We start from the raw sequence: 72,089 nt of genomic DNA, 5'->3' as shown, positions 1-72,089 counted from the left end.
CACAAATAAATATCATACACTGTACTCCAGCACCACACACTGAACCAACACCTAAACAAAATGTTGAAATATATCTTATTTGAAGATATCTGAAATCACTCACATCTGCCAAATGACTAAATTAAAAACATGAAATAAAAATGGAATCTTCTTTCCTCGGGTAAAGAGATTATTATACCTCTAAGATGTTTGGTTCAAGCCTAATTTATCTTTTCCTGAGATTTGGTAGAGCTAATGAACATATTCTAAGTCAGAGGGAGCTCAAAATCCTCTTAAAACTACAACAATACCGAATAAACCTCAAAAATAAGCAAAAGAGCTGCAGGCAACGAAAATTCAAAGGCTGGACACTCTCTAAAACCAAACATGTAAGATACTTCCTGCCTTGTTCAGTTACGTATATTTTGCCTTCTATGCATGATTTTTAAATTTCCTCTTTGAAATGTGAAAAGAACTGGGAAAGTAACATTCCAACACACCGCCTCAGAAAGTAATGAAAACTAAACATGACTCAAAGATGCTTTACACAGTAAAACAGCGTTAAAAAAATCCATCCTTTCTTTCCAATAATGGCAAAAAAAGGCCCAGCAAAAGCTAACCAAAAACAGGACCACACGATTTCATTAAATGACATTCCCAGGCTTGGAAGCAGCAAATTGCTACTTACCATCACAAGAATATCCTGTACAAGTATAACATTACACAGTTCATCCTTCGTATTTGTGGGTTAGGATACACAGGAGGCCTCATTCTACACTTTCTTGAAAACACTACATTTTGGTTTTGAATATGAAAGAATCAAACAAATCATCAACAATATGAAAACCGTAAGTTTTTAAAGTAAAAGCTCTTCTTCTCATCTGCTGAAGAATTATGTTAAATAAGAAATACAAGTGAAAATGTTATCTTACCCAAAAAATGAACAGAATTCACATCTTCTAGATAAAACAAAAACAAGAATGCCATATAATACAATTTAAACTATTCGGTACATTATTAGACAATTTAACACTGAAAGTTTTTACACCTTTTCCTCTCAGCAAAGAAGAAAAACAAAAACTATCATTCATCATCAATCTCCTTTCTTTGTCCAATCCAATTTGGAAAAAAAAAAAAAAATATTCTACCACCAGCTAAAGCCAATCTTCAGAAAGACAGATTTTCTGGCTGTCCATATGTTAGGATGGTAAGTCCTGAAAATGTTAGAGAGCAGAGCTAAAGCCTAAAATCATAAGTAAACTCAGCCAAAAACTGAGATACCCGGGAGAAGAATGCACTTCTTACATAAGCATTGGCACATGTTTTAAATATAGCTGGTCCTCCCCACTCCCACTCATTGCTAGCTAACTTTGTATGTACCTGATTTCCACGTAAACTACTAGCAATTCTTGTTTCTGGTCATTTCCAAATCGGCAAAGACAGGGAGTCCACTCTGAATACAAGGGCCATCTTTCAAAATAAGCAGCCAGACAGAGGAAATAAAAACTGTTATCTCTGCCATTGGGCGCTCAGCCTGGGTCACGACTGCAGCACCGACAGCTCATCCTTTGGGCAGGATTCAAGATTCACCAGAACTGCATAGTCCGTGTTTTAAAAAATAAAAAGACATACGGTCCCTCTCCTTTCCTTTCAAACTAGTTTCCTGTTTACTGCAGACTGCAAAGCCATCCATTAATCTTTGATGCCTTCTCACTGCAAAGCCCCTTCCTCTCTCCCAGCACCTCCTCCCCCGCCCCCCACGTCTGCTGATCTCAGTTGCGTTTGAACTATAGTAACCCCAACCCAGCTCGCTGCAAAGCAAGCAGCGCAGCAGCAGCAGCGGGGCCGCTGCCTCCGCGGGGCTAGGGGATTACGTCCACAAAAACTCTGCCAGGAGAGAGGCCCGTGCCAGGGAGCTCCCCTCCTGTCTGGCCAAGGGTGCTGGCTCCGCCGCACCAAGCACCAAAATGATTCTGAAGAAAGACGCGGGCGAAATTCTACATCCCTGAACAAAAAGGGGACCCATTCCTGAAGGGAGGGCAAGGGTCGCGGGGTCCTTAGTAGTGAAAAGTAGAAGTGGAGGGGGATACAGAAAGGATGGCAAACGAGAGAGGAAGCGATGGGGACAAAAAGGAAGAGATGAGGACCCCTCTTACTGTAAAAAAAAAAAAAGGCTGGAAGACGCGAAACCGAGCAAATGGGTCCCCATTTGAAGAATGACTTGGCAGGCCTTTCCGCACCCCCAAACAACCTCCAACCTAATGAGGGGGGGGAGCTGAGTTTGGGGCTGCATAAACCAAAGAGGAATGGGACGAAATAAAAGAGGGAGGGAAGCTTGTGAGCAAAGTGGACAAACACGCAAAAGAGAAAGTTGGAAGTGGGAACTGGAGGAAAGGAGCAGCTAGGAAAGGGGCGGCTGAGGAAGGGGCTTAGAAATGGGGTACTGAAAGGCGACGGGGGACCGCTCAGAGTGAGGGCATCTTAGGAATGCCGGGGGAGATGAAGGGTGGAGGGTGGAAAGGCGACGAACAGGCCCGGGAGGGGGAAACGGGGCTCTGAGCGGGGCCCCAGGAGGGAGGGCAGATTCGGAGAGAGCCGAAGGGGGGGCCAAGAGGACCGCGGGAGGGGCTGGCAGTTGGGAGGAAGGGAGGGGGCGCTGCGGGTGAAGAGGCGATGTGGACGCCGGCCAAAGCTCGGGAGAAGACGGAGGCGAACGGGAGAAGGGGCGAACGGGAGAAGAGGACGGAGCGGGCGATGGGATGCAGGAAGGAAGGAGGTAAGGGGGAGGGGAGGCACGAGAGGATGTGGGATGCGGAGCCGGCTCCGGGGTAGGAAGGGGCCGGCCGGGGCGGACGGCTCGGTCACCTCAGGCTGCGGCCTCCCTCCCCGCGGGGCGGCGCTGCCGACGGACAGACGGGCTCCGCTACTCCCCGGCTCTCTCGCCTGCCCTCCCGTTCTCCTCGGGCGGCGGCGGCGGGGGCCGGGACGGCGCGGCTCACAGCGGCGGCTCCTCCGCGCCGGGCCTGGGATGCTGCGTCTTGGGAGGCGGCGGCAGCGGCGGCGGCAGCGGCCCGACCCGTGCGGTCACCATCGTCCGCGGCGGCAGGCGCTCGCAGGCCGAGCTCCTCAGCAGCCGGCGGCGGCCATGGCCTCCTCCGTTCACTCCTCCCGCCCCCGGCGCTCTGCGGCGGCAGTGGCCGGGCTCCCGCGCTCTGCGCCTGCGCGCGGCGCTGCCAGCGCGGCGCGCCCCTCCCCCGCACGGGCGCGCGCGCGCGCGCACACGCCCTCACTCACAATCCCGCCGGCCGGGTGTTTCCCCCGCCTCCTCCGGTACGTGGGCGGGAGATACACGCCTCCCGCAGCTCACACAGCCGGGCTCCCGCAGCTCACACAGCCCGGCTCCCGCCCCTATGGAGACACGTACCACGCCGACACCTGCACGCGCACTGTGACACGCGCCATTCTGACACACGTGTGCTCTCACACTCCCCAGACACCAGGAGCCACAAGCGCTCACACCCACACTTAGACCTGCCAGGACCACGTGGGAGAATTGGAAGGGATGATCCTCACCCGATGCGATCACAGTACCAATGATGCCAGAATTTTTTTTAACTCCCTTACCGACTGGTCTAGACTGTCAACTCCCTGGCGTCAGAGACCACATCTGTGATGGCTCAGCAGTGCCTAGCACAGAATAAGCGCTCAATAAACTTCTGTTGAATAAGTGAGTGGCTGTATGAATAAATGAATTGGAACTATTCACTGAGTATCTTTAAAAATTCCAACCCCTTGGTTTAAAGAATTTGTTCACAAAATTTTACTGTAGTATGAGCTTAAATGGTATGTGTGTTTGCCTTGTTTTTTAGGTTAAAAACAGATTAGTGTACACATCCCCTTCTCAAGGTTAGGAAATCCATTTGTTCTGTCCAAGTCACTAGCACTGACCAGCATTCCTACCGTAATTTAAATGTCAACACACCTTATGGGGCAGGAACTGTTCCCCACTCACAATACAAAGCCTGAAACACACTGTGCACAGAATGAATCAAGGATGTTGCTGGTTTTCTGGGCTTTGGCAGGACTCCTTATTCCCCAGCTTTTCTACTTCACCACGACCCTCCACAAATCTCCTCACCCTCGGCCTCTTGCCCACCCCCCACCACACCCCCACCCCCGTCAAAACAAAAAACAAAAAACCCTACACTGTTCCTTGCTTTGCCTTTGGTTAGTTCCTAGAGAGCCAGTTGCTACTAGATACCAGTCTGGCCTTTGAGGTTGGCAATGCCTACATAGAAGATACACACCCAGTAGTGGATAAAATGTTGCCACTTGATTGGATCATCTTGAAATTGTAAAGCCTCACCTTCTGCGTGTTAGAAGAGAAATTAACGTCCTTCAATCTAGATTTGTGTTGGGGGCCCTCCTTGGAAATTCAAGCCTCTGGCCTCTGTACTCTAAATGGTAAATCCCCAATTCTGAGCAACCTTTGTATCTGGCTAAAATTGTAAATGCAGGCTCTACATTTAGAAGATGTAATTCCTGGAGGCATCAATCAATCAAATTCAGAGTAACTTCCCTTCCACCAGTTTGATATCTCTATAGAAATCAAGTTTTTAAAATTTCTGGGAATTGTGTTCATAACTCTTTATAGTCACCTTTCATCCTGGTGCCTTAGGCCACTTAAGAGTAATCATTAAGCCTGCTACATGGCAAGAAGGCAGTTTTATGAGTCTCCTTACATAGCCTGGTAAATGAGAAATTATAGAGGCTTCATGACTAATAACTGGAATAGAAAACTGCCCAAGATAGCAAGGCCTTTCCTTTCATTTCCTCCCTGTTTCAACAATTTTACTACTGATTCAGTCAAGAAAACATAAGGTCAGAAACAAGAGTACAATAAAGTCAAAACCTACATAAACAGATTCTCACTGGATTTATTTATTCTTCTAGGGTGAATTACAGAATCTTGAAAGTGTTATTTTAGCACTGTTACTGGATTTGTGTGTTTTGTTTAAATGGAGGAGAAGCCTACCTCAGCTCTCACGTTTCCTTTTTTAAAGGGAAAAAAAAAAGGGTTCAAAGCCCTATAACCCTCACTCTAAGTTCTCTTGACTTGTAAACACAGGAATAAGCCACATATCTTTTTCACATTTTATTTTTACAGCAGCTGCCTGTAAAAGCTAGAGTTCAAAACAGGCAAAGAAAATTACTCCAGTAATTAAAGGGTTACTGCTATTATATTGCTGTTAATCCAGTTTCGGGAAAACTCCACATAGCCAGAAACAGGTAACCAAATCAAACTAAAGAGAAAAGCCCAGGGAAAAAGAACGAGGGGTGGGGTATTAGAAAGGACTACTCAAATAAAAGAGCAATCACAGTGCAGAGTAAGTACTTTCTAGAGGCACCCAAACCCACAGAAATCAGGAAGAGTCAGGAGAAAAACATGGTAAGCACCTGGAACCAAGCTTAAGGAAATACCCAAATGCCACAGCTTGGTCATAAAAGGAACTAGCTTCATGTGCTAGAAGGAAAGAAGTGGAGTGTTTATAACTATGGAATGGCAGACCATTCCAGATTCTAAAGGTTATCTTACTGTTTACTAACTGTATTCAACATTGAGGAGGAAATCAGCTCAAAGTTTGGAAGACTGCGTATTTGCTACAGTTTAAGCCATTCCAAAAGGCGAGTCTCTGAATTCCTTATAGAACCAACTCTTGCTAATAATCACATAGAAATAGTCCTTTGTTTCAAACCTGCAGATAACTGGTGGCCAGTTATGCCCTGCCTTTTAGATCCAGAGATAAAATCTCATACACCAGACTTCACATAATGGGGCCCAAATCCAAAGAGCTTGGATAGCCAACATTGAAAATATGGGGGGAGAAAGGAGAATTTCCATGAATTCATTTATTCATTCACTTTATTCATTCCTAATATTTTCTCGGCATTTTGAGGGTTTTCTCTATCCAATTCAAAAAGAGTTAACTCTGTAGAATAGAAGAGTCTTAATGATACATAAAAATCTCATGCAACCTGGCACCTCCATGGTCTGATTTTGAAAGCCAATTCTAAGAGAAAAACTATAGTGTTCTTAGGCAACATGGTTTAGTAAAGGGTAGAGTCACTTTTTTTGAGATACAATTGAGATATAATTCACATATAATACATTGCACCTATTTTAAATTGTAAAATTCAGTGGGTTTTATTTTAGTATATTTACAGAATTGTGCAGCCATCACCGCCACAAATTTGAGAACATTTTCATCACCATCTCCCTTCTAAAACAATCCCTGTATCCATTAGCAGTCACTCTCCCTTCCCCCCAGCCTTAGGGCAACCACTAATCTTTCTGTCTACAGATTTGCCTATTCTAGACATTTTATATAAATGAAGTAATACAAAATGTGGTCTTTCATGTCTGGCTTATTTCACTTAGCATAATGTTTTCAAGGTCCATCCCTGTTGTAGCATGTACAGGTACTTCATTTCTTTTTATTGCCAAATAAAATTGTACTGTATGAATATACCACATTCCGTCTACCCGTTCATCAGTTGATGGACATTTGGGTTGTTTCCACTTTTTGAGTCATGAATAGTGCTGCTATGAACAATCACATACTACAGGCTTTTGTATGAACACATCTTCATTTGTCTTGGGTATACACTTAGGAGTAGAATTAAATTGCTGGATTATATGGTAACTCAGTGTTTAACTTTTTGAGGAACTGCCAGACGTTTTTCAAAGTGGCTGCTGCATTTTACATTCCCACCAGCAGTGTACGTGGAGAGCTTTACCCTTAGATTCAGATGCCCCCTGCTTGTTAGATGTGGGACCCTGTGCCAAGTATACAAATGCCTCCATTTGTCATCTGTAAGCAGGGATAATGATAGTATCTACTTCACAGGATTATAATGAAAAGCAAATGAAACAATGTATGCTAATATTCCTGGTACAAAATAAGCCTTCAATAAATGTTATTATTTCCAGGCCCTCTGTCTTTGGTATTTGGTTGGCAACATTTATTCTGTAATGAAGTGAGATAGAGATAAAATTTTAACTCCCTGTTAACAATGAGATGCATACACATAGTTGGTGCTGAATATTTTTCATGGATAATTGGAAAAGCAATAGAACTTGTATATTGTTTTAATATCAAAATAAATTTATCTTTTTCTACCTCTTGTGGAACTAATACCTAGACTGCAGGAGGAAAAACATAGAAACATGTCAACTTTTTGTTTGGTTGAGATTTTTTAGATTGTCCCTCAAGTATGTTTTTATTTCCCCAACTTTTTATTTTGCAGAGTTTCAAATATACAGAAGAATTAAAAGGATATTATAATCATCACTCATATACCCACCATCTAGATTCAACAATTGTTAAAGTTTTGAATATTTGCTTTACCTATATGTGTGTGTCTTTTGTTAAGCTATTTGAGAGGAAGCTGCAGACATCAACACATTGCACCTGTAAATGCTCTAGCCTGCCTCTTCTAAAAATAAGAGCTTTTTCCAGTATTACCAAATGCCATTACCACACTTAAAGAAAATGAAGTATAATTCCCTAAACTTTTACTATCCAGCTAATATTCAGTTTTTCCAAGTTCTCCCTGAAATATCTCTTACAGATATCTTTTTTTCTAACCAAGATCCAATTAAGTTTCACTCATTGCCTTATTGTTATGTCTTACAAGCCAGCTTTGCTTTAGTCAGTCTGAGCGACTGTTTCAAATCTCTAACATCAGCAGAGAAAAGAAATGTTTTGTTGCTGTTTTCAGATTTAAGCTCAGCTGGTGTACCTCTACCCTACCCAGCCACTTTCTTTGCCTTGATTCTAAGTAAGCCTGAGATGGTTAGTAGTATAAAAGTGTGTTGCTTTTCAAGCATGATGATATCCAACTAAACAGAATGGATGTTGATTGTCATAGACATTAATTATTTTGCCTCCTCACTATCTATTTTTCTCTCTCTTTTTTAAAATACTACCTTGAATGTTCTAGTCATGTAGTCTATTGGTTATTGGCCATGGGTGGATCAATCGGTTTATCCTATCTCCCATAGTGATTAGTCCAGGGAAGGACCCATGACCCAAGTCAAGCCAATCAGGGAAGACACAATAGGGCTTTCCACTGAACTATTGAGAGAGTAAAGTTTCTCTTTCCTGTTAGACCTAAAGAGAGAATCCTGTAATTTCATGGACTACAGGCAGCTATCCTGGATCCAAAAGGGAAGAGCCAATCTGAAAATTTGCCAAAGGAAGTAAAAGAACCCAAGACATAAAAAGAAACTAGGACCTGGTCACAGTGTATAAGCCCTGATCTAAGCCTCATCTGAAGCCAGCATGTCCACCCCCTATTATTTAATCATATTAGCCAATAAATTATCTTTTTGGTTTAAACCAGCTTGGGTCGTGTTTTCTGTTATCTGCAGAGTCCCAACGCCTTGGGACTTTCCTGGTGGCACAGGGGTTAGGAATCCGCCTGCCAATGCAGGGGACATGGGTTCAATCCCTGGTCTGGGAAGATCCCATATGCGGCAGAGCAACTAAACCTGAGCACCACAACTACTGAGCCTGAGCTCTAGAGCCCGCAAGCCACAACTACTGAGCCCATGCACCGCAACTACTGAAGCCCACGCATCTAGAGCCTGCACAAGAGAAGCCACCGCAAAGAGAAGCCCACACGCTGCAATGAAGAGTAGCACCTGCTTGCCACAACTAGAGAAAGCCCACATGTAGCAACGAAGACCCAACACAGCCAAAAAATAAATTAAAAAATTAAGAAAGAGTCCCAAGGCCTTCAATGCTTTTAATTTGCTAGTCAGTATAATATGCTGTTGTGAAGATAAGGAAGTAACTATAAAAAATGATAAGTACAAAGAAACACACTTGTACAACTGAACAAGTTATCGTGAAACACAATCATTTAACTACTATCCAGAAATAGAAGCTTGCTAATACCCAGAAGTCTCCCACATACTCCTTCCTATTCACAACTGTCTCACTAACCACAAAGGTAACCATTTTTCTGATTTAATATAGTGACTTCCCTTTCTTTGTTTGACCACCTAAATATGAATCCCTAAATACTGTAGTTTCCTTTGCCCGTTGTTAAATTTTATATAAATGAAATCATAACTGTACTTTTGTGACAAGCTTTTTCTGCTTAACATTGTGTTTGAGATTCAATGATATTCTTGTATGAAACTGCAGTTCATTCATTTTCATTTCAGTATCAAATTCTGTCTTATGCCTGTAACACTATTATTTATTCATTCTGCTATTTATAAACATTAGGGTTCATGAAGACCCAAATTCCAGTGTGAGGCCACTATGAATTATGCTGCTATCAACACCTGCACTTGTCTCCTGGTGCACGTGCACACATTTCTCTTGAAGAGAACTGCTGGCCCAAGGGTCTACAGGTATTCAACTTTCTTGGGTAACTCCAAACTGTCTTCCAAGATGTTTGCACCAATTTACACTCTTAACAGCAATCTGTCAGAGTTCCCATTACTCTATATTCTAGTCTGCAACTAAAATTGTCAGTTCTGTTAATTTCAGCCATTCTACTGGAATTTTTAACTTGCATTTCCCTAATTGCTGATGGGGTCAAGTATGTTTTCATATATCAGGTGGCCTTTTGTACTTCCTCTTTTGTGAATTGCTCAAGTCTGTTACCCAATTTTCTCCTGGGTTATTTATCTTTTGCTTTTGGTTTTGTAATCCTTTGTATATTCTGAATGCAAACCTCTTGTTAATTATATATGCTGCAAAAAACTTCTTTTGTTCTGTAGTTTCTCTTTTCATGCTGTTTTTTTTTTTTTTTTTTTTGGTGAACATAACTTCTTAATTTAAATTTAATATTTTTATGTTTAGTGCTTGTTTTAAGCCTGTTTTCCTCCTGCTCCATAGTGCTTTCCCTCTACATATCTGAGGAGATCTGTTTCTGAACTTTCTATTCCAAACCACTGATTTGTTTGTCTATGCTTGTGCCAATACCAACAGTTTCAATTACTCTGGCTAAATAAGAAGTCTTTACATGTGGTAGAGCAAGTCTTCCCACCTGGTTTTCTTTCTTCCTTTTTGTTTTCTTCAAAAGGATCTTGGTTCTTGGCATTTTATCAATTTTGGAATTTTGGCTTGCTGAGTTTTCCAAGACCCCATTGAGATTTTTAGTTTTCGACATAGAGGTCTTGCATATCTTTCATTACATAAATTCCTAAGATATTTGAGGATTTTTATGCTATTGCTAATGGTAATTTAAATTGTACTTTGTTAGGCTTTGAGGATATAACACTACGTCTCACGAGTCCATGTCTTCCTGAACTTCGTCTCATGGGGTTATGGGCAAACACAGAAATGGTTTTAATACGAAGTGGACTGGATTGGTTATGACAGAGGTAGACAAAGGTTACCATGGAAATATAAATAGAAGAGATTAGCCCATTCTGTGGGGTCATGGGGTGGGAGGAAGGTAGAGACATTCTAAGTGTTGAAAATAGACAAGGGTCAGTTAGGTGAGTCAAGAGTAAGGCAAATAGAGGGGAGGAGAGCACACACTTCACATGCACATTTCAGAATGGTAAGATGGAACACTCCCTACCTCAGTGACAAATGAGGTGCCAAAACAACAGATTCAGAGACTAGCATGTATGAGGCAAACTACCCTGTGGCCATAATTTATAAAGGAATGTGAATAAACTAGTTCCAAGACTCCTGGACCCCTTTAGCTAGATAAGGTTATCAAATGGTGTACAAGAGTGAGCAGAGAGAGGATTTGGGAAAGGTTTCTTTGGAAGGAGCTGCTGCTGTCAGTATTACTGAGCAAAGGCGGTTTCACGGCACTGGCGGTTGGGGGTGTTGGGGAGAATGCTACCTCCTGCTCTAGTCTAGTGATGGTGTGATCTTCCAAGGGACCATTCACAGAGACTGAAATGTGTCCCCTGCATAGGGCTGGTGTTTGATGCCCACCTGTGAGAGCAAAAGCTCCCTATGGCTACAGAAAAGAAGTGGCTGCCTTGGAATGGATGAACATTGCTAGTGTTTGTTAGAGCAAACAAGAGGGGCATGTGTATTTCCCAGGGGCCAGATATGTGCCACATGAGAAACAGGGCTGGTCCTGGTTGTCCAGGGCCCTATATAATAGAACTGAATAGAAAGAAAGAGGGACATGGCAGTGAGAAGCTGGAGATAAAAATCCTATTCTTAGGATCACATATGATCACCTAGAACAAAGATGCATCCAACCAGGTCATTGATACTAGAGTTAAGAATCCTCAAACAACCCCTGGAGGTCCACCAGCTTCTTACCATAGTTGATCAGAAATAAAAAGCCAGCTGGCTTTTTACAGAAATAGACCTACAGACATAGAAAACAAACTTATGGTTGCCAAAGGGGAAGGGTGGGGGAGGGATAAACTAGGAAGATGGGATTAACATATCTATACTACTATATTTAAAATAGTAACCAACAAGGACCTACTGTATAGCACAGGGAACTATACTCAACATTTTCTAATAACCTATAAGGGAAAAGAATCTGAAAAAGAATATATATATGTGTGTGTGTGTACATAAATGTGTATATATATGTATATAATTGAATCATTATGCTGTACACCTGAAACTTACACGACATTGTAAATCAACTATACTTCAATGAAAAAACAAAACAAAACAAAACAAGCCAACTAGCTTCCACTGCTTGAAGTAGCAGTAGCAGTAGGGTGCTGATTGTTCAGATTCTACAAAAGAACTAGTAACCAGTGTGGAAGCAGCCTGTGCACTCTGCAACCAGGGCCCTATTCTAGTCACTGTGTAGAGTAGTTTCCCAGAGCGATTAGAGAATCAGTGATATTGTGGGTCCTCTTCTATCAATTATATCACTTTCTGCTTTATATCTATATATCCTTTTTGATAAACTGCTATTAAAAGAATGAAAAGTAAATTTAAAAAGGATGTGCACCAGGAACTAGGAAAGAAAGATTCAAATTTAGCCACCTGCCAGATCCAGAGAAACTGAAGACTGTTAACAAGCAAGAACTGCCTATCCTGACCTGTCCTGCTTCAGGTGGCTTCCACCCAGGTGGGGTCTAATGCAGCTGCTAGTGCACAGGGAGGAAGTGAGTGGGGAGAGAGCAAAGTTGACCGCAGGCTTTCACACATGGAGAGAATTCTCACTTTTTGAACAGAGATGGAGGCATTTAACTGTCTCTTAACTAGACACATTCTAATTACAAATCAAGACTGTTATTTGTGACTTAAAATGAGTAGCACCACCCATTAATTAAGATGTCTTGGGATCTGCCCAAGTTTGCATTGGAAGGCAGGGCAAAATTACCTCTTCTGAATAAAAATGCTAAGAGCTAGTGGGTGACAAAATTGGGTTGTGTGTTGACTACATCACGAATATTGCTAGGTACCCCAGAGTGTGAAGTACATGCAAGAAATGACAAGCATACAATTATGACAGGATCTCAGATTTACAGAGGGAAAGTGGGGAGAGATGAGGTAAGCTGGGGTCTGTTCAGGAGTTGAGGATAGACTTTCCAGGCCATGCTAAGGAGTGTGGACTTTAACAGGAAATGGAGCACCACTGATGGGGTTGTGCAGGAAGAGTAGTTTGTATTGGGCATTCACTCTGCTCCAAGTTCTGTACTAGATGGTTTACATGAATTATCACACTTTATCTCACAAAAACCCTAGGAAGTAGATAGGATAATTATCTCCATCCTTAAAATGAGGGAACTGAGGTGGAGAAAGGTCAAGTAACTTGCCTGATGTCACACAACTGACTAGTCAAGAGCAGAGCTCAGATTCAATGCTGACGCATCTGGGTTGGTTGTCTTGTATCCCTGACCACAATGTACCCTGTCCTCTGTCGGACTGACTGTACCAGAGAGGTAACAGGTTTGTTCATAGAGCCACATCTGAGAGTCTAGAACTCAAACTCCACTGGTCTCCCTTCGGTAATGAATACATTGCTACAAATTTTCCCTAAACTACCTATATAAACAGGAAGGAGAATAGCACTTCAGGAATATTCCCTGTGAGCACTCTTTGATGTCTGTACAAGATTGTACAAAATGACAGTTTATTGTATGTCAATTGTATTTCAATAAAAGTTCTTAAAAAAAAAGACTGCACAAAATGAGAAAGTTTGCTTTGTGTCATAGACTTCAGAGTACAGTGTGGAAAATTGCCTTTTCTTAAATATTTAAATAGTAAATAGAGATGGTGGCTAAGAGAGTGGAGTTGGGAGTTATTCTATCTGGGTTCACAGCCTAGTTCTGCCGCTTCCTAGCTGTGTGAGTTTGAGCAAGTTACTCAACCTTCCTGTGCCTAACTTCCCATGTAATAACACCTAACTCATAGATTATATTTTATACACACACACACTATACATATATTGCTTAGAACAATGCCTGCCACAAGAAAAGCAGCATCAACTATTGTTATTATTATTGTTGTTTTTATTTTGGCTAATCATGCTTATAACTTCATTATTTGAAGATATTAAAGATACTAAATGTCAGTCAATATTTATTAAGCACAATGACAGTATCTGTTAGATGCTAAGTAGGATATAAATGAATCAGAACACAATTCCTGCAGATGTTAAGTATGATATAAATGAAACAGATAATTCCTGCCTTCAAGCCTCTTATTGATGTTAGATGGATGGACTATTTATACTGCCTTTTTTTAAAGCTGCTTTGTGTGTATTTTCCCCTTTGCTTGATTATAAACTCTTTCATGGTATAAACCAATGTTTATTTTTCTTTGAATCTCTCACCTTCTCTCCCTTCCATTTCTGATACTGTATATAGTTAAGTCTTTTAAAATTTGGTTGAGTGAACCTGAAGCAAGTGAGGAACAAATGTACAGGATAACACACTGTTGCGACAGTACGAATGGAATGTCTCCATGCTTAGTCACGCTCCCCCATTCACTGGTAACCTTACACCTGGCTCACTGAGTTCCTCTCTGTCTCTGCTTGTGTCCTCATTCTTGGTGACTTCAACAACCACACAGATAATCCATGTGTTTTTTATTTTTTTTAATTATTGAGGTGAAATTTACATATGATAAAATCAACCATTTTAAAGTGAAAAATTCAGTGACATTTAGTACGTTCACGATGTTGTACAACTACCACCTCTACCTAGTTTCCCAAAAGGAAACCCCCGTACTTACTAAGCAATTGTTTCCCATTCTCCCCTTCCCGATCTCCTAGTTTAACTCTCCCACTTAAATGATCTTTTCCTCCAACCCACCTACGCCCATAGTTATCTCTCAAACTGTCTTTAAGATCAACTATCAAAACCTCTATTACGAGCATTTTTCTCTCTGATCACTCCTACAAACATTCTGATTCTGTTTTTTATAGTGCTACACTCCTGTTCTTCTCAATATCAAGCTTCCAATCCACTGAGCCTACCAACTCTTTACATACCCCTCTTAGGTCTTTACAACACTCTTTACCCACCATAGATTCTATAGTCTACCATTTAAAGTTCTTGCTTATAAATATTCTTAACTTTCTTTCCCCTCTATCTGCTCTGCACCTGCGAGACTGATGTTGCTGGATAAACCACAGAATTGACCACCAATCTCAAAGCTTAGCCCTCAGCACTGCTCTACAAACCCACTGCATTGTCCTGATAAGTTTGTTCTCCATTCCCCAGAGTGGCTCACTCTACTTTCTATTCAGATCTCCAACACCACCAGCCCTCTCTCTCCTCCACTCACTTTTAACTGAGTGAGTAGCTGAGAAGATAGAAGTAAATCTATCAAATTCTTCATCCTTCTACCGGGAATCTACCAGCTTTATAATGATATTCTGGACCTTCCTTCTTGTACAGTGGGAGAAAGTTCTCTGCATCTATCAAAGACCAGATCCTTCACCAGTGATCTGAATCTCAGCCTCTCTGGCTTTCTCAAGGACTTAAAACCTGCAGTAATTCCCTTTCTCCTCTGTACCACCAACTTTTCTCCCTACTGGATGATTGCCGCTAGCATATAAACATACTTAGGATGGCAATCTTTAAAAAAACCTTCCCCTGACTTCATGCCGCACTACCATCATCCCCACTGCAAACATGTTCTGCAAAGCTGTCTACAGCCACTGTCTCAACTTCCTGACTCCCCATTCTCCCCTCAATCAGCTCTGGTTAGAATTCCATCCCAAATATTCAGCTGAAACTGTTCCCAGCAAGGTCATCAAAGACTTCCTCATTGTCATATCCAATGCTCCCTAGTCAGTCCTCACCTTATTCCACCTCTCAGCAGCGTCCCACGGGTCCATCAATCCTCCTTTGTAAGACACTTCCATTTCTTGATTTCTGCATTGAATTCCCAGGGCTGCTGTAACAAATTACCACCAATTGGGTGGCTTAAAACAACAGAAATTTATTTTCTAACAGTTTGGGGGGCTAAGAGTCCAAAAATCAAGGTATTGAAAGGGCCATGCTCCCTCTGAAGGCTCTAGGGAAGACTCACGACTTGCCTCTTCCTAGCTTCTGGAAGCCCCCAGAAATCCTTGCTGTTCCTTGGCTTACAGATGATGTATCCATCATCACATGGCCTTCATATAGGATATCAGTCTTTAAATCCAGGGCACACCATAATCCAGTAAAGACTTCATCTGAACTTAACTACTTATATGTGCAAAACCTTTCATTCCAAATGTGGTCACATTCTGAGATTCCAGGTAGACGGGAATTCTGCCGGGGACACACACACACACACACACACACACACACACACACTATTCAACCCAGTACTTCTTCACTGACTGCACACTCTGCTGGCTTTCCTGCTACTTCCTGGCTGGCTCCTTCTCACTTTTCTTTGGTACCTACTTTGTTTTCCCTGACTCTGCTCTAAATGTTGCAACCACCTGAGACTTGGCCCAGGTCCTCTCGCCTTCTCTAAATGCACTCTCCCCTGATGGAATACCATCTAATACCATGATTTTGAAATTCCACTGTTGACTCCAGCCCTCACCTATACGCAAATCCCAGCCACATAATGGGTAATATTAGTTAATGCTTACTGAATACTTACCATATGCCAGGTCCTATAGTAAGTGCTTTACATGTATTAACTTATTCAATTCTTACAACAAACTATGGGTTGAGCATTCTTTTTATCCCTAATTCATAGACGAAGAAACTGAAGCACAAAGAGGTTAAGTAAATTGCTCAAGCCCACATAGCAAGAAGGAGCCAGGATTTGAAACTGGGTAAATTGGGTCCAAAGTCTCCTCTCTTGACCACTATATACTCTGGCTTTCTACTGGGCTCCAGGTTCATATATTCAACTACACACTTGACATCTGCACCTAGATGTCCAATAGATATCTTGGACATTAACTAAGTAAAATGCCCCTTAATCTTAAACAACCACCTTAGTCTTTCCTTCCTTTTTTTCCTCATCTTAGTATATGGTACCACCAATATCCAGTTGCTCAAATTAAAAAATGCAGAAATCAAATTTGATTCTGTCTTTCCCCATCCATCCTTGCCTCCATTCTCACCCCCAACAAATCCATCAGTGAACCAGTAAATCAATAAGTAAATTCCCAATCTGTCCACTTCTCTCCGTTTTCACTACCATCGTAGTTCACACTGAGTTATTACCATCTCTTGACTTACTGCAATTACCTTCTACTTGGTTTCTGCTTTCACTTTTTCAGTCCCTCTGTAATCCAGCAGCTAAATGAGTTTTTTGAAACATAAATCAGAAGGACACACTCAAGTTTCAAAGCCTCTAAAGTACCTGCTTACATTTAGAATAAATTGCACACTCTTGTTCTTAGTCTACAAGTCCCTGCTTGATTTGGCCCTGCTCACCTCTCTGCCCTCACTCCAACACTCTCCTTTTGCTCACATAGCTCCAGGCATGGCCTCACCCCTGCTTTTCCAGAACACCCTAATCTTGTGCCTGTACCGGGTACTTTGTACCTGTTTATCTTCAAGCTGGAAATGCTGTCATAAATGCTCTACCCTCACATCTTCTCCCCATCATGCAGGTGTCAGCTCAGAGTTCTTTTCTGAACCCTTATTGAATGTTGCTCCCCAGTCACTTTCTATCACGCTCCCCTATATTTGTGCTTTAATAGCATTTATCACTATTTGAAAATACCTTATTTATATATTTTTTATTTGAACAGAGACCTTCTCTGTCTTAATTACAGTTATATCCTCAATGCCTAGAGTGGTATCCAGTACATAGCAACGGCTGTATATATTTTTAAATGGATGAATGAATGAAAATGAGTGAATATACAAGTAAGTCAATCTTGGAAGGCTGTTTGGAAGTCAGTTTTAAGACACAGTCTGAAAGCAGAGAAGGTGATAAATTATTAGAGAGGAGAAAGGACATTTTTAGAAAAGAAGATATTCAAAGAAGTAATCCAGTCTTGAATAAGCGACAAACAGAGGCTAGTAACTATACTACCTCAGGTGATGTGGAAAGTTCGTCAATATCTGATTAAAATTAATTTATCAGAGCAGGGAGTCATCATTTGGTTAAACATACTGAATGTCAACTTAAGGAGTTTAAATTCATTTATACCTTCCACAGATATTTATCGAGTTTCTGCTTGGTGCTAGGTACCGTCTAGGTGCTTTTTATACAATAATGAGCAAGAAAAATATAATCTCTGCCCTCATGGTTTTACAATCTAGTGGAAGATTGACATCAAATAATAATATTCCATAAACATTTGCAATTGCCAAACAAACCACCAAAGTGTGTACTGGGTTGATATTTTGGTAACAGTAATCAATATGGTTTCTGTTTCCAGTATTTTCCATTCCCCTTTGGTGCTCACTCATTCACTCAGTTTAGTATTCTGTATGTAATGACTCAGAAAAGGTATGACACAGCAGAACCCATATATAACTAACAGGAATCTTGTCCCAGCTCTTGACTTTAAAATCCCAGTCTTCAGGAGGCACAGAATATAACTCTGGCATGAATAGTGATTTTGGAAAATACTTGGTGAGTCAGAGCAAATCTTCCTGGCCCAAAGACTAGCACATTTCCAGGTTGATGAAGAGGAGAGTCAGAAGGCAAATGATTAGAGCTTAGGTGCTGCAGGATCTCTGGGAAAAGGAGACTCTATCCTAGCTCATTGCCAGGCCATTATCCAGTGAACGACAGAAATCCAAGGTAGGTTTGTGGTGCATGAAAGCAGAAGAGAATGGTGCTTCCCTTCTCACATGGAGCCCAGCAAGCTGACCAACCTCGGAGCAGAAATGGCTTTGTGATAGGTCTAAGCACTTGACCTCTGAAGCCTCACAGAGTCACCAGTACATCTCTTTGGTGCAGAAAAGCAAAGTGATCCAAGGGCATAGAGGAGTAAAACTCAAAAAAAAAAAAAAAAAAAAAAAGCTTAGTATTGTTTTGTTGACAGCAAGTCTGTCATTTTCTAACAACAACCAATTCTCTAATTCTCTGATACCAACAAGGTGTCCAACAATTCAATTCAATTCTGATCCTAACTACATGGAACTAGTGCCAACAAACAAGTTAAGGGAGTTTGTGGCTCAGTCCAACAAAAAATGCCCCTACTTCACATGCCAGCCACAAATGGGATCCCCAAGCTACTGGCACCTGTCCAGCTGACTACACATTTGGGAGTTCCCACGATTCCCCCTCCCCCAGGTTCAATAATTCACTAGAACAACTCATAGAACTCAGGAAAGTGCTATACCTACCATTACAGTTTTATTATAAAGGCAGAACTCAGAAACAGCCAAATAGAACAGATGCATAAGGCAAGGGGTGTAGGAGGGGGCGTACATAGAGAGCTGCTATGTCCTTCTTGGGTGCTCCATTCTCCCAACATGTTGATGTGTTTGTTCACCAACCTGGAAGATTCCCAAACCTTGTTGTTCTAAAGATTTTATTAAAGCTTCATTACATAGGGCATGACTGATAAAAGAGCTGGCCATTGGTGACTGAACTCAGTCTATAGCCTCTCTCCCTCCTCAAGGCTGGAGGTATGGTTGAAAGTTCCAACCTTCTAATCATGTGGTTTGTTCCGCTAGTGACCAGCCCCCACCCTGAAGCTATTTAGAAGCCAAGAATCACCTCATGAGCATAAATTCAGGTATGATGGAAAGGGGCTTGTTATAAATAACAAAAATTCCTATCAGAAATTCCCAGGGTTTTAAGAGTTCTCTGCCAGGAACTAGGAACAAAAACCAAATATATATATATATTTTTTATTATAATACACAAAGAGAATTTGCCATAGCTTAGCATGGTGCAAGAGCAGCAGAATGGATTGCCCCATGCCTAAGGGATAAATGGAAGAAGCCAGGCAGAGCTGTACCTGGAGGGTCCCATAGGTGGGAGTCAAAGGTGACAGGAGAGGCCAGTGTAGGCTGTTACTGAGAAACTGAGGAGAAACAGGACTTCGAAACAGACATCAACTTGAATGGATAACAATCAAGGACCACATTCCCCCTCTCCTAATGTCGTGGCACTAAGTAAGTCCTTGGGACCCCAGGAAGAAAAGGAGGGTGAGTACTGATTCTAATGTTGTTTTTAATTTCTGTATGAATGGAGGCTCACATTATTATTTAAGGTGAGTTATATTTTTAAAAAGTAAGTTTTTGCAGAACTGAGTTTATAGATTGAGATCCATCTCTGTCATTAAACAGAGCTGTAGAAACTATGAGATAGATGAAAATCCAATTGGATGCTATTTAAATATCAATAAAAGATGAGCTGGACCAGCTAGGAAGAATAAGCTAATTTAGAAATAATTTAAATTAGAAGATAATTTAAGAGATTAAATAAATCCATTTATAAAGTAAAAGAACCTAAGTGAGGGACTATAGACTCAAATTTGACTAGAATTAGGGAACTGGCTATGGAATCCCTATTACAATGAATAAACAGGCCTCAGTATGTTGGGAGAACACAAAAACCTAAGTCTCAGCCAAATCATCGGTCAATTTGTATCGTCATTGCCATCCTGCCTAAAAGATAACCCTAAATTGTTTGGTTTACTGCAACTGTCTGCTTCATCTGTCCATTTTTTTTTAAAGAACTTTTATTGAGATACTGTTAACATACAATAAACTGCATATATTTAGAGTGTACTATTTGGTATCCCAATCTCCCAATTCATTCCCCCCCAACCCTCCCGACTTTCCCCACTTGATGTCCATATGTTTGTTCTCTACATCTGTGTCTCTATTTCGGCCTTGCAGACTGGTTGATTTGTACCATATTTCTATATTCCACATATATGTGTTAATATACGATATCTGTTTTTCTCTTTATGACTCACTTCACTCTGTATGACAGTCTCTAGGTCCATCCATGTCTCTAAAAATGTCCCAATTTCATTGCTTTTTACAGCTGAGTAATATTCCATTGTATATATGTACCACATTTTTTTATCCATTCATCTGTTGATGGACATTTAGGTTGCTCCCATGTCCTGGCTATTGTAAATAGTGCTGCAATGAACATTGGAGTGCATGTGTCTTTTTGAATTATGGTGTTCTCTGGGTATATGCCCAGTAGTCGGATTGCTGGGTCATATGGTAGTTCTATTTTTAGTTTTGCAAGGAACCTCCATACTGTTCTCCATAGTGACAATATCAATTTACATTCCCACCAACAGTGCAAGAGCATTCCCTTTTCTCCACACCCTCTCCAGCATTTACTGTTTGTAGATTTTCTGATGATGTCCATTCTGACCAGAGTGAGGTGAAACCTCCTTGTCGTTTTGATTTGCATTTCTCTAATAATTAGTGAGGCGGAGCAGCTTTTCATGTGCCTCTTGGCCATCCAGATGTCTTCTTTGGAGAAATGCCTGTTTAGGTCTTCTGCCCATTCTTTGATTGGGTTGCTTGTTTTTTTGATATTGAGCTGGATGAACTGTTTATATATTTTGGAGATTAGTCCTTTGTTGATTCATTTGCAAATATTTTCTCCCATTCTGGGGGTTGTCTTTTCATCTTGCTTATAGTTTCCTTTGCTGTGTAAAGGTTTGAAGTTTCATTAGGTCCCACTTATTTATTTTTGTTTTTATTTCCATTACTCTAGGGGGTGGGTCAAAAAAGATCTTGCTGTTATTTATGTCAAAGAGCATTCTTCCTATGTTTTCCTCTAGCAGTTTTATAGTGTCTGGCCTTACATTTAGGTCTTTAATCCATTTTGAGTTTATTTTTGTGTATGGTGTTAAGAAGTGTTCTAATTTCATTCTTTGACATGTAGCTGTCCAGTTTTCCCAGCACCACTTACTGAAGAGGCTGCCTTTTCTCCATTGTATATCCTTGGCTCCTTTGTCATAGATTAGTTGACCGTAGTTTATCTCTGGGCTTTCTATCCTGGTCCATTGACCTATATTTCTGTTTTTGTGCCAGTACCATACTGTCTTGATCACTGTAGCCTTGTAGTATAGCCTGAAGTCAGGAAGCCTGATTCCACCAACTCCGTCTTTCCTTCTCAAGATTGCTTTGGCTATTCAGGGTCTTTTGCGTTTCCATACAAATTGTAAAATTTCTTGTTCTAGTTCTGTGAAAAATGCCATTGGTAATTTGATTGGGATTGCATTGAATCTGTAAATTGCTTTGGGTAGTATAGTCATTTTCACAATGTTGATTCTTCCAATCCAAGAACATGGTATGACCCTCCATCTGTTTGCGTCATCTTTGATTTCTTTCATTAGTGTCTTATAGTTTTCTGAGTACAGGTCTTTTACCTCCCTGGTTAGGGTTTATTCCTAGGTATTTTATTCTTTTTGTTGCAATGGTGAATGGGATTGTTTCCTTAATTTCTCTTTCTGCTCTTTCATTGTTAGTATATAGAAATGCAACAGATTTCTGTGTGTTAATTTTGTATCCTGCAACTTTACCAAATTCATTGATTAGCTCAAGTAGTTTTCTGGTGGCATCTTTAGGATTTTCTACATATAGCATCATGTCATCTGCGAACAGTGACAGTTTTACTTCTTCTTCTCCAATTTGGATTCCTTTTATTTCTTTTTCTTCTCTGATTGCTGTGACTAGGACTTCCAAAACTATGTTGAATAGTAGTGGCGAGAGTGGACATCCTTGTCTTGTTCCTGATTTCAGAGGGAATGCTTCCAGTTTTTCACCACTGAGAATGATGTTTGCTGTGGTTTGTTGTATATGTCAAACCCTTTATTATGTTGAGGTAGTTTCCCTCTACGCCCACCTTCTGGAGAGTTTTTATCATAAATGGGTGTTGAATTTTGTCAAAAGCTTTTTCTGCATCTATTGAGATGATCATGTGGTTTTTACCCTTCAATTTGTTAATATGGTGTATCACATTGATTGATTTGCGTATATTGAAGAATCCTTGCATTCCAGGGATAAACCCCACTTCATCATGGTGTATGATCCTTTTAATGTGTTGTTGGATTCTGTTGGCTAGTATTTTGTTGAGGATTTTTGCATCTAAATTCATCAGTGCTATTGGTCTGTAGTTTTCTTGTTTTGTGGTATCTTTGTCTGGTTTTGGTATCAGGGTGATTGATGGTGGCCTCATAAAATGAGTTTGGGAGTGTTCCTTCCTCTGCAACGTTTTGGAAGAGCTTGAGAAGGTTGGGTGTTAGCTCTTCTCTAAATGTTTGATAAAATTCACCTTGAATCCATCTGGCCCTGGACTTTTGTTTGTTGGGAGATTTTTAATCACAGTTTCAATTTCATTCCTTGTGATTGGTCTGTTCATATTTTCTATGCCTTCCTGATTCAGTCTTGAAAGGTTATACATTTCTAAGAATCTGTCCATTTCATCCAGGTTGTCCACTTTATTGGCATATAGTTGCTTGTAATAGTCTCTTATGGTGCTTTTTATTTCTGTGGTGTCCATTGTAACTTCTCCTGTTTCATTTCTAATTTTCTTGATTTGAGTCCTCTCCCTCTTTTTCATGATGAGTCTTGCTAGAGGTTTACCAATTTTATTTATCTTCTCAAAGAACCAGCTTTTAGTTTTATTGATTTTTGCTGTTGTTTTCTTTATTTCTATTTCATTTATTTTTGCTCTGATCTTTATGATTTCTCTCCATCTACTAACTTTGGGTTTTGTTTGCTCTCCTTTCTCTAGTTTCTTTAGGTGTAAGGTTAGATTGTTTATTTGGGATTTTTCTTGTTTCTTAAAGTAGGGATTGTATTGCTATAAACTTCCCTCTTAGAACTGCCTTTGCTGCATCCCATAGGTTTTGGATCATTATTATGTTTTCATTGTCATTTGTCTCTAGGTATTTTTTTATTTCCTCTTTGATTTTTTCAGTGATCTGTTAGTTATTTAGTAGTGTATTGTTTACCCTCCATGTGTTTGTGTTTTTTACAGTTTTTTTCCTGTAATTGATTTCTAATCTCATAGCGTTGTGGCCAGAAAAGATGCTTGATACGATTTCAATTTTCTTGAATTTACCAAGGCTTGATGTATGACCCAAAATGTGATCTCTCCTGGAGAATGTTCCATGTGCACTTGAGAAGAACATGCAATCTGCTGTTTTTGGATGTAATGTCCTATAGATATCTATTAAATCAAGCTGATTTATTGTGTCCTTTAAAGCTTGTGTTTCCTTATTAATTTTCTGTGTGGATGATCTGTCCATTGGTGTAAATGGGGTGTTCAAGTCCCCCACTATGATTGTGTTACTGTCGATTTCCTCTTTCATAGCTGTTAGCATTTGCCTTATGTATTGAGATGCTCCTATATTGGGTGCATATATATTTATAATTGTTATCTCTTCTTCTTGGATTGATCCCTCGATCTGTATGTAGTGTCCTTTCTTGTCTCTTGTAACATTTTTAATTTTAAAGTCTATTTTATCTGATATGAGTATCACTACTCCAGCTTTGATTTCCATTTGCATGGAATATCTTTTTCCATCCCCTCACTGTCAGTCTGTATGTGTCCCTAGGTCTCAAGTGGGTCTCTTGTAGACAGCATATGTATGGGTCTTGTTTTTGTATCCATTCAGCCAGTCTGTGTCTTTCGATTGGGGTATTTAGTCCATTTACATTCATGGTAGTTATCGATATGTATGCTTGTATTACCATTTTCGTAATTGTTTTATGTTTTTGTAGGTCCTTTTCTTCTGTTTCCCGCTTAGAGAAGTTCCTTTAGCATTTGTTGTACTGCTGGTTTTATGGTGCTGAATTCTCTTAGCTGTTGCTTGTCTGTAAAGCTTTTGATTTCTCCATCGAATCTGAATGAGATCCTTGCTGGGTAGTATTCCTGATTGTAGGTTCTTCCCTTTCATCACTTTAAATACATCATGCCACTCCCTTCTGGCTTGCAGAGTTTCTGCTGAGAAATCGGCTGTTACCCTTATGGGAGTTCCCTTGTATGTTATTTGTTGTTTTTCCCTTGTTGCTTTTAATAACTTTTCTCTGTCTTTAACTTTTGTCAATTTGACTACCGTATATCTTGGTGTGTTTCTCCTTGGGTTTATCCTGCCTGGGACTCTCTGCGCTTCCCGCACTTGGGTAGCTATTTCTTTTCCCATGTTAGGGAAGTTTTCAACTATAATCTCTTCCAATATTTTCTTGGGTCCTTTTTCTCTCTCTTCTCCTTCTGGGACCCCTATAATGCGAATGTTGGTGCATTTAATGTTGTCCCAGAGGTCTCTTAGGCTGTCTTCAGTTCTTTTCATTCTTTTTTCTTTATTCTTTTCTGTGTCAGTGATTATCACCAGTCTGTCTTCCAGATCACTTATTCACCCTTCTGCCTCAGCTAATCTGCTATTGGTTCCTTCTAGTGTATTTTTCATTGCAGTTATTGTGTTGCATATCTGTTTGCTCTTTAATTCTTCTAGGTCTTTGGTAAACTTTTCTTGCAACTTTTCAATCTTTGCATCCAGTCTTTTTTCAAAGTCCTGGATCATCTTCACCATCATTATTCTGAATTCTTTTTCTGGCAGGGTGCCCATCTCCTCTTCATTTAGTTGTTTTTTTAGCGTTTTATATTGTCCCTTCATCTGGTACAAAGCCTTTTGCCTTATCATTTTCTCTGTGTTTCTGTGGCTGTGGTTTTCAGTTCCACAAGATGAAACACTGCTTGTACTACTTGATTCTGCTGTCTGCCCTCTTGTGGAGGAAGCTATCTAGGAGGCTCATGGGTGCGTCCTGATGGGAGGGACTGATGGTGGGTTGGGCTGGATGGGTGGAGCTCAGTAAAACTTTAATCTGCTTGTCTGCCAATGGATGGGGCTGTGTTCCCAACTTGTTTGATGTTTGGGCTGAGGCAACCCAGCACTGGAGCTTACAGGCTCTTTGGTGGGGCTAATGGCAGACTCTGGGAGGGCTCATGCCAATGAGCACTTCCTAGAACCCCTGCCGCCAGTGCCCGTCTCCTTGGTGAGCCACAGCTGCCCCCCACCTCTGCAGGCAACCCTGCAACACCAGCAGGTAGGTCTGGTTCGGTCTCCTATAGGGTCACTGCTCCTTCCCCCTGGGTCCTGGTGACCACACTTTTTTGTGTGCCCTCCAAGAGTGGTGTATCCATTTCCCCCAGTCCTGTGGAGGTCCTAAAATCAAATCCTGCTGGCTTTCAAAGTCTGATTCTCTGGGGATTCCTTCTCCTGTTGCTGGACCCCCAGGGAAGGAAGCCTGACATGGGGCTCAGAATCCTCACTTTAGTGGGTGGATTTCTGTGGTATAACTGTTCTCCAGCTTGTGAGTCACCCACCCAGCATTTATGGGATTTGATTTTAACGCGATTGCACGCCTCCTACCGTCTCATTGCGGCTTCTCCTTTGTCTCTGGATTTGTGGTTTTTTTTTTTTTTTTTTGGTGAGTTCCAGTGTCTTTCTGTCGATGATTGCTCAGCATTTAGGTGTAAATCCGGTGCTCTTGCAAGAGGGAGTGAGTGCACGTCCTCCTACTCCGCCATCTTGATTCCTCTCTCCCACCTGTCCATTTTAATTCCAGGAAGATTTTTTTTTTAACAAGATGAGATCTTGAACTGCAGGGTAACTATGTATAAGGATCTCTTGGATCCCTAACCAGACTATGAAAACAATACTATGACTGTCTTATATTTATAAAAGTATGGGTGCATTCTAAACTGTCATATATTTTCTTTTCAACTTTATGTTGGAGTATAGCTGATTAACATTATTGTGTTAGTTTCAGGTGTACAATAAAGTGATTCACTTGTACACATAGATGTATTTATTCTTTTTCAAAATATTTTCCCAATCAGGTTGTTACAGAATATTGAGCAGAGTTCCCTGTGCTATACAGTAGGTCCTTGTTGGTTATCCATTTTAAAGACAGCAGTGTGTACATGTCAATTCCAGACTCCCTAACTATCCTTCCCTCCCACCCTTCCCCCCAGTAACCATAAGTTCATTCTCTAAGTAATTCCAGGAAGATTTAGAATTATAATTAGAGATAATGGAGTAAATGATGGTAACTGATTAATTCAAATTTATCATATTGATATATTGCGGTAAGTAAAGGTATAATAGGGGTATGCTTACTGTTTAGAGTACTTGCAATGTTTTGGAGAACTTGTGTATTAGTAAATCAAACAGGATTGCCTTGTGATTTCAATTTATACTATAAATTGAACAATTATTTGATTTGTGATTTTAAGTCCAATTAATAACATTTTATTAAATTTAAAGACAGTATTGAAATATTGAAGAGAATCTAATATTCACCATATGTATGTGTTTAATATATTATAATTAAATTATTTTTGTTAGACAATTGAATGACAAAAACAATTACATTAAATTTATAAATGTAATTTAAAATGTTTGAGAAACTAAAATTAAGTTTATAAATGGCCTCACACATTAATTAAAGTCTCCTTAAAAGTGAATGTAAAAAGTCTTGTCTGCTTATAAATAGAACAATGTAATTTTTATTTTGAATTCAGAGGCTTGCAGACAAAAAACTCTGACTTCCATTTTAATAAACATAGAATGTTGCCTGCCATTCCAGTAAACTATAAATGGTACCCACCATCAAGCCACCAGCCACTGCAGCTGCCTCCAACAGTATGCCCTGAAGAGAATTCAGGATGGAGAAAAACAGGATACTGACCCTAGATAGTTAAGATGCATATCTAAGGAATGATTTCAATGAGCTAAGACTCCTGCATCTTCCCATACTTAGAAAAGCACTAAAATCACTGACTTGAAATGTCTGGGGTTTTTTTAAGATTAGCAGCAATCTTTTGCTGTTTGATAATTAATTTTTTTTCAGTCAAAACTCCTATGTATATCCTGGCTCCTCCCTTACATCTTCTGAGCAGCCTCAGAGAAATCTGAGAGGCTGTCTCCCAGGATATAGTCCTTAGCAAGGTCCCCAAATAAAATATAATTCACAGCTTTTAGATTGTTCATTTTTCTTCTGTCAACAAGCTTAAGGATGAATAGATTTTTGATATTATAACCTTAAGTGGAGTATTAAAATTTAAAATCAAACTAATCATTGCTAACCTTTTCTAGACACAAAAACTGCCACCAAAAAACTCATACTGACAATACCCACTGTAGTGCCTTGAAGGCAAAGAATATGATGCCATGAAAGAGACTAATTGAGGGGGTGTAATTTAGATTAGTGGTTCAAGGAAGGCTTCTCTAAGAAAGTGTCTTGTGAGCAGAGACCTCCGAAAAAGAGATTACGAGGGGAATAACAAGGAAAGGAAAGTTTCAGGTGGGATCCTGGAAAGAGCTTGATAGGGTGGAGGAACTGAATGAATCCAGTATACCTGTAATGAAATGAATCAGAGGGAGAGAAGCACGGATGGGGCTGGACGGAGAGGGAGTTTGGGCCTAGTCATACAGACCTTCAGAAGTCATGTTGAGTCATCTATTATACAAATACAAATATTATACAAATCCCTAAGTGTAACAGAAAACCACTGAGGATTTTTAAAGAGAGGCCACAGCTGCTAAATAGAGGCATTGCACCACTCCATGGGACACTGCTGACAAAGTCCCTAGTGTGGCACACTGCCTCCATGCAGGTGACACAGTCAAATTAGGGTTTTTAAAAGAACACTCTGGGTGCTGTGTGGAGAAGAATTATAGGGCCAGAGTGGAAGCAGGGAGATCATTTAAATGGCTAATGCAGTCTTCAATAAAGTGGTCTAGCATAATGTCTGTAAAAGGGAAAAGTGGACAGATCATATCTGCTGTTTCCACGTGGGCAGTAGAAGCTCATGTAGATTCCTAAATCTGAGAGCAGCCTGATTTAAATTGTGCTTGAGAAAAACTAATCTTCCAGCCAGTGGCAGGCTGGAGCTGACCTGTAGCAGCATGCACTGGTTGATAAAAGCTGATTGTGTGCACCTTTCCCTAATTCCTCATTCAGTGACATCAAGTTAACAGTCTGAAATCTGCTTTGGGAGGGGTATTTAAACCATGGAAATTGGCAAGTGCTGCAAACAGAGCTTCTTTCTCCACAGAGCTGGTTGTGATACATTTACCAGCACACCACTCCTCCTAGCTCTTTTTGATATTTCAATACTAGAACACTGTTTAAAGAATCACTGCATAAGATATGGTATAAAGTAATGAAACATTCATAAGGCTGCTATAGTTAAAATGAAAAAGATAGTTATGAGAGACACTGGGAAGAAAAAATTCTGTAAGACTTGGTGCTTTATAAATGGCAGCAATGGGAAGAGAGGAACAGATTGTATTTTCTCCCCTAGAATACGGAATCATTTCCAGAGTACATCTCTTTGGTGAAGATAACAGAGAGAACATTTCACAATTTGGTTCCCTGTCATACGTATTTTAAATGTCCCTGCTTCAGGTGTCAAGGATTTCAAGTACCTTTTTAAGATGCCACATTATTGTAGCTCAGAGTTCTGAATTCTATCACCATTTACTGGTGGAATTAAATGAATGGAATAATAATTGAATCCCAAACTTTCAGTCACTGAGTGTAACTGTCTTGCCAAAACAAAAGCTCTGCAGAGATCTGGAGAAGAACATTTTTTAAAACTCAAAAACAGCTTCCACTTTGTGATGTCGCAGAATCAAGGCAGCATGGGAGGAGAGCAACCCTGGCTTTAAATAGATGTGTGGAAAGTTCACATAATGGTTTATAAAGGGCATCAGGAAGTAGAAGATACTAAGGGATTGCTCCAAACATTTGTTTTACATGAAAATAAGTGTTCTGCAGAATTGAAACTTATGTCCCAAGAATAATACTAAACACCCTTTATCATAAGTTCATACATCTAGCATTTCAGAAGTACTAAATGTGTTAACCCCAATCAATATTCAAAATATAATTATATAAAAACATACAAATATATAAAAAACACTAAAAAATAAACTCAAAATGGATTAAAGACTTAGCTGTAAAACCTGAAGCCATAAAACTAAAAGAAAACATAGGAATACATTCTTTGGCATCAGTCTTAGCAATATTTTTTTTTGGCTATGTCTCCTCAGACAAGGGCAACAAAAGCAAAAATGAACATATGGGACTACATCAAACTTAAAAGCTTTTACACAGCTGAATCACCCCTTAATCTCCACATGGCACTCTCCCTGTTCATGTCCAAATTTCCCCTTTTTATAAGGTCACATGTCATATTAGATTAAGGGGCCACCCTACTCCAGTATGACCTCATCTATAATGACCCTATTTCTAAATAAGGTGACATCAGAGGTACTAGATGTGAGGACGCCAACATATGAATTTGAGGGGACACAATTCAACTCATATATCTTTAATACTTTTTATATATGTTTAGTCAAATTTTAGAGTGAATCTTTGAGAGATGTAAATGAGGTAGCATTGACAGGACTTGGGGTGACTGATTATAATTGAGAAAGGGACCAGAGGAAAGAAATACTATTCGGTGATTTCTAAATATTGGACGTGAGCAACTAAGTAAAATACAGGAAAAGTATACTGGGAGACGGAGTTTGGTTGGTGATAAGTTATGTTTTAGATAAACTGAGTCTGAGGCATTATGGAACCAACAAGTGGAAATGTATAATCAGTAGCTATATGTGTGGGTCTGGAGTTTAGGAAAGACACAAATTTGTAAATGATCACTACTTAAGTGGAAGTTGAAAGTCATGGGGATGGATGAAATCATCCACTGAAGTCACCCAGTAACGAGATAGAAAGAAGACCAAGGACAGAATCCTAGGAACCCCAACATTCAAAGGATGTTTAGAGAATGTTTAGTACTTAGATCCCTTCCCTGTCCTTTCCTGCTTACCTCTGTATCCAAGGTACATACAAATGTGGTGAGCACTAAAGCAAAGCAGGACGTTCTTAATACAAAATTCAGGATGATCACTACCTCTGGGTGCAGATGGTCATGTGATTATGAACTATGATGAGTCTCTGAAGGAATGGACTATGCTTCTCTGGAGTTCATAATCAAGCACCTGAGTTATGTGAGTTCACAAAAGCAAGGCACTTAGTGGCTAGCTGAAGAATGAAGTTAACTGGAACAATGTTTCTCAAACTGTAGCGCAGATCTCTACCAACAGCTGTGAGGTATAATGGTAATTGCAGACACAGTCAGATTTTAATTATTAAAAATAGTTTTATGCAAATAAAAACAAAGGACTGATTATTGGAATTTCTGTCCTCCTGAAGGAAAGACATCAATAATTTTACAAGCTTAGCCTCATTCAGATAGAATTTCAAGGCTTTCAATCTTCTTTAATGTAAACCAGATTGAGAACAAATGAGTGTAAATACCAAAAAACTGTTGGCCACTGAAAAACACATGGGAATATCCAGCTCTTTACTGGGGGCTAAAAGGGAGACTCTGAGGAGAAATCCAAGCATTTGAAACAAGTTGAGCTGATGTCTGACATTAAAAGAAAAAACTCATCTTTTAAAAAAATGCATCAGAACACATCCAATTTCAAGTAGCTGTAACCAAAACAGCCTTAAAATATACATCAGCTAAATGAACAACTCAAGGTGACAATAAAAGATGGTTTGGATGAAAGTGCCTATCTTTAGGAAAGCATAAATTGCTTTCATAGGAAGCTAAAGAATGGTAAAAAAAGAATGAGTGAACTTAATAAACAGAAAAAGTTGGAGAAGATGAGAAAATGGCCGCTGTTATGGGAGGAAGGAACATGGATGGGATCTTGGAATTGGATATAACAAATGCTTCAGACAATGGGGACTTTATAGAATATTAACAAAAGTTTTGTATTGAGGTGAAATTCAAATAACATAAAATTCACCATTTTAACCATTTTAAAGTGTACAGTTCAACGTCTTTTATTACATTCACAGCATGGCCCGGCACATCCTTCACTGCAACAATAAACATCTCTAGACAAGGGCTGGATTTTGGGTTTTGTCCACACAACTTGAAAACAGGAGTGATGCAGCTTCTAATGAGCCTATTTCTGAAGATCAGAATCACAGGAAAAATGCATCTTTGTTTTCTCCTAAAGTAATTTGGATATTTTCTCTCTTGGTTTCATTCCTATAAAGTGATCATTCCAGGCCTCAAATGGAAGATAGAATTATAACTCTTAAGATACTGTTTTATAACCGTAGACTATTTAAATGTGAATCTTAAAAGTAAATTGTTTCCATTTTATTATATTTGTAGGTAGGGTAATTACAGTATTTTTGTTGTTGACACATCCACTAAAATAATCCAGAAACACAGTAAGTATTTTGTCTTCTAAAATAATTTTGATTATTTTCTCTTTGAGTGTCATTGCTATTAGTTAAGTGATATAAAAGTGCTCAAATGGAAGCATGATAGAAATATAATTCTCAGGATAATGTTTTACATGTATACATTATATGAATGGGAGTTTTATTAGTAAATTGCTTCCATTTTATTCAATTTCTACATAAAGTGTACTATTTTTTGATGTTGCTATTTAACAAGTCTCTTCCATTGATCCAAGAAAACACAATAATTTTTTCTCTTAAAGTATTTTTCAATGTTCTCCTCTTTAGTTTTTCTGCTGTAGTTATGTGATTACACAATTGCTCAAATGGAAGCTCAACAGAACTGTAATTTTAAAAAGTGTTTATAAATTTATGTAAAAGTGAATGCCATTTTCTTCTATCTCTAGACAGTATGAAGACAGTATTTCAATTGTTGATGTTTACTATAAAGTCCCCAATAACATGAACTGTAGTTGTAATAAGAGTTTTACATGAGCAATTACAACACATAGAGACATTTGAAATTCAAAGTCTAGTTCTTTATACCACAGGCTGAATTTACTCTGAAGACTAATATACTATCAAAACAAATTTCAGCTAAAAAAAAAAAGCTGTGTCAAAAATAACTTCCTCTTCTGTATGACTTATAAGAGGCAATCTAGGAAAAAGCTACATTCTTGATTTTCTCATGTCAATAATGCTATATGGATTCTTGAGGATCTGGGTTTTCTTTTACCATTACAACCTTGTACAGATTAAAGATAAAATATACCTTTAAAATAAAGGAAAAAATCTGCCTGTAATGTACTCTGAAGACTTACAGTGCACACTGACAATTAAAATTGAAATTGCCCTCAGGAGGAGACAAGAAAAGCAGGTATCAGATGTGTTTACACTCAGGTCTCATCTCTCTCATACACATGCCCTCCTTCAGGGCATCTTTTTTTTTCCTTCTGCCAACTGGTAGTTTGTGTCACTGCAGGTTCCAAACAAATGCTGAGTGAGTTAAATTCCAGTTTGAACCCACAGATACTAATGTTATTTTGTATGATGTTCTAAAGACTAAAAAATACCAACAACTACATTTTCCCCCACAAATGAATTATGAATGCAATAATAGCATTCTAAGCATTTGGAAGGGGTGTTGAAAAGTTATCTTTTGAGTGGTATGATTTTAAAAATTTCCATGCCCAAGTTATGTATTATTTCAATTCCAATACAATAAAATTTGGGGAAATACAAAGAAACTTTTAAAAAATCATAATGGGGACTTCCCTGGTGGTGCAGTGGTTAAGAGTCCGCCTGCCAATGCAGAAGACATGGGTTCAATCCCTGGTCCGGGAAGATTTCACATCTTTGTTGCCATGGAACAACTAAGCCCATGCGCTACAACTACTGAAACTGCATTCTAGAGCCCACGAGCCACATCTACTGAGCCCACATGCTGCAACTACTGAAGCCCGCCCACCTAGAGGCCTGCTCTGCAACAAGAAGCCACTGCAATGAGAAGCCAGAGCACTGCAATGAAAAGTAGCCCCTGCTTGCCACAACTAGAGAAAGCCCATGCACAGCAATGATGACCCAACACAGCCAAAAAAAAAAAAAAAAAAATCATAATGAAAATGTAATAGTGTAGAACAGTACTGGGGGAGGCAAAATAAAGGGTTAAAAAGGCATACTCTAAAGCTACGTGGTCCAGAACAGTAGCCATCAGCCATGTGTGCCTAATGAGCACTCGAACTATGGCTAGTATGAACTGAGATGTGCTCTGAGTATAAAAGACACAATGGATTTCAAAGACTTAGTATGAAGAAAAGCAGGTGAAATACCTCTAATTTTTTATATTAATTACATGTTGAAATGATAATATTTTGGATATACTGGGTTAAATTAAAATATTATTAAAATTGATATTTCCTGTCGTGTTTTATGTAACTACTGGAAAATTTAAAATTATACATATGTGGCTCAAATTATCTTTCTATTGGATAATGTTTGCTCTGCAGTCAAACTACCTGGGTGCAAATCTTCCACTAACCCCTTGTTGTGTCTTAAGCACTTTACTATGTCTGAGTTTCCTTATCTGCACAATGGGTGTAATGATAATACTCAACTTGCGTTAAAGTCATTTCTTAGACATGTTGATATTGGCATGTGTCAGTGATTAGCAACTTAATAGTAAGGAAACCAGCAGAAAGATCAAAGAGTGAGCAGTTCAGAGAACAGAATCAGAAGTGGGATGTAACTCAGAAATGGAAGGCTCACTGGAGCAGCTTAGTGAAACAAAAACAAAAAGTAAACAGGCACCTAATTAAATAATGTTTGAAGTTTCATTTCTCATGATTATAAAAGCATCATGTCCAAATTGGTTGATACAGAAGACATCTGGAGGGAATAGTACCAGATGTCAGATGTGCTGACCATTGATTAGAAATAAAAATCAATACAACTAAAAAGTAATGCTAATGATACGTCTGTGACTGTTTATTGGAGTTCTAAGGTTGCCTTCTCCAGCCTTGTTGAGGAAGTAGGAACTGAGTTAAACCAAGGTTAAAGGAAGAATATCAAGTAACAAATTGTGGTTTTAAACAGGGGCTGCCAGTGGTTTCCTCAAACAATGAGTAAAATGCAGAATATACAGTTTGCTCTTTTTTGTTGCTTTGGGATCAAAAAACTTATATGACAACAATAAGTTTGTTATGAGAATTAAATGAAATGATACATCTAAGGTGCTTATGTGAATAAATAATAGCTGTTATCATTGTTTTATTAATTAAGAATATTATTATGGGAAAGTAATGAAGAAAGAGGTTATACTTAGCTTCATTATACCAAAAAGAGAATAGTAACTGTGACTCATGTCAAAATCAGAGTTTTTCAAATGTAATCAAATTCTGAGGGGCAATTCTAAGAAAAAAATAATGGAGAGATTCATGTTAATTTAAAATTTAAAAAACAATATTTGAGAACCATGAACTAATTTGGAACTGTTTAATATTTCTTTGTATGTTAGTAACAGTGACAGCATAAAATAGATTTGCAAGTGGTAGAATTTAAAGTTTGTGTAAATCCAGTTTGGCAGGTCCTCAAAAAGTTAAACAATAGAGTTACCATATGACCTAGAAATTCCACTTCTGGGCATCTACCCAAATGAACTGAAAATGTATGTCCACACAACAACTTGCACACAAATGTCTGTAGCAGCATTATCTATAATGGCCAAAAAGTGGAAACAACATAAATGTCCATCAACTGATGAATGAATAAACAAAATGTGGAATACCACACTTTGTACCACAAACGAACCACTCTGATGTTATCAATGAAATTTTAAATACTAAATGTAAATTCTCTGTGAAGTTTATTTCAGTATGAATAACGAAGCTCTGGAAATTCCAGGAAAGATAAACGCAGACATAAAAGAAGTAATAAAAACTATCAATAAAAAAGAACATGATTTTTCCATTTGGCTTTATGACAATCAGAAATATAAGGACCTGATTATATTGTTTCTGTTTTATGTTTCGGTTTTTTGGCCACAAGGCATGTGGGATCTTAGCTCCCTGACCAGGGATCAAACCCGTACCCCCTACACTGGAAGGTGAAGTCTTAACCACTGGACCACCACGGAAATCCCCCAGTGATTTAAAATATAGAATTTAAAAGCATCTTTTGGTTATTCAATTAGCTCATTTTTATAAACAGGGATTGAGGTCGGGGAAATTGATTACCTCAAAGTCAGGAGGATAATTTTAGGCAAGGCTGCCTCTAGAATCCCATCTAATGCTCTTTGGATATAAACACATTGCTAAAGAAATGTTTCCTGACAGTTAGAAGTATAATGAATAAAACAATGGCAACCTATTCATTACAGATAGCTTACTGATGATCAAAGCTTGCTTTGTCACACTGTAAATGTTTAGATTGAAGAGTCTAGACATTTCATTAATACTTACTGAAGCTTGGGAGACATTAATTTATCCACTCATGAGTCACTGTGGATATAAAAAACAAATAAATGAAACTGCCCTCATTATGTGAAATACTAAAACATAATAACAATTTGATGTTCTTGTTTAAGATTTCAAATTGAATGTTGATTAAGCAGCAGTGTATTATACTAAATTTTTCATCTCAGAAATAGTTCATTAGTCTAGAATTTGTGGGTAGCGACATTTGTAATTATTTCTCTCATGATTGAGAAGATATTGTCTCCTATGCACATGACTTTGGATATAAACCAAAAGCACAGGTTTTACAGTTAGCACTGTGCATGTGTAACTGCCTGCAGGGATACTGTACTGTATACCTAGAATTTTTTTTAAGAGGATAGGTCCTACATTGTGTTCTTAATCCAATTTAAAAAATTAAGCCTATTTATAATATACATAAATGTATGCATATATATATGTATGTGTATTTTTGTTTATATATAGGTATGCTCTGTTTTCACAATGAAAATTTAAAAATCACTTTTTCCCTAATTTTAAAAGTAATACAGAGACTTCCTGTTCTGGAATGAGACAGAGTAGTTGCATTTCTCCCTATTCCTTCTGCCAAGTACAGCTAAAAGCCCTGATGTTGTTATAAAACAAATATAAGCAGACTGAAAGGTGGAGAGAAGGCAGATTGGCTAGGTACCTGGAAAGACAAGGCAGTGAGTTCTCTGGGTTTTCTTTTTACTCCATATTTCTCAGATGGGATGCTAGAGATACAGGCAACCCGGAAATGCCAGTGGGCTCAGACAAAAAAACCTGTTTTATCTAGACAAAGAACCAGGAAAGCCACGGCCTAGCAAGGGAGAAAACATTTAGTTAATAACCACTTGTGTAGAAAGGAGTCAACCTGGGAGGCCTGAGCCTCTTGTCTCCAGAAAGTCCTGTTTACGAGGCTGGCCCTTGGCTGGCAACTGGGAACTTCACTGATGGTTTCCTACACTGATATTAAACCTTCCCTAAATGAGAAGTGTCCCACTGTGCCTAGATTGTTCATGGAAACCTGGGGTTTATGCTGCTCACCTGCCTTCCTTCTGGGAGTCTGGAATTGGTATTAGGAAGTGAGTACCTACATGACCAGCCCTGCAAAAAACGTTGGGTACTGAATCTCTAAGGAGCTTCCCATGGAGAAAACACTTCATATGTATTGTCACAATTCACTGATTGAAAAACTGAGCATACCATGGGCCTTTCCACCGAGAGAGAACTCTTAGAACCTTGTGCCTGGTTTCCACTAGAGTTCATTCTGTGAAGCTTTCCCTTTGCTGATTTTGCTTTGTAACCTCCTGCTATAAATCTCAGCTGTGACTACAACAATAAATTGAATCCTGTGAGTCCTCCTGGTGAATCATTGAACAAAGAAGTGTTCCTGGAGACTGCTGACACACTGCCACACTCCAACCAAACATCACAGAAAAAGTGGTGGTTCCACCACCACTGTCAGCAATAGCCCAGTGGGAAGTCTAGCCTTTCACCCTTGCCAGGCTATAATTAGGTACTCCAACCCCCTTCTAGGATGCTGTCAGAGACGACTGAGTGGGAAGCCAGAACTTTTACTATCTTCCAGTGGAGGCCATGTGGGGAGTAGTGATGAAGCATGCTTCTACCTCCCAACTTGGGTGGTATCAGTGGAGGCTGGTGAAGAACATGAACCCTCACCCCTGCACAAGAGTAATGTACACATGGGGTGTGTACTTTCCTGCCCACACCGGGTGTCAAAGGAGGCCTAATGAGGAACCTGGACTTCTACTCCAACCAGGAAAAGTATTTGAAGAAATAATGTCTAAAAATTCCCTCACTGGCAAAAGACATAAATCTACCAAATAAAAAGGTAGAGTGAATCTCAAACAAAATAAACCTAAATAAATCTCCACCAAGACACAGCATAGCAAAACTTCTGAAAACTAAAGACAAAGAAAAAAAAATCTTGAAAGCAGTAAGAAACAAACAACAGCTTTTAAATCGTAGGAAAAAACAATTCGATTGACAGATTTCTCCTCCAAAACTACGGAGGCCAGAAGGAAGTCGCACATTTTTCAAGTGCCAAAAGAAAAGAACGGTCAATCCAGTATAACCCGTGAGAATATGTTTTAGTAATAAAGGAGAAGTCAAGACATTCTCAAATGAAGGAAGCCTAAAATAATTTTTTGCCAGCAGACCTATCCTAAGAGAATGACTAAAAGAATTTCTCTAAATGAAAAGGAATCTTGGGACATTAGGAAGGAAGAACAATGGAAAGAATAAAAATATGGGTAAATACAACAGACTTTCCTTCTAATTGAAATCTCTAGGTTATGTCTGATGATTGAAGCAAAAATTATAACGCTGTTTGATATGGTTCTCAATGTCCATAGAGGAAATATTTAAGACAATTATAAACTAGAGAGAGTAAAGGAACTTAGCGCTTAAGGTTTTTATACTTCACTGGAACTAGTAAAATATCACCAGTAGACTGATAAGTTCTGTATATATAATACTCAGAGCAATCACTAAAAAATTTATACAAAGAGATAACACTTTAAAAAAGTACATACAAATCAAAATGGAATTCGTAACTCATGTTTGAGTAACCAACAGAAAGACAGGTAAAAGAAAATAGGAAAACCAAAACCAGAAAACAATAAAGTGGCAGACTGAAGCCTTAAAATATCGATAATTGCATTACATACAAATGGTCTGTTTTATCTGTAAAAGCCAAAAAGTGGAAACAACCATAATGTCCAATAGGTGAACGGTTAGACAAATTGTGATAAATGCATATCAGGGAATCCTTCTCAGCCATAAAAGGAAATGGACTACTGATAGACACAATAGCTTGAATAGATCTCACAGGCCTTATTCTGAGTGAAAAAGGCCAATCTCAAAAGGCATATACTGTATAATTCCATTTACATAACATCTGGACATGACAAAATCATAGCCATGGAAAACAGATTAGTGACAAAGGGTTAGGGATGGCGAGAAAAATGGGGATGGGTGTGAGTATAAAGAGGTAGCATAAGGGGTATCTCTGTGGTGATGGAAGAGTTCTGTATCTTGACTGCAGTGGTGGCTATATGAATCTACATGTGCTAAAATGGCATAGAATTATATGCACACACATTGTACCAATGTCAAAATCCTGGTTTTGATACTGTACTATAATTACATAAGATGTGATCATTAGAAAAAACTGGATGAAGGGTATACATGATCTCTTTTAGCAACGTCCTGTGTATCTATAATTATTTTCAAATATGTATAAACTGTATACACGTGTATATATCTAAAGCACAGAAAAGATTTTCAAGGATAGGCCTAAAAATTAATAGTGGTAAGGATATATCTGTACTATTTTTCTTGTCATTTTGTTTTGTTTCGTTTTTGGATGCGCTGCACAGCATGTGGGATCTTAGTTCCCGGATCAGGGATTAAACCTGTGCCCCCTGTAATGGAAGAGCAGAGTTTTAACCACTGGACCACCAGGGAAGTCCCTGTACTATTTTTAATGAGAGAAAAAGGATGCAAAATAATTGTAAAAAATTCAAATACAGAAAAATATAAACAAGATGAAACTCACCTGCTTTATGATGTCCTCAAGGGATAATTTCTTTCATTCCTTTAACAAATACTTGCTGAGGGCAGCCTATGGCGCCATGAACTGTTAACATCTGGTGTGTGTCCCAGAGCTTTCCTGTGCATCCAGAGTCAATTACCAATTATAATCATTATCACCAATATGTACTATTATATATATAATATGTATTATTATAGAATATCTCTCATTACTTGACATTCTATTCATTCATTATTCATCCACTTGCAAATATTCATTGAGTACCTGCTTTAGCCAACATCGTGCTAGGCTCTGAGAATACAGTGGTGAATAGAGCAGACATGGTCTGTTTTCTCACAAAGCTTATAGTATAGTAAGAGACTGTCACTAAACAAATTGTCTGAAAGAAATACACAATTACTGATTATGTTAAATTTAGACAAATGCAAACAATGCTTTGAAATGCCCAAATGTGAAAAGAAAGGATAGTATTTATGATGGCAAGATATTGTGGCATGTTTTTCATTGATGGAAATGAGCCTGTAGAGAGAAAGAGGTTAAAAATACAAGAGCAGGACTTCCCTGGTGGTGCAGTGGTTACGAATCTGCCTGCCAGTGCACGGGACACGGATTCGATCCCTGATGTGGGAAGATCCCACACACCGAGATGCAACTAAGCTCGTGCACCACAACTACTGAGCCTGCACTCTAGAGCCTGCAAGCCACAGCTACTGAGCCCACGCACCACAACTACTAAGGCCTGCACACCCAGAGCCCATGCTCCGCCACAAGAGAAGCCACCGCACTGAAAAGCCTGCGCACCTCAATGAAGAGTAGCCCCCACTTGCCACAACTAGAGAAAGCCCCTACAATTAGAGAAAGCCCATGCACAGCAATGAAGACCCAACACAGCCCAAAACAAAACAAAACAAAACAAAACAAAAAAACCAAGAGCAAGAGAGAGGGATACTGGATTTATAGAAAGCTTCCTGAGAGGAAAGGAGCCAGAGCACAAATATAAGGGTTGGCTCCAGGTAGAAGGAAATTGCCACATTGAAACAAGCAAAAGAAGTGAGGACAAGTGCAGATATAACTTAATTTGTAAACTTAGGTCTGACGTTTAGGCAATTCTTCTTTGAGACTTTCTATTTTCTTAGCAAATATAAGACAATGTCATCCACCAAGAGCAAGAATGTAAACTGGAAGATGTGAAGTTGGAAGAGAGTTGAGATTTTAAGTAGTCATTTGGGAAAGCAAGAAGACTACAGAAAGGCAGTAGTACACTTACCAGGGTGAGTTATGGGCCTGCAGAGTCTGTTCTATGGGGCATATTCTAACCATTTTCAGCTCACTGACTGCAGTCAGGGAAAAAACAAGGGTATAAACATTAGAAGAGAGAAACAAAGTGTGCTATAGTGCACTAAATTAAAAAAAAAACTTAGAGGATGTTTTTCAACTGGAAGGAAGAAAATGGCCTGAAAAAGGGAAGGAAGTAAAAATGGAGATACAGATAGGGTGGTGGTAGCTTTCTGGCTGGGTGCAGGAATGTTCTTTTGTCTTCCAATCCAAACATGGTCACAGTGATATCAGCAGATTATCATCTGATTTCGTGAAGTTGTTCCACATTTCTTTTAATCTCTTAGACCTGACAACCTATGGGGAAGTTTCCAGGCAGCTTTAATAGGCCGCAGAGAAGTATGAATGAGGCACAAGTATATCATCCACCACTCATTAGAAGAGTGGCACTAGTGAGCAACAGGACACAGATGTTTAATTTTTCTCTTCTTAATGGCAGTTGTGAGTTGCTGTGAGCCCTTTTTTAGGTCCACATTATATTCACTCCTAGTTACCAAGAGTTCAGGTCCTTTATTCAAATGATCTTTCAATCTCCAAGTGTTTTTCTTAACATTATTTTTGATTTAATGAATGTTTAGCTAAATATAAATGCACTCTGAGGAACTGAGATATGGGCATAACTTCAAATCATCTTTAATGGACCATTTGTCTAAAATACTCTGCTACCATTATTCTCTGAGAAATACTACTGTTCAACACTTGGCTAGATAATTTGTAATTATTAAGTTATTTATACTCTAGTAATACCAGACTTACCAGACTCCTTGTACAATGGTTATTCCACGATTAAAAAGAATCTCCTTATGAATCTTGTTGCTTAGAATTACTGAAGCTTAAAAATGTTTTCGTTCACCGTGATGTTAACAAAAACAAGGTTCTCTAACCATGACAGCAAAAATATAAAGTTGCCAAGAAGCTGTTTGGCACCTGAACAAAGCAAAAAAGAGACTGGGTTGAAAGAAAATTATAATTCATTCTGGAGTCCAGTCCCTTGTTTTGACCATCTCTTTCGCTACACTGCTAATGTGTGACTTGTACAAATTCTTTCAACTTCGGGCTTTCCCTTTCCCATTTTTTGAAGGATAGTGGGAATACTATTTCCCGAAAATACGTTTCATTTAAAAAAATGAGCAGATACTCATACATTACTAGTGCAGTAAAACTTACCAAAAGAGGGAAGGAAAACGTAAAATAGTTTGTCTTAACTTAAAAACTGTTAAGACACAAAACTTGGCTCTTTGCTTCCGCTCCATGACAGCCAAAAGAGAAACATGGATCAGCGACATCGCTGTCAAGTAGAAGGAAAAATACCAGTAATTCAAGGCCTAGGGCATATTTGGGGCCAATATTATTTTCACCTTTTCCCTTCCTTTTCAAAACCTAAGTTTTGTTCGCCACCACTTAAAGCAATCTAGCGGGCAATTATTATCATTATTTTTTCTCGCCTAGCTTAAAGTGATGCACGCTGGGAGTTGGCTGTACCAGAGAGCGGCTGCTCTGAATTTCCATTAAAGCCTGGAATTCTTTTGCCAGGGTTTGTAATTGGCTTTCTTAGCATTCTGAGGTAAGAAGGAATGGAATGGAGGTGGGAATGGGCGGATGGAGACATAATTTGATAGAAGACTACAGTACTCTCGATGGCTGCTCTCAGAACGAGATTTGCTTCGTTGGTTCAGAGACTTGAGCTTTCCCCGTCCCCGACGACTCTCAGTTGTAGAATTTTAAACTCCTGAAATTACTAGTGTTGGTGGCCCCTGGTGCCATGTAGAGTTCTCAAGCCTTCAGTCCTCAAACATCACCTTTCAGGCCTCATTCGGAACATGACAAAGCCACACACGAGTCGCACGAAGACCTCAGCACACCCAGAGAAGCCAGCGCAGCGCCTCACACCCAGCTCTGACTTTGGCGAAACAATGCCAGAGACGTCACACCCCGCCGCGCCCGCCCAGCTAAAAGCCCGCCAGCGGACGCATGCGCGGAACCGGCGAGGGCCGGCAGCCACCCAGGACTCGCAGGCACCCGTACAGCGGTCACATTCTCGGAAAGGTCTGGTTCCCTCGTCGCGGTCAGGAGATCCCTGGCAACGACTCTGTAGCATCATGACCCGAAGAGAAACAAGGGAAGCGACCATCCCCTCTCCGGCGCGCTTCCGTTTCAAACTCTAACTTCCGGTTCGTGAGCCGGTTCCGGTCCCCACCCCTCACTTCCGGTCGCCCTGGGTTCCGCTGCGGTTGGTTCCTGCGTCCGCTGCTGCCGGTCCCGCCGCGCTCCAGGTGAGGGGACGCGGGGCATCCCGGCGCGCCGTGGGGCTGGGGGACCGCAGCTTTGCTGTCCTCGCGAACAGGCCTCCACTGTGGCCGGGCGGGCTTGGGGCTGCTTGTGGGCGCCCCGCCCGCGGCTGCCCTGGTCCGCGCGGCCCAGGCCTCAGGTCCCCCCCCGCTCTTCGCAGGGGCCGCCGCCCTCCCATCCAGCCTCCTCGGCTAGGTGGAGGGCTTCCCGCGCGCCTCAGTGGATTTTGCGTCCCCAAACCTCATTCCTCCATCTCCTGGGGTTCGTCCATCTCTCCCTTGTCCCTATTGAATGTATCCCAGCCCTCCTGGGCTTGGGGGTCTCTGCCTGCTTTCTGTGCTGTGGCATACTTCCCACAGCTCTCTCTGTACTCCTTCGTAATTGCTGCTGCCGTGCCCTCCAGAGGAGTTGACAGTACTGCAGCAATTACCCTTTACGGGGTATATTGAAAAGTTAACTCCCTCCCCTCAGTTCCTAAGGTGTTAACTTACTGCAGTTACTTTCAAATTAACCGCCTTTGCTACTTTTTAGTTGTGTGGTCTCCGGCGATTTGTAGCCCTTCCCGCCCCCCCAATTTTCTAGTCTGTATTATAGTGAAGACAGTAGTTGCCAGTTTAGGATTGTGAAGATTAAATGAGATTATTCACTTAAGTTGTTGAGCATGTTATCATGTTTCTATCTTTACCACCATTCATATTGTTTTTACAGTATACAGAGTGATGTCACGGCTGTTATCGCACGGGTTAACACTATTCTCGTCAAGTAAACATTCCTGCCTTGACTAGGCAAGTCACCATGTATGTTAGGTAGAAGAATTTACCCAAACAGCCGATCTTAACTGTAGTGTCACCATAAAGGTGTGCTCCTTGCTTACTTGTTTGGGTTTGATTGCCACCCCTACCCCCAAAATCATTTTTCCATTTATAAATCTGATAGGGTCCGGAGTGATACAAAACATTAGAATTGTGTAAGAAAGAAGGCTACATGTGAAAACATAAGATGACCCATGCATTTGCATTGCATTGCTCCATTGTGAATGACCAGAATTTTGAAGGGATGAGGTTCAGTAACTTTGAAAAACAGTTTTAAAGACTTCATGCATTAAAACTTTTTATGGTGTTTGTTTTGTTGTGCTTGGTCCTTTAGAGCAGTTGTCAACTAGGAAATCCCACTTGTGGCATGGTTGATGGGTAACATTTGTATACTGCTTCACTAAGCACATAGAGCCCATGACATCTGGCACATTTTCTTTTTTAAGGCTGAGCAAATTGAAGAGGCTAGAGCAATGGTTCTCAAACTTTAGTATGCCTCAGAGATGGGGGGAGGTGGGGACAGGGATTGTTAGAACACAAACTGCTAGGTCTCCTCTCTGCAGACCCAGTTACATTTCTAACAAGTTAACAAGTGGGGTCAGTGCTGTTGGATGGTTTGGGGACCATAATTTGAGAACACTGGTTTAGAGGTGCAGTGACTTGTCCACGCTCACCTAGAGTTCAGGTGATCTCATTTCAAATGTTCTGCTCTGCCCAACACAACATGCTGTATTAGTGCTGTTTGCATTCCCAGCTCTTGTAAATTTTCATTTTTATTTTCACTTCTCACAGAAAAATAATACTTAAATGGTATTTCAATTTGATGCAAAAGGGCCATTTGGCTTTTTATTGAGGATTATGACGTTTGTTAGAGCAAGTTCTCTCCAAATAGAATACATTGCCTTAAAGTAACACACCTTCTTTAAAGTTTTAATAGAGCATGTTGTAAACATAGAATAAATGTAAGTGAATTTATGATGCTCTTTTCTAATGGGCATGTTGAAGACACCTTAAGTTTCCAAATTATGTTTGCATATTAAGATTCAGAATTTGCCTTCTTTCTTGCAGTTGGTTGTAATACTTTAAGAGTGGAGTCAAATGTCGTATTAAATATATGACAGAATTTGGAAATACCATTACTTTGAGATAAGAAAATCTAGTTCTCTAACCTTTTGGGGGAAGTTAGAAAGGTTTATGGGGGAGGAGACCTACATGCTACTGTTGATAAGTGGCAGCTACTGTATAATCTTTGTGTACTTATATCTATGCCTGTAGGTTTTGTATTTACTGATCTTTGGTGCCTTAACTCCTAGAGGTCCATTTCAAGAGAGAGAGTTGTGTAGGGGAAGAAACACGAGATTTAGTCAGAAGACCTGTTCTGTTATCAGCTATGTGCCCATGAGCAGATTACATAACCTCTCTAAACTCCTTTTTCCTTAATTGTAAAGGAGGGACAGTTCTTATCAAAAAATCTTGTTAAATGAGATTGCATAAAAACTGTACAGTGTATTAAATATAAAACAAATAATGGCCATTTACTATTTATTTAGTGCGGTGCCTGGAACACTTCAGTTCTATTTTTTAAAACATTTATTTAACCAATACTTACTTCTATAGAGCTTACTATGTGCCACGTAGTATGTGACTTACAAAAATTAATATATTCCTCTTTAGAACCCTGAGAAGTAGGTAGTATTAGCATCCCTGTTTCACAGATGAGGAAACCTAGGCACTGAGTCAATTAGCTTTCCAAGGTTAAATAGCTAATTATTGGGAGAGTTAAGCCCTGAACCCAGGTAACCTGGCTGTAGAATTTATGCTCTTAACAACTCGGTGTTCTACCTTGCAAATGGTAAATGAACATGGATGGTCCATCATGGAGGAACTTGGCTGTAGCATAAACATGATCAGAAAGGGAGGAATAATTAGCTAATTATTGCCGCTTTCCAGTTGAACAGGGAGAATCTGATAGAATATTAGGAAATTGTAATTCTAAGCCAAAAGTTGAGAGAGTGTGGGAATTTTAACTTTGACTCCTAATAACTTTTGGCGTTCTGATAACTTTTCTGTAAGTAAGAAAATCCTGTTTCTCTACCATCAAGTTGTAAAATAGTAGGACTCAAATGACACAGTTTATAAAACTTAAAGTTTCAGATACATCTTTGGTTTATCTGTTTTAGTTTGTGTATGCCTTTCTTTCTAGGTATTAATTTTCTGAAGGAAAGCGGTCTCATCATATGTTTCAAGGATGGCTCTTCCTATCATCGTAAAATGGGGTGGACAGGAATACTCAGTGACCACACTTTCAGAAGATGATACTGTGCTAGATCTCAAACAGTTTCTCAAGACCCTTACAGGAGTGCTGCCAGAGCGCCAGAAGTTACTTGGACTCAAAGTTAAAGGTAATTTTCTCCTCTCTTCAAATTTATTGCATTGATATATTTATGAATTTTTATATTAGCTATTATTTGTTCACTTTAATAAGTCTTTCCCATTGGAGATTTCTTTGATAGGGGTATCATTAAAATTATTTTTATGATTCAAGTAAGAATATTTAAGGATACTTGAAAATACCACCACTATTAAGATTACTTTTGATTTCCTCTGACAGTTGACATTTGCTTGTTAAACCTTTGATATGGACATCCCAGGTAAACAGTATAATTTCTAATATCTGTCTTCTAGCACAGCCTTTTCATTACAGCTTGGGCCTTTAATTATAGGCACTGTTCGTACTCAGTTAAAAGGCACTTTCAAGGTGTTTGTGTTTGTCTTATTGAGCAGTGAGTTCTGAGTAGCAGTAAATCTACAGTTATCTCAGGCACTCAGTTTTCAGGACTTTCTGGAAAACAGTCATCTTCACTTTGAACAACAGAATAAAATATGAATTTATTTCATTTAGTTAGTTGAATTAAAGGTGTTCCTCTAAGACCAAGTTGGGGGAAAAAAATCCAACCTTATATTAATTGCTACTTCTTAGTGTTAGAAATTGCTAATTCAGCAGTAACAGTTTGTTAATTTAAGAAAACTTTCTGGGGAATCTGTACCAAACCTCTTAATGTTAGGGTTTTGTATAATGGGATAGTAAAACCAGCACCTGAACTTTAGTGAGAAAACAGTCATTTGCTTGTATTGTAGGCAAACCTGCAGAAAATGATGTTAAGCTTGGAGCTCTCAAACTGAAACCAAATACTAAAATCATGATGATGGGAACTCGTGAGGAGAGCTTGGTAAATGTTTACTTTTGTTACCATTTGTCCGTTTGAAGATGTTATGATTTCTGTCACACTGTTGTATCCTAGTTTTAATTGTGGTAAAATTGTCAGTTTAGCCGTCAGTGTGAAGTTAAAGCGTCACAATGAATGCGGTGTTCACTCAGCAGAAAGTGAATACTGGGGAATTTGTTAGTGTATAGCTAGCTGTAAGGATAGTAGCAGTGCTAATGGTCAAATCTAACAAAGTAAATCTGCCCGGTGAACATATATAACGAAATATCAGATGTGGAAGTTTTCCCGTACTATGTGCTTACAAGACTCTTGGACTCAAATTGTACCTCTTATTTGTTTTTTATGCTATGCGTATATTTGTTATGTTAAAGATAATGTGGTAAAACAAAACTGTTTTTCATCTTAATAGGAAGATGTCTTAGGTCCACCTCCTGACAATGATGATGTTGTTAACGACTTTGACATTGAAGATGAAGTAGTTGAAGTAGAAAATAGGTGAGTGCTTTTTATCATCAGAGGAAATTGGTTGTAATGTGAGAAAAAGTGAATATTTCATCTGATTTTATTTTTTGTTAGGGAGGAAAACCTACTGAAAATTTCCCGCAGAGTAAAAGAGTACAAAGTGGAAATTTTGAATCCTCCCAGGGAAGGGAAAAAACTTTTGGTACTAGATGTTGATTATACGTTATTTGGTGAGTCAGCTAAAACTGTGCTTCATCTTCTGTTACCCACAATGGCATTTTCCCTCTTATTTATTTTTCCCTTGCAATATGAAATATTTGAAAGCTTTCCTTTTTATTTTAAAAGTAAATCATTTTATTGTAAGCGAAAAAAGAAGTCATCTGTAATCCCAAGATCCAAAGATGACTACTCAGATTTTTATGTGTGTCTTCCAGGGTGTTTGTATGTATATCCTTTTTATGTTTACTTAATGATATGTTGAAAGTCTCAGTCATTTAATATTGTGAGTTAAATATACATATTTTTTGGTCTGGTGAAACTTTTCTAGTTTATGGATGTGTGATAATTTAATCGTCATCCCCTATTGATTAGCATTTAACATTTTATGATTATTTAAAAATCATTTTTGGCATTTTATTCCTGGTTTTCTGTTTAATTATGTTTAAGGCAGATTCTTGAATTTAAAATTTCATGTCAACAAAAAAAGAAAGATGTTCATTTCATCCTCTAATATTACCAGAAATGATTCGTTAACTCCTGATATTAGAATGAATTTATTTACCTCTAATCCTTAACTTTAAGTACGTATCATAAGTTAGTGTATACTTTTTTAAAAAATTTGATTATTAAGGTAATTGAACCTGTCATTTTGGTGAAATATGATTGTATTTGGAAGATGAATGGCTAAAAAGTAAGTATATGTGGCCCTAGTTTGTTTTTCATATCCTAAAATATGAAACATCTGCGCTTCAGAGTTTAGATGAGAAAAAAATTCACTGTTCATTGTATAAGCCTGAATTCTGGGTGTTGCTCTTTGCAAATTGAACAGAATTGGTCAATTAAGATTGGATTGCAAAAATATTGAATTGTGTGCTTTGAAGACATGCCTTTGTCAGCTGATGTAAGTTAGTCTGAAGTAGTTTGTATTTGAGTGTTTATATTACATTTCAGAAGTTTAATTGATGTTAGGTACTTGTCCATGATAATAAACTAATCATCATCTCTAACTCATTTTCTTTTAGACCATAGGTCTTGTGCAGAGACTGGGGTAGAATTAATGCGGCCATATCTTCATGAATTCCTAACATCTGCATATGAGGATTATGACATTGTTATTTGGTGTAAGCTATATTTCTTGTTTAGATTTCCATGAAAATAAGGTGGTTCCTTATATTACTCTGCTTTATAAAATGTGACTTAAATTTTATATTTTGCAAATTTCTGACGAAGCATGTTTGACTTTCTTGCATCAAAGTATAAACTTATACATTTATTTGCCGGATACCACTGAAATAGTTAAATATAGGAAGAGAGTAGATTATGGTGTGGGAAAAAAATGGCCTTATTTTCACAAGATCCCACCTTAATTAGGATCTTTTCTTTCTGATCTTTACTATAGAATCTTTGATGCTTTAGTAAATTGTTGCTTTCTCCTTTCTTTATCATGCTGGTCTCAAAACATTTGGAGAAAGATATGTATTTTAAAAAATTAACAGCAATGTAGTTCAGAAATAAAGGCAATATGGATTTACTTAAGGAAAGTTAATAAATGGGCTAAAGCAGTGTTCCTCAAGTTGTGTTCTACCATTCCAGGAACTTACAGATCTGTGGTAAGAGTGAGTTTGCCCCAAAAAGTAAATTTACTACATTACTGACCACACTGTTTAGTTTAGGTGATAATTTTTTTTTTGTGGCGTGACTTTCTGAAAAGGGAAGGGGAGTGTATTGATTTATATCTCTCCTTCCCACAAACATTTAAAGTTACCTCTTGGTAATGTCATAAGCAGAAAAGAGTTATCCTAATTGTGAGTTAAATAAAATCCCATCAATTAAAGATGGTACATTTAATTGCACTAGGTTTTCGATAAGAGGCCACATAGTTGTTCTGCAGTCTATAAATTTCCTTTGTATTTTCTCTTATAATCAGAGTATGTCAATAGTTTAGTGTTAATATGATTGCATAGCTATTACAATTCAATACATAATTTTCTGGTTTTTAAGATACAGAAGAAAGCTTCCTGGGAAACAGCTTTTTGTTCAGCAACTCTGACATCTGAGATGACATTTGAGAAAAAAAGTTTATCCTCTGAATGTTATTAGAGTAGACTTAGGGGCTTTGAGAACTTTTTACAATCATATGTTTAAAATAAGTTATTTTTATATATTTCATGGTAGTGCATTGAAAAGGGCATGTCATTTTGGATCTAAATGGACTAGGGTTTTAATTCTGGCTCTGTCCTTACTGTGTGACACTGGGCAGGTTAGTTAATCACTCTGAGCCTTAGCTTCCTCATCTGAGAAATGAAGATAAGTAAACCTATATTATAGGGTAGTTTTAAGAATAAAATATTGGAATAGCAACTAGTAACATGTATGACATGTAATAGTTTCTTAATAATTAGAAAAATTTTTTATTAGCGTGAATCTTTCTGTTTTTCATCTGAGGATTATAGACCCAAAATATATACTGAATTAAAAAAAATTTTTTTTCCCTATCACTTGATGGTTGTCAGTGTAGATATGTGACTCTAAAATTTTAGTTCAATTGACCAGTTTTGCATGTACGGTGATTTTGATTCTTGTGTGTGCACTAAAGATTTTTCTTTTAAGAACTTAGGTACCTCTTTTGCCCTTAAAAAATGATATACAGACACTCATATACACACTTTAAATAATTGAACTCCTTTTTCCATTTTTAAACATTTTACTTTGTAATACGTGGGTAGTTTAGTCCAATAACTTGAGATGAGTAGGTCACATAAAACTGAAGGTTGAATTTTAATATCAGTGGTCTCAAAAGTGGTTGGTGGCTGACAATGAACAGGCACATTATATAGATACAGTTTATGAATTTAGTTGTCTCAGACTTCTTGTTAAAAGCTGCTGGACTCAATGAGCACTAAGGTTGCTTGGCCTGGCAAAATGCTGGTTTTCATTAGCATTTTTCAACCGTCTTGAGCCTAGCAGTCTTCAACATAAACTTTTGACACATAATGTTAATCTGCTTATACTGATGTATACAGCTGTGCGTTGCCTGGCAGTAGGAATGTAGAAGAAAATGGAGATCCAGGCACCCTAATTTCAAGTTTAGAACTGATAGAGAATAGTATTAGGGCTGTTTTTGAGAGAGTGGTTAGGTCTTGATTGATGAATGTCCTAGGTTCAGAGTTCTTTTGAGCTTTGGTTACCTTTTAGATAAAAGTTGTTTAAATGTTATTGTCTTGAAGACACACTAAAATAAGTTTATTTTTATAAATAGTTAAAAAGAAATTACCATAAATATGCTAGGGATTATTTGTGATGTATTTGAACTTTTAGTCTTGCTTAGAAAACTAATTTATACAGAAGAAAGATTTTTTTTAAATGAAATTCAAGCTTTTCATATATATTGTTATCATTCCTCATGTTTTAGCTGCAACAAATATGAAGTGGATTGAAGCTAAAATGAAAGTAAGTGTTAGAAGACAATCCATTTAAGAACGTTTTGAAACTGCATTTGTCATTTTAGAAAGTTCCAAATTGAATTAATTTCATTGTCTTTGGAGGGCATTTAGTAGCTAAACAAATGCCAGTATCAGGAGTTAGAGGTGTGTTTAAAGTCTGCTTAATGGTGGTTTGCACTGATTACCCATGTCTTTTTCAAGAAAAAGTACAGCAAAGCTCCCTCTCCTCTTTCTTCCGTTTTATGCTAATACTTTCTTTTCCTTCTTTTCTCTGGTGAGTAATATTTAAAGGAGTGATGCTCTTCTAAAATAGTAAACTGGGAAGTAACCTGTTTCTGGTAGTACATTGAAAAGGGCCCCTCATTTTGGAGCTAAATAGACTAGGGTTCTTTGGACTACCACTTATTGATTTTGCTTCATGAAACTAATATGCTTGCTAGTTGTTGAGCAAGGTGTGGTAACCAGGGGGGTAAAAAGTTGGCATTATGGGAAGTTATAGCTGGGCCATTCATAAAGCCTGGAATTTTCCACATTATTATATTTTAACCACAAGAATATTTGTATTTATAGGAGCTGGGAGTGAGTACAAATGCAAATTACAAAATTACCTTCATGTTGGACAGTGCTGCTATGATAACAGTGCATACTCCGAGGAGAGGATTAATAGATGTAAGAAGTCATTTTACTTTTATTTAAAGACTTGCTTGTTTTCTAGTGTACTTTTTGTATTTATATTGGTGGAATAAACTATACAAAGAGTTTAGAAGTACATCTGAATGGATAATAAATACATCTGAGTGTTGTTTTGACATAGGAAGATGTATTACAGGTTAATAGATTTGAATTTTAGTGACAAAGTTAAGGATCTTGAGGAAAGACAAGAAAGGTCGTGGTTAATTGTTCCATGGTGATAACAGCACAGTGTTGCTAAAGACAGAGTAGGTGTGAAAACATTATGAGTGTTGTCAAGGAAGATGCTAGAAACAGACCAGGACACACTTGCCCTGCTGTATATGAGACTGATAAATAAAAGCAGTTGCATGTACTTTGGGATGATGTACATGAAGCCCTGGAGAAAGCAACAAGAACCATCAGAAAAGAGTTGGACTAAAAAGATTAAAGTTCTTCTATTTGTTTACTCGTCAAGTAACTAGTCATATTATGAACTTCTACTATCTGCAAGGCCTTGTTATGGGCACTGTTGGTAATAAAGAGATGAGGAGACATGGTCCCTACCTTTTGGAAACAACACAGACTAATAGGAATTGGGGAGAACTTAGCAAACTAGGAAGGCTTAGGGGAGACAGTATTAAAATTGTCAAAGTCATAAATAGAATTGTTTATTTGCATGGGGATTTTTCAATAAAGGAAATACTGCATACATCAGAGGAAAAATATAATTTATTACCTACTGAATTGGTACATGTACAAAATCTAAATAGTAAAATGGAGTTTGGGAAATGTTAAACACCGGACTGTTTATAATAATGAAAAAGGAATAAAAAGAAATCCTCAGTAAACAAATCCCTACAACAGTAGGGAGTTGGTTGTATAAATTTTTGTTCATCCATTTAATGGAATGCAGCAGATTATTTGATGTAGTATTTAGTGCTTTAAAAATTTTTCATGATACATTATGAAAGTGAAAGAAGTATTTTAGCAGTATTTGAAAACTTAGAAAACAGTTTTTAGCTTTTGTTTGGTTCAGGGTTTCCTAGCTTAACAAAGGATCTGTGAACTCTTTGAGGCTTCTGCTGTTTATCAGAAAGACTGGAGAAATACATCAGAATATCCAGTTGCAATCTTTAGTACTAACTGGATTATACGTAATTAAAAGTTTTCCTTTGTGCTTTTTTGTGTTTTCAGTTTTTTCCTACAGTCAGCAATATTACTTCTCTAATTGAGAACAAAGTAGCTCATGTTTTGGAAAATGTATGGTACTTGACCTAATTACAAATGACAGCACTATTTAAGAGAATGTAGGATTTCTAACCCTGGGTGTCATAAAGCTCTTATATTTTTAGGCTTTATTTTGGCTAAGAAAACCAAGAATCTGGTTTATTGTGTCAGTTCCTATATATTTGTCTTCAAGTATTTGGGGGGTTTGTTTCAGTAGTAAACAAATAGTGCAGACAAATATATCAAATAAAATTTTAGTAAAATTAAAATATTTGAATAACATTTTTTGCAGTAGTGAGGACACTAAGAAAAAAAGGCTTTCTCTGTATTAAAAGGAATTGTAGAAGGAGAAAAAACATTTTAAAATTAATGACAACCCTTGTCACCATTTATTTACTACCATTTAATCTCATATTATTGTTAGCATATAATCTCATATTACCATAAATGAGACTCCTGCCTTAGGCAAAAAAGTACTTTTTCTTCTAAAAGTTAACGTATTTAAAATATTTTTGTGAATGTGTAAAAATGTATTCACATGATTCACAAATAAAGTATATAGTGAAAAGTCTTCCTCCCTCCTGGACCCTCCAGCCACTTTACTCTCCTTCCTTTAAGCAATCACTGTTATTTCTTATGTGATGTTACAGAGAATTTATGCAAGTATCAACAGATATGAATATCTGAGGAGTTACCTTCATTGACATGAAGGCTCATTTTAAGAATTCAGAAATAAAAGCAAGTTTACCAGTTATGGTGTTTTGAAGTTAAGTAGCCAAATGCCCTTGAAATTGTGTACCTATACCACTGAACTAAAGAGAAAGCCAAGTTTTCCTTTACAAAATATTTAAGTATTGTAATAAAAGAGCCAGGTACATTGTCATTAAGGTTTTCTAGTTTCGAAGAAAACAGGCACCTTGTGAAATCTCAAGCCCTGAGGGGACATGTGACTGCTCAGCAGACATCTAAACAGTTGCTAGATTCTTTTTTTTTCATAAATTTATTTATTTTATTTATTTATTGGCTGCGTTGGGTCTCCGCCGCTGCACATGGGCTTTCTCTAGCTGCTGCGAGAGGGGGCCACTCCTTGCTGTGGTGCGCAGGCTCCCCACTGCAGTGGCTTCTCCTGTTGTGAAGCAGGGGCCCTAGGCACGTGGGCTTCAGTAATTGTGGCACATGGGATCAGTAGTTGTGGCTCATGGGCTCTAGAGCACAGGCTCAGTAGTTGTGGCACACGGGCCTAGTTGCTCCACAGCATGTGGGATCTTCCCAGGGCAGGGCTCGAACCCGTGTTCCCTGCATTGGCAGGTGGATTCTGCACCACTGCGCCACCTAGGAAGTCCACAATTGCTAGATTCTTACTTTTTAAATTAAATACTCTCTTTTTGATCCCAAATCTTCATGTTAAAATTATAGAAAGTCTTATAATGGGCTTAGTTCTATTAGTCATGAACAGGCCTTTTAGAAGTTAACATTGGGAGATATATTGTACCTTAAGATGTGTTCACACAGCCACCCATCACTGTCTCATGGTAAAGGAATGCTCTGACATAGTTCTGCAGGGCATTTTGCAGTATTTCTGCTTTTAAGAAAGGATGAACTATTGATGAAATTTGAGTTAAATCTAAATTTTTATTTTAAGGTGAAGCCTCTTGGTGTTATTTGGGGAAAGTTTTCAGAGTTTTACAGCAAAAAAAACACCATCATGTTTGATGACATAGGCAGAAATTTTCTAATGAACCCACAGAATGGACTAAAGGTAAGACAAAATTTTACTTGCTATTCTCACATATGCTAGAATATGTGGTAGAACTTTAGCACTATTGAATTTCATAAATTTTTGGAAGTAGTGTATTATCCTGGCAAGAAAAGCTTAAGGATTTAGAAAAATTCATATAAAGTTGAGCATTTTCTCTTTTGCATAGTATCACCTTAGTTAACCAACTCATCCAGGTATTTTATTTTCAGTTAGGTCTGTGGAGCAACATGAGCTTACTGACATTGACTTTTAGCATCAAAAGTGAAGGCATCAGACATTCTGTTAGGGATACAGATCTTGAATTTCTGATGTTCTAGTTAGCCGGAAAGCTGGCAATAAGGGTTTTTTTCCTTTTTAAACTGAAACTAATAAAAGGTTTTTGAAAATTCATATAGTGAAAGTGGAGAGCTTAGAATTATAAAATGCCAGAGCTAAAAGGAACCTCAGTCATTTTGTCTACCTTCTTAGTTTTATGGAAACAATTTGAGGGTCAGAAAGTTTATGACTTGCCCAAGATCATGTATGTAGCTGGTTAATGATAAAATTTGAGTTAGAACCCAGGTAGCTTGGTTACTAGGCCAGTAATGATCTTGGCATGAAGTCACATGCAATCTTACATAGGCATCATAGTGGTATTTAATCCTGGTAGCACCGTAAAATTGGTAAGAGAGAAATTTGAAATTTCTGGTACCTGTGGTTGCCTATATGTCAATACAATATGAAAATGGAAAAGATAGCTCTGTATTACAGTACTAATGCAAATAGAGTGTCCATTTGAAGTGTTAATGCTGACATTAAGATATTTTTAATCTCAGTAGTCCTGAACTTTTCCATAAGCTGAATTCTTGATGACTTTAAAAGACAAGAGAGAAAAAACTTGAAGAAAGTACATTTTTGAAACTCTCCTTACAGACTGTTGATGTGGTCTTTAGTGTACAATAAGGATAGTTTAGGAACTGAATATTAATGTAGGTAGTGAATTGCCACAAATATAAAAGCTGTTGACTCGGAAGAAAAGTACTTGGGGTGGATTGGTGGTTATGTTACCCTTTAAAAATGATTTCTGTTTGAGGCTTTAGGAGAAGTGCTTTTCCTGTGTGTGGTTTACCAGGTATATGGTACAAAAGTACATTCTTCAGTCTTGAGGAAAGATTCAATTGATCTAAGCCGAATTTTGTATGAAACTAATGGTATCTGTACTGGAAAGGAAGTAAAGTCATGGTATTCGAGGAATGATTGAAATTCTTTTTAATTGAGGTACAATATTAGTTTTAGGTGTACAACATAGTTTATGATTTGATATTTGTGTATATTGTAAAATGATCACCACAGTAAGTCTAGTTAACTAACATCTGTCACCGTACATGTTTTTTTCTTATGGTAGAACGTTTAAGATCTACTCTCTTAGCAACTTTCAAATATGCATTATGGTATTATTAACTATTGTTGCTATGCTATACGTTACATCCCAATGACTTATTTATTTTATAACTGGAGGTTTGTACCTTTTGACTCCCTTCACCCATTTCTCCCACCCACCTATCTCTGGCAACCACCAATCTGTTCTCTGTGTCTATGAGCTTAGTTTTGTGTGTGTGGTTTTTTTGTTTTGTTTTGTTTTGTTTTGATTCTACATATAAGTGAGACAGTGAGTGATCTTTGAGAAGAGCTTTAACTTAAAAAAAAAAATTATTAGTTTCATGTGTGTTTTTAGAAGAAACATCCCAGCCAAAATTTGGGCCCTCCTCATCTCTGGATGCACAGAGATGATGATATAAATGTCTAGTTCTTCATGTTACTTTAGAGCAAGTTTATTTTTTGTTTTTTGTTTTGTTTTTCAACCAGAGTACTAAGTAGAATCACTGAAGGAGTTCCTAAAAATATGTAAATTTCCACCCCCAAAAATTCTAATTCAAGAAAGGTATTTTTAAGCATTCTACAGGTAAATCTCTCACATGTCTCCTTTCAAAAACCTCTTTTAAGAAGGTAGTAATTAATGGTCTGCCTACGTTGACATAGAAGTGGTTTTGAAATTGAGAAATAGTCTTCAATTGCGTGTTTTGTTATCACAGTTCATAATGCCTCTGGTAGAAATCTCAAAGATTTCACAGAGATCTTAAAGATAAGATCGCTTATTTTTAAAGTAGTTAACTTCTAATAATATAAGCTTGCTAATCTTAAGGTTTGAAATATATAACATAGGAGGCTTTGTCAATTATGAATACAGTACTGAACTAAAGGAACTTGAATTTTGGTCATGGATAAATCAGTAGTTTCTCTGAACTTCACTTTTATTAACTATGTAAGGAAATGCTGATGTAAGAGAATGCAGATAATGTAAACATTCTTAATTTCCTAAAAATGTTTTTTTTTTTTTGATATGAGACAACAGTGGTAATATATGTTGCCTGCCCTTCAAGATCGTTCTTGAAGAATGGAACAGTGATTATACTGAAACAATTGAAGTCATTTAGGTGAATTTTTTCCACTTAACTAGTTTAACTTTTAGATCCAGAACCTTTGGGGTATTTTGGCTTCGTTGTTTAATAGTGCTTAAGACCAGATGTTTAGAAAGTAAAAGTAACTTAGCAGGGCCTTGGGTTGAAAATCTTATTTACCAGCCACTGACTCTACTTTCTCTTTCAGTCTAAATCCTTTCCTGCTTTTGTACTTGGAATCACTTTGGTACATTGTATATTAATAGTTTAGAAGTTAATATGTTGCCTTTACAATCTTTAGTTAAATGAGGGAATACTTTAAAACATTACACTGTTGCCTGGGATTATGCTGGAACTCATTTCACTACATTCTGATATCATGCCTATTTACACCTAGGTGCAGGGCATGTGTGTTTTTAGAAGAAACAAACAAGTCCCTGCAGAGAATTTTTTTGATCTCCTGCAGTCACTGCTGCTGCTGTGAAGCAGCACTACGCTACCTGTTTGGAAGTAGGATATCCTACAAGAGCTTGCTTCTGACAGCTCTTATTGGTGCCCTTCAGCCGGAGCCCAGCTGACTAACAGCTGTGGAGGTCCCTGGCCCTAAGCTGTTCTGATGCGAGTAGAAACTGGAACGTATGGGAGAATTTTCTTCTGTCCCTTTCAAGCTGGTGATGCTTTTCTCCAGTGACAGAGAAATATATAGAAAAAATTTTAAACCTCTACTCTTGGTGCATATGGTAACGACTCCTGTTGTTCTCAACAGGTGAAAATGAGTAAATGTCATCTGTTTTTAAATATCACTATGTAAAATTGACCAGTTTGCAATTTCTCCCAATCACAATAAGGATGTATTAATGCCTTACTAAAATGATTTATTCAGTCCTTACAGGAGTATGTGTGATTTTTAAAAGATATTCTTTTTTATAATGGAGAAGTTCAAACATAAAAAGAACTACATAGAATTTTATAAACTAACCCCCATGTATGCATCATCCTGTTTAAACAACTTGTTAATTCATGCATGTTTGCTGTATACCTTACCTACTTCCCTCTCTTTGATATTTTGAAGCAAATCCCAGATATATTATTTCATCTAAAATTAGTTAAAAGATTTTGAAATGCTAACTTGAGTGGTATATAGATGAGCTGGTGTCTTTAAAAAAGTGGAAGTCTTTATTGGAACTGTAACAGAGAAGTGCATAAAATGTACAGTTTAAAAAATAGTTTTACAGAGAACTTATGTAACTACCATTCAACATATAAAATCCTTACAACCATGCCCATCATCCTTTTATGCTTTTGAAACCAATGCTTTTTATCATAAAATATATCAAACTTACAAATTTGGAAAATATGACTTTTTTATGGGAAGGCTCGTATAATTAATTATATTCTAATGGAGACTTTAATGGTAAAGAAAAATGCTTCTGATAAAATGTGAGTGAAAACAGGTTATATAAATGTATAATGTTTTAGCTATATAAAAATTTCATAGAAAAATATGGATGTGAAAATCATCAATGTTAAAATTTATCTCACTCCCCCGTCAAGCTTGTATCGGGTACTTTTTTATGAATGAAGTGACATGAATAAGATTAATTAGTAAGAAGCAACTGGATTGATAGAAGGGGGAAAAGTCTAAGCAGTTTTGCAAAGTAGACAAGCCATGTAGGGTTCAAGTGCTGTAAGATAGCTGGTGTTGTAAGGTTCAGACTGAAAAGATAACAAAGTAAATTAAGTGGAAGAACTCTTAACAACTTCTATAAACATACCATGACTGTCAGTGAGATAATGTAAAACTAATTCTTAGTATTGACATCCTTGGTGATATTTTAATCTCATTAACTGTAATTTAAATGATGGAATAGTGTAGATTTGTACTAGTTTTCTTATTGCAATGTGAAGTGTTGGATAATGTTTGTTTTCTAATAGATAAGACCTTTTATGAAAGCACACCTAAATCGAGATAAAGACAAAGAACTTTTAAAATTAACCCAGTACCTCAAGGAAATAGCAAAGTTAGATGACTTTTTGGACCTAAATCACAAATATTGGGAAAGGTAAGTGCTAATGCTTATTCATTTCCTCTTTACATTAATGAATGAAAAAATTGACTAGCAACTCTGATATACACATAACTCTCATTTTTTATTTAAAATGAGTGAATTCTAAAGCTATTTTCTAATCCAGTGACATCTCCCCTGGAAGTATTTTTCCCTTTTGTCTTAACCTCTAACTTATTCATAAACCCACACCTCTTAAGGTACTTTTCTAGTAGATAGGATTTGAGAGACTAGTACACGTTTTTGCTGTTACCTGTTAATTATTTTGTGACATTAAATGGGTCACTCTTTTATGAATCATATGGGAATGTAATCCCTGTTCTCATACTGTAAAATAATGTCAGGATAAAATAAAATATACTAAAACCTTTTCTGTTAAAAATTACAAGTAACCTCTCTGTGTAGCAGAAAAATTGGAAAATTTATTCCTTTAGGGAAAGAAGTACTTGTGATTATGAAAGATAACCACTGTTACCAGCTTGGTGTCTGGTCTTCTAGTCTTTTTTCTGAGTACAAATGTAAGCACAAATCTGCATATAAACATCAAGATTTTGAGGCAGGAGAAACCTCTGGAGAAATGGACAGGATTATTACGTACTGCAAATGCTTTCCTGGAAGTAGATCTTTAAAGATCTGATTTCACTAATACAGCAACAAAAGAAACTTCATGTAATATAACACTTTGGCTTTTCAAATTACACTGTTGGCCTTTCAGATCACTCATATACTTATGTACTTATATATATTTATATACTTACATATGCTCATTTATATACTTATTAGAGTCTCATAATCCTATTAGGAGGGTAAGGCTGGCATGTTTATCCCCATTTCCTGTAGATGGTGTAACTAAGTCCTAGAGATAATAAATGCCACAGTGTGAGCAAGTTTTACTATCAAAACTTGTCCAGGTCTCCTGATTTTAAGAACCTTTTCCCCACCTCCATAGCTCTGAGTATAGTAATTCATAACTGTGAGAAACAGAGACATAAAAATTTTAATTTGTTGGTAGACTCCTATAAAATAATATGAAGAAAATTTTGTTTGATTACTGAATTAACATCTTTGCATCTTTACACTCTTGATCAGAGTTCTTTAGCAGCTTTGGCTCACTACCTTTATGCAAGAAGATCTTTAAATGGACTTTGAGTTTTGGGGGGAAATTATAATACTAGTTAATATATTGCTTTCACATTTGGAAGTAAGGCAGTATGGAATGATAGCGTGCAGCCTCCAGAGCCTTGTTTTCTATCTGAACTCTGCCACTTTCTTGCTGTATGAACTTGGGTAAATTGCTTAACCTCTTTGTGAAGAGAGAAATAAGTTCTCATTGAAAACTCCTTATAGAACTGTTGTGAGGACTAAATGAATTAATGCATATACTTAGAACGTGCTTGGCACATAAACAATCAACACGTTAGCAACTATTAACAGTGATTACTTATCTTGAAAAGTTTTGATATTAAACAACTTTCTTTGGGGAGGAGCGTTAGGTTGTTAACTTGAATTTAGTGTGATACGGCTTAGACATCTTTATTTTATTTCTTACAGGTATCTCTCAAAGAAGCAAGGACAGTAGTTACAAGCTATCCTGGCAATTATTGAAGATACTTGAGATCCATGAACTTCTCGCTTTTATGCTAAAGATCATTATGATAGTGCTGGACACTGCAGCAAATACCAGACTGCTTATACTTGGTCTTCCAGTTTTTTGTAAATTTAATTTTATATTTTTTGAAGATCATAGCAATACACCAAAACAACAGCAAAAACAAACAAATAGAAAAACCTTTTTCCCCCTGTATGAATATACTGTAACTCTTGAAAAATATTTTCTCCAGCATAGAGTACTGAGTTTTTTCCCCCACCCACACACAAAAAGTGGACAAAAATGTATACTTAACAATGTCATTTTGTGACTTTGGAAACAAGTATGTCTTGTGTTTTTGTCTCATTGTGTTGTTCTCTAAGCCCAAATCCATCTTGAAACTACTGTTTTTCTCTTTAAAACCAAAAGAAGAAAAGTTTTTAGTAAGGAACTTAGTTTGCTGTGCTTAAAATCACCGAGAGTTTTTCTTATTCCTTTATCATAAATACAATTTCTCTTCTTACTCCACTACTTATATCTCTGAATTCTGAGCTGTCTCAGTTTGGTCTGTATGTGTGTCACTGTTCTTTGAGTAAAACTGGAAAATGTCTGCTCTGATACAGCTATGTCATAGTAAGACAAATAGAAAACACAAGACTAAGGAATGAAACTAAGGAACGTGAGTGTGTTTCTTTGTGGTGGCCAAGTAGAAGCACTCCTGCCTAAAACCATTGTCCTAAAAGCAGTTAAAGGCAGTCCATTTTAATATGGGATGTATCACTGGTTCAGCCCTAAAAAGCATGAACAAAAAGTTTTTGTTCTGTTCCAGCTCTATCTTGTCTAAGTGCAAACACTGTGTTTCAGTGAAAATATCTAGCCATAAGATTAAAAAATTTATTTGCAATGCTTATGCCTGCAGATATGTAATGTGACCACTGTTTTGTGTTGACAGTATTGCTTTATACAGTTCTATTTGGAAGGAATCTGATTCTTTCAAATAAACATGGTATATATTGTTCTTATGGGGGACTATTTCAGTGGTGTAAATAATAAATTCCTTTTCTTAAAACGTTGGTTATCTGCTCTGTATTATCCCAAATATTTTGCCTCTGTTGAATCACTAAACAAACACTAGGTTCAGGCAGGCACCTCTTGAAAAAAATTAAATGTGTATGGTTTTAAAAGTTTATGTCACTATTCATGCATTCAGAATTGGTTTTAGCAACTAATTAGATGTTAAATTATTTAATTCTAATAAGCACCATGTTTTCACAAAGATAAACTTCTGTGAGAGGTTATTATAAAGATATACAGTGCAGAAGAGTTGGGAACCTCTAATTAAAATGATTCAATGAAAACATCTTAATTATGAGGCTCAATTTAAATATTTAAGGATGGAATAGAATTTTTTAGAGCACTTCATTGGCACATTTTCCTACTGTGAGAAGCAGTTTATAATTCCAAGGTAGGCATGGAAAGGGCCTTATCTTTTTAAGAAAACTTTACACTTAAAACTATTTATATAGGTTGATTAAGAGCAAACATTTTCTAAATCAATATAAATACAAAAATTAGCAAGCCTCAGGAAGCAAAGTAGGATTTTAAAAAATGTCTGCCATTAGGTGGTGCCCAAACCAAAGTTTATTAGCGGGTATACCAAATTAAGCAGTCCTGGGAGAATATTGTCAGCTTATTGAAATCACATGTGCTTGTGTGGTTAATACATTCATAGAGTGTGGGAGTTTTAGTTTTTCTGCATCTTGTGATTTATTGAATAGATCTATCTTTATATCTCTGTGTGACATACCCAGCAGAACCAGGAGATGACAATTCAGATACATATTCTAGTGAAATAGCAAATTAGTTTTATGATATATATGTTCCAAACTTTCAAACAATTAGTGCCTAATAAAGTATACTTAATCTAAAAACTGCAGAACATCGTTAAATCTTAGATTTAGAGGGCAGTTTGAGACCTGGTAGCCCCTCAGATCCTTTATGAAAATCAAGTTATTGGGTTAATGATACCTGTAGGGCTTATTCAGTTTAAAAGGCAAAGAATAGATAAGCAGGTCATTACAGGAAGGAACTGCAGCATGTTCTTCATTCATAGAAAGGAAAATGGTTGTCTTGTGGGGTGAAGGTGGAGCTGTGCGGGAATAGGGACTGGGAAAGAAGAGTACGCAAAACAACACGGGAAAATGCAAATTATTTAGGGTATTGCTTGGTTTTTAAATGACTGTTGGTTGCCAAGAGTAGTAATAAAACGTGAATAGTGAATAAACTGGTTGAGGATTTTTCTTATCCCCAGTAATTAACAGAACTCTCTCGAGGAAAAGGTTGTTAGTTTTCCCTTAAGTATTGATATGTCAAAATTTATTAATCTTAGCTAGAATAGCAGCCCAAGTAGTGTCTGTAGATATTAAATGCTTAGATATTTATGTAAGGATATACTAGTTTTTAGAATTGCTTTGGAGATGCTGTGTGGGTCTGTATGGGAATGCTAAGTATATAGAGCTTGAGAAATCCTTGAAGATTAGTTGGATAGATTTATCAAAGACTTCTGAGAAACTAATGCATTTTAAGAATTGGAACAAATCAGTATCAGGCATCCTGTGGATTTAGAAAATGGTGTCAATTGTTTAATGTCAATGAGGTTCCAAGTGGAACATAAAATCTTAAAAACCTCCCACACTAATGATTTTTTAAAACTCTGGATGTTAGCAAGTACTTCTTAAATGCTAGTTTAAGGATGTTTCCTGATACACAGTGTTACTTATTAAAACACTGATTTCCTTCTGAAAAGCTTTAAAAGTTGAACCTATAGTTTATATTGGTATAAACTGGGAGAAGTCTTTAAAAATACCAAAAACTAAGATATTTCCGTAAGTCAGTGTTGCCACAACAAACACAAATTAGATTGTGTATGTGTACAATTTGTGATGCTAAAGGCCAAACTGATGACTTTTCAGGAATGTATAGATTTTTTTAAATGAAGTAATTTTTGATTGAATGCAAATCATTCAATGCTATTTACAGTTTTTTTTCTTTCACTTGTTATAATGCCTTTGAGATTTTCTTTGAAGTATAGTTGCTGTACAATATTTTATGAGTTACAGATATGCAATATAGTGATTCACAATTTTGAAAGGTTATGCTCCATTTATAGTTATAAAATATTGGCTATATTCCCCGTGTTGTATGATATATCCTTGTAGCTTATCTTATACCTAATAGTTTGTTTGTAACATTTACTCCCCTGCCCTTATACTGTCCTCCCCCCTTCCCTCTCCCTACTGGTAACCACTAGTTCTCTTTATCTCTGAGTCTGCTTTTTATGTTGTTATATTCACCGATTTGTTGTATTTTTTAGATTATACGTATAAGTGATATCATAAACTATTTGTCTTTTTCTATCTGACTTATTTCACTTAGCATAATGCCCTCCAAGCCCATCCATGTTGTTGCAAATGGCAAAATTTCCTGCCTTTTAATGAGTAGTATTCCATTGTATATTCATTCATCATTCATTGTATATTCCATCTTTTTTAAAAAATGTTTATTTATTTATTTTATTGGCTGTGTTGGGTCTTTTTTGCTGTGCATGGGCTTTCTTTTGCTGCGGTGAGTGGGGGCTACTCTTCCTTTTGGTGCACGGGGCTCCTCATTGCTGTGGCTTCTCTTGTTGCAGAGCATGGGCTCTAGGTGCGTGGGCTTCAGTAGTTGCAGCACATGGGCTCAATAGTTGTGGCTCATGGGCTTAGTTGCTCCGCGGCATGTGGGATCTTACTGGAGCAGGGTTCAAACCTGTGTCCCCTGCATTGGCAGGCAGATTCTTAACCACTGCATCACCTAGGAAGCCCTGTATATTCCATCTTTATCCATTCAACTGTCGATAGGTTGCTTCGAAAAGATACATGCACCCCAATGTTCATAGCAGCATTATTTACTATTCCCTGTTCTTAATTGCCTGGAGCACTTTGGATTGGTATCACTTCTTGTTGTGTAATTTGTAAGGAGAACAATGATGGTTTCCCAAATTAGGCCTTAAGAGAAAGGGCAAGTGATTTGTCAGAAAAACACTTGGGGAGATTCCCTCCTCAGGAGCCGTGGTACCTTGGGCAAGTGTCTCTAACTCTTTGAACTTTCCCTTCTTCACGAAAGTGCTAATGATATATAACCCATAGGCTGTTGTGAAGGTCAAATGAGAATGAATGTGTAAGTACTTTGAAGCAGCAAAGGCTTGTGTGAATTAGATGTTATCAAAAGTAGTGCAGAACATGTGGCTGCTTTCAACTCTGCAAATGCCACTTAATGGTCGGGGCGGGGGAAGATCTGCTGCCACCGCCCCCACACCCCATAGGGATGGGTATGTTTGAAACTTTCACAGCATTGTAATACATCTTGTAGAGTGGAATATTAACATTATTTTAATCTTTCCATTGAAACCAGCTGTTCCCAGATAGAAGCTTGCTAATTTTGCCATGTCATGTAAAAAAATAAATCATTCCAAAGCAATGAATTTTTTAAAACATCTTTTTTTTTTTCTTAGAAAGATACACTAAGGTAGATATTGGTTTTTCCCCCAACAGCCTTGGCAGAATAAACTGTCTATGCAGGAACCACCAATCAACATTTAATTTGTATTTGTTAGTACCTACTGTGTGTTTCAGGCATGTTCTTCAGAGGTAAACAACAAGATTCTCTACTCTCAAAGAGTTTATATTCCAGTAAGGAAAACAATTAAATTTTTTTCAAAGAGTGAGAAGTGCTATAAATAGTAATATGAGAAATTGTGTGGGGTGGTGGAGGTGTAGAGTGGTGATTGACAATAGCATGAGCTAATGTAGGACAACCTGAATGGTAACAGGCGTCACAGAGTATAATGAGGAAGAGTCTTGTTGGGCAAAGCTAAGAGCAAGTTCGAGACCTTAAGGCGGGAACAAGATGGGCAGATTCAGGGACTAGTGGGAGGCAAGTGGTGGCTGATGAGAGAGAAGGATGGAGAGGGAGACAGAGCCCATGGGATAGGTGGGGTTTTGTAGGTCACTGTAAGTAACCTGGTGAGTTCTAAGTGAAATGTGAACAACTGAAAGGTTTTAGGGGGATGACAATTTTATTGAGATAATTTACATACTCTAACATTCACCCATTTGAATTCAACGTGCAATTCAGTGGTTTCTAGCATATTTACACAGTTGTGCAACAGTCACTATGATCTAATTTTAGAACCTGATTTGTTTAAAAGGTCATCCTGGCTCTTGTGTGGAGAATGGATTATAGAGGGGCGAAAGTGGAAAGTACAACATCAGTTAGGAGGCTACTGATGTTACCCAGGTGAGAGATTTTCAAAGTGACCAAAGGAAAGTTGGCATTTTTTCACTCCTTCAGTGCATCACTTCCCAACTACCTATTGAGCCCCTGTTATGTATTTGGCCCTAGACCAGGAGCTAGATCTCCAGTGATGAAGATGAGGTTAGACGTGATCCCTCCCGCCCCGTGGAACACGCAGCAGCGCATGGACTGTGCATCTCCTCGCAGGTTTGATGAGGCTGCTTACCTCATCAGATCTGCAGGGAGAGTCTCTGACTCCGGTGTGCTAAAACAGACTTGTCTTATGTGACATGAAGTAATCACGGCAGTGACACCCCATCAAGTCTGCCATTCTCTGTTAGAGTCAAGTGACAGGTCTCTCCCACACTCAGGAGAGATTACACAAATGTGTGAACACCAGGAGGTAGAATCATTGAGTTATTTTTTAGTCTCTCTGCCACAGTCCCTGAGCCTAATCTGTAAGGTTGGTATAAAAATAACCTATTCCACAGGGTGGTTTTGTGGTTTCAAAATGAGATAACATATAGCAAACTCAGCCCTCTGGGCCTCACCACTTGCTAAGAGATTTCATCTGAAGAATAGAGAACTCAACGTATCAAAGTCAGCGTATAAAGAGCCTTTCTTACTTCACCCACCACCCTCAGTGAAAAAACCCTCTGTGCGGTCCAGAAGTGGACCCAGGAAGGAGTGTCCAGCATGAGCATGCATGGCCTCTGAAAGTGTCAGGGAGAGTGCTCAGGAAAATAAACCAGAGGCCCCCTTCTGCTTCTCTAGGCAGTCGCAGCGGGAACCTCCCCTTCTAGCCATTTCGTACGCAGGCAGTCAAGGACATCATTTACAGAGCATTTTGCATTTGTGCACAACATAGCGCCACTTCTTCCCCAGTATCTAATGGGGTCACAGCGTGTGCCCTTACTCTGTGGCTGACTTCTGCCAGATATGTCCTCAACTCCCAACCCCCGGAACCCCTTCCTCCAGCCTGCTGGGGGTTCATCTCCTGCAAACAGATTCAAATATGCTGCATGACAATCAGATCTTTCAGAATATGCACTACTATAAAGTTTTTGAAGCTTTAGTCAAAGCAAAAACAGAAAAAAATAAGCCTGAACTTATGCCCTTCTATAGGGGGAATAGGGAAGGAACACTTAAGCACTGTGGTATATATCACTCAACTTTTAAGACTTGTTTGTTTGTTTTGGGGTTTTTGTTTTGTTTTGTCTTGTTTATTGTTTTTTGTTTTCTCTTGGCAGTGAAAGTGCGGAGTCCTAACCACTGGACTGCCAGGGAATTCCCAAGACATATGTTTTTAAAAAGAGAACACGAGACTGTTAATATTCTTTCTTTTCCCCTTGATGGCTCTTTGCTCAAAGAGGAGTGGATGTGCGTCATTGTTTTGGTGGATTCGTTTTTTAACATTAGACCTAGTGGTTATTTATTTATTTATTTTTTGGCCTCCAGGCTTGTGGGATCTTAGTTCCCTGGTCAGGGATTGATGAGGGCCACTGCAGTGAAAGCACTGAGTCCCAACCACTGGACCACTAGGGAACTCCCTAGACCTAGTGGTTTAAAAGATCTTTTTTTTTTTTTTTTTTTGGGCACACGGGCTTAGTTGCTCCGCGGCATGTGGGATCTTCCTAGAGCAGGGATCGAACCCGTGACCTCTGCATTGGCAGGCGGATTCTTAACCACTGCGCCACCTAGGAAGCCCTAAAAGATCTTTAATAGCTATGCATCATTATTTTCATTTTTAAGGGCTATTTTAAGAAATAAACATAATTTTTAAAGATTACATAAAATCTCACTACCTAAAGGTAGCCACGATTAACATTATGATATATTTCCAGACTTTTCTCTATGTTCATGTGTACTGGTGAAATATATGTACAAGAATGGCAAGATATGCCTCAGTGGCTCTATGTGCTTGAATTAGCCCTTGTGGTTATTTTCAGATCCATTTAGTTGAAAGCCTCTGGAAGCAGAGACCATATTTCTTTCTTTTCTTCTTTTTTTTTCTTAGAATTAAGATTTATTTTTATTTATTATTATTATTATAATATTAGCTGCATTGGGTCTTCATTGCTGCATGCAGGCTTTCTCTAGTTGCAGCTACTGGGGGCTGCTCTTCATTGCAGTGCGTGGGCCTCTTATTGTGGTGGCTCCTCTTGTTGCAGCGCACTGGACTCTAGGTGTGTGGGTTTCAGTAGTTGTGCCACATCGGCTCAGTAGTTGTGGCACACAGGCTTAGTTGCTCTGCAGCATGTGGGATCCTCCTGGACCAGGGCTCACACCTGTGTCCCCTGCATTGGCAGGTGGATTCATAACCACTGCGCCACCAGGGAAGTCCCCATATTTCTTTTGCTTTTGAATTTTTTCCAGGTACATAATAGGGCTCTGAACTTTGTGGGCATATGACAAATGTGAATTAAACTAATGAATGTGTAACCAAACAAGCCACGAAATATGCACATATGTAAAGTCATTATTTTAAACATTTGCTTCTTTAAATGCTTCCAGTTGTAACAAGACTCACAATATAACATGTATTATTCCCTTTTTCTTTTTTGCATCCCTGCCTATTGATTTTTTTCCATTTACTTTTATAGGAGGATATATTGAAATAAGGAAAATATTTTCATGAAAGCTTATTGTAAAGAAGAAATCTGTAAGTTCTAGTTACTGAAGTGATGTTGAATGGTTGAACTGCTATAGTTTTGTCTCGTGATGTACGAGAGTTTCATCTGTTTCTTAGGTATATTCTTTAGCGTAGTAGTAAATTGATTCATGTAGTTTACAAATGCTCTCACCAGACAGTAAAAGAAGTGCACAGTACCATATCTAAATGCCATAGTTCTTTCTCATAAATTGATATTCTTAGGAAATTCTGGAAGCTCAAGACTAGATGATTGTCTGTTCTGATTAATGGGACACTGACAGGTATCATACGCCACTGAGCAACAAATCATCAAAAGCAAAGTGCTACAATTTGCCTGGTGCCATCCAATTCACTGAGTAAATAAGCATCCCCACATCCAGCCCCACTGTGGGGCGCAGGGAATGAGCCCAGGAACTCACGTCTATAGGAAGTTTTTCTAGGGCCACTGATTCCCGACACTTCTCACACAGGGCCCAAGATGGCCCCATGTTATCGTTGCTCCATCAGGCAGCTGCAGCTGACATGAGAAGGTAGTGAGGTCCTCCAGGTGATCCAAGTCAGGGACGGTCCTTTGGTTTGAGTGATTACAGGAACTCAGCTGAGTCATATTTTGCAGTACGAGCCTGGATCTGAAACAATCCTGAAAGCACCACATAGACGCATTGGGGCGGGGCTTGGCCCTGATGGACACGGGAGTCAACAGACCCAGGCTGGATATCCAGTCCCACAACTTATGCGGGGTCTAAGGTAAGAAACTTAACTTAACTTCTCTGTATTTGTTTTCTATTGCTGCATAACAAATTATTGCAAACTTAGTGGCTTCAAACAACACACTTTTAGTCCCTCTGATGTTAGGAATCTGAGCATGGCTTAGCTGTATCCTCTCTGGTCAGAGTCTCACGAGGCTGCCGCAAGGTATCCACCAGGCTGGATTTTATCGGGAAGCTATACTGGGGAAGAATCTGCTTCCCAACTCATTCAGGCTGTTGGCAGAATTCATTTCCTTGAGGCTATATGACTGAATATATGACTGAAGTCCCCAACTTTTTGGTGGTTGTCAGCCGCTCTCAGGTTCTAGAGGCTTCCCGAAATTACTTGCCATGTGAGCTCCCTTATGACTGCTTACCTCATCAAACCTGCAGGGAGAGTCTCTGACTCCCGTGTTCTAAAACAGACTTATGTGACGTGAAGTAATCACGGCAGTGACACCCCATCACGTTTGCCATTCTCTGTTAGAGTCAAGTGACAGGTCCCTCCCACACTCAGGGAAGGAGATTACACAAATGTGTGAACACCAGGAGGTAGAATCATTGAGTTATTTTATGGTCTTTCTGTCACAGGACCTGAGCCTAATCTGTAAAGTTGGTATACAAATGACTTACCTCACAGGGTGGTTTTGTGGGTTCAAAATGAGATAACATATAGCAAGTGTTTGCATGGGTGCCTGACACATAGTGAGCATTCAGTAAATGTCAGTGGTGAAGATGGTGACAGTCATTGGTGATAACCAATAGACATCCCGATAAATGCTTACAGTTTTCCTAAGTCATGGGGACCCTGAGAACTCGTGAGAGTATGGAGAATTTCAAGTTTCGAACTTGTCTTTCAAAGGACAGCATCAAATCAGTTGTCTATGTGATATGGAGAGGAAGTCGATGGCAATGATTATCTAAGGCAATACGTAATTCAGGAATAATGTCTAACTTGATTGCGAAATAAATTTCAAGGTTTTTTTTTCTTTCTGATTATTCTTGCTTAGCACATTGTTCCATACTGCAGAGGAATTCTAATTCCTCTAATTTACTTAACTCCTTCCCTATTGATGGACGTTTAATTTGAATCTATATTATCACCAACAATGCTTCAGTCAACAGTCTTCTGTGTATATTCTGTGCATTTGTGTGTTCCTGTAGGAAAAGGTTACTCAACCATTTATTGAGAGCTTATGACATATCATATCAGACATTGTGCTAAGTGCTGGGTGAATAAAACAGATATGCTATCTTCACTCATGGAACTTATAGTCCATTGAAGATTACAGGCATTAAACAAATAATTCCAGGTATGGGGTGTGTATAGCAAGGACCTAATATAATAGGGAGGAGGGCGAGTGTGTTGCAGGAGAAAAGGGAGTGAGAGAACGGTCATGTCCCAGGTCTGGGGCGAGTCCCTGGAATGGGTGCCAAGTGAGGATCCTTGGCTTTGCCCAGGAAGGAATTCAAGAGCAACCCAGAGTAAAGTGGAAGCCAGTCTATTTAGAGAGATACACATTCCATAGGCAGAATGTGGTTTGTCTCAGAAAGGGAGAAGAGCCCTGGCATATGGGGTGGTTAGTTTTTGCAGGCTGGGTAATTTCATGTGCTAACCAGTGGGAGGAATATTCTAATTATTTGGGGGAAGGGGTGGGGATTTCTAGGAATTGGGCCACTGCCCACTTTTTGGCCTTTAATGGTCAGCCTCAGAACTGACCATTAAAGTCTACTGGAAGTCAGATCTACTGCCATCTTGGGCCTAGTTGGTTCTAACCAGTTTTTGTTGTATCCTGTTTTTCTCAATGGCTCTGTCCTTCTTTTAATGGTTGTGGCCTGTTCCCTTCCTCTCCCTCTCAAGGTGAGGTCAGATGCAAGGACAGGAAGGTAGCAAAATATGGGGGAGCCAGTGAAAACAGGCCATTTCCAGAAAAGGGGTAAAATCCTATGATCCATGGAATGAGAATTTTGACAACATTCCTGGGGCATGGGATTGAGATAGGGAAGAGTCTGGTCTTTGGTTGTCACTTAGCCACACAGGTATCTACTAAAGTCTCCGAAATCTGCTCTGATCCTTGGTCACTGATCCACATGGGTCATTGCTACCTCAACCCTTGTTCCAAGTCAAGTCCAAGAATGCTCTTTGTTATGTCCATATTTCTGCTGAATGCACAGAATTCCTGTGCTTCCCTCAGCCTTGACAGACTCTGCGGAGCTAAAACCCTGTGCTGCCTCAGCACTGCTCTTTGCAGCCTTCATAAGGTCAGCCTTCTCCCTTCACGTGAAGAGGAGGCTGAGCTAAGGGCAGGCTCTGGGAGGCTGTCTAGGTTCTCTCTGCCTAGGCACAGCACACAGACAGACATTTCTTCTCTGAGATCATGGTACTTCTCGTGGGCACCACCTAGAAGTGAGGCATGCATTCACTTTCCTCTCTGATCTCATGAACCTTCATGGAGCTCTCCGTGTCCCCCTCCTGGGCTCATTTTTCCTTATACATGCCCTCTTCCTCAATTCCAATAGAATTGAATCTTGTTGGGAGGAAGCTTTGATCTAATTCACCACCTATGTTCCCAAATTTATTGCCTGGCTTTTGAGATTCAAAAGCCCAAAGCCAGTTACTTTGTTC

General features: G+C 38.4%; 2 protein-coding genes and 1 long non-coding RNA gene across 4 annotated transcripts in view; 1 reads left to right on the top strand and 2 right to left on the bottom strand.

Annotated features, from left to right (window-relative positions):
- The window catches only part of RNF145 (ring finger protein 145), a 55,638-nt gene extending 52,465 nt beyond the window's left edge, over nucleotides 1–3,173 (bottom strand). The window contains exon 1 of the mRNA XM_057729956.1: nucleotides 2,845–3,173. The gene's annotated coding sequence lies outside the window, so the exon portion shown is untranslated. The remainder of the gene's footprint in view (nucleotides 1–2,844) is intronic.
- Nucleotides 3,174–31,217: 28,044 nt separating this feature from the next.
- Nucleotides 31,218–42,658, bottom strand: LOC130850428 (uncharacterized). Of its 2 annotated transcripts, XR_009052886.1 has the most exons (5): nucleotides 42,325–42,658; nucleotides 41,282–41,452; nucleotides 40,458–40,524; nucleotides 39,194–39,307; nucleotides 31,218–31,461 (listed from the first exon to the last, which is right to left on the bottom strand). It is a non-coding gene; the product is annotated as an uncharacterized LOC130850428 (long non-coding RNA). The 2 variants fall into 2 exon arrangements; XR_009052884.1 differs by lacking the exon at nucleotides 31,218–31,461 and having other exon boundaries at nucleotides 38,032–39,307.
- Nucleotides 42,655–61,796, top strand: UBLCP1 (ubiquitin like domain containing CTD phosphatase 1). The gene is made up of 11 exons (XM_057729970.1): nucleotides 42,655–42,798; nucleotides 45,830–46,028; nucleotides 46,765–46,856; nucleotides 47,263–47,348; nucleotides 47,430–47,545; nucleotides 48,557–48,655; nucleotides 50,947–50,984; nucleotides 51,548–51,646; nucleotides 54,519–54,635; nucleotides 59,009–59,136; nucleotides 60,691–61,796. Exons 2-11 carry the CDS (start codon nucleotides 45,875–45,877, stop codon nucleotides 60,716–60,718), a joined length of 957 nt encoding a protein of 318 aa, XP_057585953.1. The 5' UTR covers nucleotides 42,655–42,798; nucleotides 45,830–45,874; the 3' UTR covers nucleotides 60,719–61,796.
- The last annotated feature ends 10,293 nt before the right edge of the window (nucleotides 61,797–72,089 follow it).

Source organism: Hippopotamus amphibius, chromosome 1, assembly GCF_030028045.1.
Source record: "Hippopotamus amphibius kiboko isolate mHipAmp2 chromosome 1, mHipAmp2.hap2, whole genome shotgun sequence".
NCBI lineage: Eukaryota > Metazoa > Chordata > Mammalia > Artiodactyla > Hippopotamidae > Hippopotamus > Hippopotamus amphibius.
This window is presented reverse-complemented; position numbering and strand designations above follow the sequence as displayed.

Bases quoted from the DNA above. Each gene is read 5' to 3' on its own strand.
- UBLCP1 (XM_057729970.1), top strand. From the start codon at position 45,875: ATGGCTCTTCCTATCATCGTAAAATGGGGTGGACAGGAATACTCAGTG. The intron at 47,349-47,429 runs GTGAGTGCTTTT...ATTTTTTGTTAG, and splicing joins GTAGTTGAAGTAGAAAATAG to GGAGGAAAACCTACTGAAAA. The intron at 59,137-60,690 runs GTAAGTGCTAAT...TATTTCTTACAG, and splicing joins AATCACAAATATTGGGAAAG to GTATCTCTCAAAGAAGCAAG.